General features: G+C 36.9%; 2 protein-coding genes across 5 annotated transcripts in view; one reads left to right on the forward strand and one right to left on the reverse strand.

Annotated features, from left to right (window-relative positions):
• Window positions 1-263: 263 nt before the first annotated feature.
• LOC121426357 (protein AF-10-like) lies at window positions 264-40,437 on the reverse strand. Of its 3 annotated transcripts, none has more exons than XM_041622636.1 (15): window positions 40,152-40,437; window positions 32,884-32,963; window positions 31,883-31,937; window positions 29,433-29,542; window positions 28,893-28,996; window positions 27,968-28,061; window positions 26,169-27,309; window positions 25,551-25,656; window positions 25,036-25,127; window positions 23,890-24,188; window positions 22,700-23,150; window positions 11,111-11,273; window positions 6,805-6,976; window positions 5,261-5,461; window positions 264-890 (listed from the first exon to the last, which is right to left on the reverse strand). In XM_041622636.1, exons 1-15 carry the CDS (start codon window positions 40,258-40,260, stop codon window positions 828-830), a joined length of 3,240 nt encoding a protein of 1,079 aa, XP_041478570.1. In that variant the 5' UTR covers window positions 40,261-40,437; the 3' UTR covers window positions 264-827. The 3 variants fall into 3 exon arrangements, with proteins under 3 accessions (XP_041478570.1, XP_041478569.1, XP_041478571.1); XM_041622635.1 differs by having other exon boundaries at window positions 26,169-27,312; XM_041622637.1 differs by lacking the exon at window positions 5,261-5,461 and having other exon boundaries at window positions 26,169-27,312.
• A 6,188-nt stretch (window positions 40,438-46,625) lies between these two features.
• Window positions 46,626-67,082, forward strand: part of LOC121426739 (inositol hexakisphosphate kinase 3-like) — a 20,469-nt gene continuing 12 nt past the window's right edge. The window contains exons 1-7 of one of the 2 annotated variants that reach the window (XM_041623120.1): window positions 46,626-46,686; window positions 47,961-48,127; window positions 48,535-48,720; window positions 50,299-50,545; window positions 51,483-51,670; window positions 60,242-60,417; window positions 61,910-67,082. The exon at window positions 61,910-67,082 is cut by the window's right edge and continues 12 nt beyond it. In XM_041623120.1, the coding sequence (XP_041479054.1) occupies window positions 48,546-48,720; window positions 50,299-50,545; window positions 51,483-51,670; window positions 60,242-60,417; window positions 61,910-62,776 (1,653 nt within the window). In that variant the 5' untranslated portion in view covers window positions 46,626-46,686; window positions 47,961-48,127; window positions 48,535-48,545 and the 3' untranslated portion in view covers window positions 62,777-67,082. Of the gene's footprint in view, window positions 46,687-47,960; window positions 48,721-50,298; window positions 50,546-51,482; window positions 51,671-60,241; window positions 60,418-61,909 lie in introns of both variants that reach the window. The other variant, XM_041623119.1, reaches the window with a different exon arrangement.

The raw sequence follows: 67,082 nt of genomic DNA on the forward strand, positions 1-67,082 counted from the left end.
ATGCAGTTTTCCTGTAGAAATTATGCTTAATTTAGCGCGTATCGGACGCGTCCAGTGCTGATGCCAAATTGACGCCTGCTGCTGTGGTTATCCACGCTATTTCATTCATGAGTACTCTGTTTTTATTCATGAGTCAACTCTTCAAACAAAATAGCACATCTAACCATGGTAACAGGCATCAATTTGGCGCACTATGATAAGAGTGCGCATCAGCATTGGAATTTTTTATGCATGCGCCCGATACGCGCTAGATTAAGCATAATTCATACAGGAAATCTGCATAAACCATGGACTCAACGATGGGTTTTCAAAACCACCTTTGTGAATTTGGGCCATTATGTCTAATCCAGCTTGATCTGTGACTGCATGTCTTAGCATCAAGATTGTGATCTCTGTTGCAATGAGCAGAAGCACCTCTTACATGCACCATTTACAATGTTTTCATATATAAATTGCTCGAATGCAACTGTGAGTTGACAACCATCTTTGGGGATTAAAAAAAAATGTTGTTTTTACATAAACCTAGTTCCATCGTATGTGATCCCAGCTGGTGGGTAGACAAACAAACCCAAAGATAGCGTGAAAAAAGCCCTCGGCAGGTAGCACAGAATGCTGCTGCAGCTATGGCTCGAAGTCTATGTGATAAGTCTATGAGACACAGGACCCAGGACACACTGCAGGAAACTTCAGGGAAATCCATGAACAAGGGTGCTGTTTATACTGAACCTATCAACGAGCTCACAATGCTATGATGTGAAGGGGGCAAGCGATGGCAGCAGGAGCAAATAGAGGACCAAGGTGAAAAGATCATATGAGTTTCCTGTCAGCTAGGTCTTATCCTTCGCATTGTTACTCCCCGTTCTCCTGTCTGATCGAACAGTTGTAGATGCCTGGAGATAAAAAGGGAAACAAGGAGTGGATGGTACTGAATTGATTTATAGATTCTCTACTTTATTAACTTCATGCATCATACAACTGGCTGATGAAAGCCGTTTGTAGGTTACACAAGAATTTACACATAACTATTGACCTGGGCAGGTATTCCATTTGATACTTAAGCTAGAATATTAAGTATTTTACTCAGTATTTTGCTTCAGTAAAATACTTTAACTATCTTTTGTATTCAATTATATTTTTGGGTAAGAAATGTTTCTTTTATCTATGTCAGCCGCCTTCCTGGCTTAAGTCTGGTTATAAGAAATACACATGAAATAAACAAAACGGGGTTACTCAATTTGTAGGCCTACAGTTGTGCATTAAGTTTTGTGTAATTTAAGAACAGTTATATGAAACACCAACTTGCTTCCTGTGCAATGTGGTAATAAAAAAACTGCAATCATTTACTGTTCCAGAACATAAGAAAAAATTGCCTTAAAAAATGCTACTGGTATATGAAAATTAAATGTGAAAGCCTTTTTATGAAGTCATAAAATCAGATGGGAAATTAGGAATGATAGTGCAATTATCAATCAATGATTAAATGAATTTTTAGAAATATTGATATTTTTCAAAAGGGACAGCACAAAAGTAGAAAAGTTAGAGCAACTCATCAAGAACACTAGTTACTACACCATAGGCCCATTATGGTTAACTTCCACAAAATCCTTGATTTTGATTGGCTGCTGAGAACTGTTACCATGGCAGTTTAACAAATGGAAAACATTGTCCTCATTGTACAGGACATCAATGAATAATACAAGCTAGCTTGTCAAATTTCAGTCACAATAGGACCATTTTTACTCAGAAGAATAATACAAAATGCAAGAAATCCAGGTATTCCCTTTTTTTCTTCAATACAAGAGAGTTAAAAAGCAAAAGGCTTTGATATCTGATATATATATATATGATCATATACCGAACATTGCTGTATTTGTTTCGAGGTGTTTTTTTTAAAGGTGCAATTGGTTTAACCCATTGCCATGTGGCCTCTGAAGAAAGTATCAAAGAATTCAGTAGTCAGCAGGTTAACTACCTTTAATCAATATTTCACCACCATTCAAAAAATAGTACTTCACTTGTAAAACCTACCAGGAGATTGAAAGACTGAACTAATTTTGTCAGTTTTGCAAAGATACGAAGGAAACGAACACCACAGGAATGAAATCAATTGCTATGATAAAATTTGAAGAACCTAAAAAGCATGCCGCACACTATGCGATTCAACTAAAACCTAATTATTGAGAAATATCATTTTGTATGGAAAAAAATCAATCCAAATTCATGCATTAATGAAAAGAATACTAAAATCAAAATCATGATTCACTAAAAGCCTTGTAGAAGGAAAAAAATCCAAATTGGCTTCAATCGCACCTGGGGGCCCCGTCTTACAAAGAGTTACGATTGATCCGATCAACCACAACTATGGAAAGCCAGCAACGTCAACATCTACAATGCATGTTTGTTCAAAATATTACTAGATATGCTGCTTATTCATACAATTCATTGCTTTCTGGACAGGTGAGAGTGCTTCTCTTTGTTTACAAAGGGAATTGTTTAAATTTCCTTTTGAAAAAGATATGACACTGATGGATTTCCATACATCTCAGGTAGATACATGTAGGATCAACCGTAACTCTTCGGAAGACGGGGCCCTTATCTAGATTGCAACGACATCACTATGGTTTGGGATTCAATCTGGTGTGATTCCCACACGGAGGTTCACAACAGCCTGGAATTTCAATTTGAGTATACCATGATTTGAAACTTTGAGCATTAAGATTTTTCCAGGTTGGAATGTTTAGATCAAATGCTAGTTTTCTGAAATTAGAATTGCCAACGTATCGTGTAGTGTGCGCCCGGCTTTAATGAACAGCAAGAGCAAGTAATACATACATGTGAATATGATTTCATTTACAGAAATGTGTTTGTTATAAAAAAAACAGAGAACAAGTACATGTACATGGCTGTATAGACTAATCTCACTTTAAACATGAGTTGACTGTATCATACTAGAAATATTATGGATAAGTGATACACCTCCATAACCTCTAGGACATCCCATGCAAGTTATTTTCAAAAACATGAATATAAACAACAGTACCAATCAAAACATTATCCTCCTTTAATATAAAGACATGCTTCTAGGAACCATACAGACCATGCATCTTGATATATGTGGGGTACAAAAATAAGAAACACCAATGAAATGAAATCATAAAGTCTGAAAGGACACAAACATGCCTAACATAGTTTCTAAACTGTGCAGTGTATCTTGATCATTTAAAGCCTTTGAAAGTTGCATTGCGTCATTCGACATAACAAACCCCTGACCTTGATCTTTACAATAAAGCTAATCTCAAGTACCACAGTGTAACAGCAAATTTTATATTCAATGTTGATTATTATCACACATAGAAAAATGACACTTTAAAAATGCTATTCATATAATTGCAGATCAAGATCTACATGCAGAAATAGATTTCATACAGTGTATAAAGAAATCTAAAGCCAGCCAACTGAAGATTGCCAACACACGTAAGGACACGTGGGACCTACATATAGTACTGTTAGTGCTTGGAAAAAGACCCATCACCTTTATACAAGACTTTGACACTGTACATATTTTGCTCACTTATCAGAAATTGCACATTTTCTTCATTTGCGACACAATTTTCACTCATGATATACAAACAGTACGATTGTCATATTACAACTATTGAATGTTTCCTGCCAAATAAATAATGATAAAAAATCACTCAGTAAAATACTTGGATTGATTTTAATTATGATTGCATGGGTGCAAAGCAGCAGTATGATCTATTTATATGAAAGAAAAATGTTAAATGCACAAGATGACAATGAGAAATCATCTACTTTAAAGAGAGGTTTCAAATCCTGGACGAAGGAAGTGACAATGAAATATAATTTGCAAATTAATTCTTCATGTTTTTAATTAATTAATTATGCAAATAAGCGTATGAAATTTGCCTTAAAGGGGAATGAAACCTTTGGACCAAGTAGGCATGTGTCGAAACAGAAAAATCAAAGAATAACAACAAAGAAAGTTTGTAAAAAAATTGGACAAATAACAATGAGAAAGTTATGAGCATTTGAATATTGCAATCACTAATGCTATTGAGATCCTCCCATTGGCAATGCGACAAAGATGTGTGATGTCACTTGTGAACAACTCTACCCATTTCTTTTGTATATTTCACTTAAATTGCCTCTTTTATAACATTTATCAGTAGATCATGTGTTCTTTAAATAATACAGATTTTTAAAGAATACACCATGGATAAAGAGTTTGTATCACAATAAGAAAAAGCAGAAAGAGACATTTTGAGGGTATTTCATAGTCCATCAAAGAAAAAGTTGTTCACATGTGACATCACAAATCCTTGTCGCATTGCCAATAGGAGGATCTCCATAGCATTAGTGATTGCAATATTCAAATGCTCATAACTTTCTCATTATTTTTCCGATTTTTCTCAAACTTTCTTTGTTCTTATTCTTTGATTTTTCTGTTTCGACACAAGCCTACTTGTTCCAAATGTTTTATTCCCCTTTAAAGTTTTTTTCATCGCTCTTTCCTAAAGTCATAGCTGATCTTAGCTTTTAATATGCTTGCTATTTCATGGGTTATAAGGAACTTCCCTGCTGGAAATCACAAGAATCTCATTTATAAACTAACAGCTATCAAGATTAGCCAGCATTAAATTTAATTATAACTAAAGCTTTTTCCTCTTACAAAGTATCATTTTGTCTGAATACCAGCTATTGCTTTAAAACATGTTAAGCACAGCTGCCAACCAAAATAAGAACATTTCAGTATTTCAAAGCTGAAAATACATCTAAGTATTTTGGTAAAGAAATCAGTATTTTCAAAGAAATACCATTAAGACAAAACATAAAACTGGAACTTCAGAAATCGTTTTTTTTGCATCAAACCATGATTATTCTTATTTTTCAGTACTAAATACAGAAATCTGTACTACTTGGAAGCTCTGGTTAAGATTCCTTTTTTTCAAACTACTTCTTTCCTCCCTGTTTAGCTACACTGCAACAGTGCTCTACAGCATTCAGAAAATAAATCAGTAAGGACATCACACCACAGCTGAGAAAGCAGAAAGGAATATCATATCTAAAGCGCCTGTCTTCAGACTTTCTGCATATCCAACAATATGCAGCCACAAATAGGGGCACACAAACCACTCACAACGTTTAGACTAAAAATAAGATGGATGATAAAGACATGCGATGGCATACAACACAGGATGTATATAACTGATAGTGAAGCAAACCATTCCCATTGGCTAACCTTTGATGGGGGCGGGGCATGAGCCCTGGAAACATCCCCATTGGGAGGGCAGGTTGAAGGTGTGGAGGTTGATGGGGGAGGAGGGGCAGAGCCTTGATGGCGTTGAGAAGCCCCGCCTCCTCCTCCTGCCTGATGGTGATGATGATGCTGAGACTTGGAAGATGAGGAATGCATCATCTGGTAGACGAGATGCTGCTGCTCCTGTTTTAAACACATAATGCGTCATCTTTTACACAGTCCATCCCAGAAATGGGGAAAACCAGGACTCTATCATTTTGTTTAAAACTTAAATGATTTATCATACTTTACATAGGTCCAAGAGGAACTGATTGGTCGACAGGTGCCCGACAGATACTGTCAGTCACAGGTATGTAGGAAATAATCAAATTCCGACAAGGAACATTTACACTGTTTTGGTGAAACAATTTTTTGCATATCATCATGAATATGCAATGAGCAAACTGCTGCTATATTCCCACTTATTCTTTTGAATTTTGTTATACAAATTATATCCATCAAATTTTTTTTCCTCCCCCCCCAAAAAAAAAAAAAGATTTCATAATAATTACTACATTCTAAAATTCAAAAACTTTATTATATGTTATCAGATATGAATAAAATTTAATTGTTTGCTCAATAATTTTTACTCAATTTTATAATATCAGATATCATTTTCAGCCTAGAAATCCATTTAAAGGACATGAACCAGCAGAACTAATAGCCCCACCTGAAATCTTCAAATACTCAAATTTGACCAGGTTAATTACCTATAATGCAGTATTCTCAGATGCATAGTCTTGTAGTATGGGCACATTTGAATTATTAACACATTAATTCCCTACTCAGTATTTGTATCCCAATAATAACGTCACCAAGGATTACTCCTTTCCTCTAAAAAAAAATTGTTTCTCAACACTAATATTATAAGCTAATTTATCCTCTGTATTAGTAATAGCAAAGATACTACAAGGGGAAGATCGGACAGTACATAGACCGCGTAATGAAATGCTTAGGAAGAGCGCCCCACATTGTTGAGTAAGTAACAACCTTTTTTTTACCTTTGCATATCGCGAGATGGTTGTGTACAAAACAGTTGAGAGAAATGGGAAAGGGTTGAAGGAATAGACAATTTTTACATTTTAAAATTTTTTTCATTCAATTTTGTTTTTGCAAATTAAAGATAAATACATTTCAGAGGTTCCTGGGTAAAGAGGTGGAATTATTCCCATGCACCACCCTTAAGCCCTCTCCAAAGTCCCCTCTCTCATTTTCCCCGTATGTTTTTTTATACACAGCTGCGTGACGATGTGCGATGGTTTACTTACTCAACGCTAGTGGGCGTCCTTCCCCATGAGCATTTAACGGGCGTTTGGGAGCGTTTAAAAAAATTGCCAAAGTGTCCGATCTTCCCCTTGTAGTATCTTTGGTAATAGTTATGACAAAATGTATATTTGAAGACAAGACATTTACATGTATAACACAGTCAAAGAGAGACAACGCACAGTGCTTGTCAGTTCGCTCCCCTTGTGTCAAACACTACTTACTGGTGTTAGATGCCTTCCATGGTTGACACCCATATGCTGCTGCTGCTGCTGTTGATGAGGGGTGGTGTGGTACATGCCCATCCCATGCCCTCCCGATGATGATGATGATAAGGATGACCCACTATCCTTCACTCCTCCTGACCCTTGCTTCTCCCTGATGCCATCACCAGATCTAAGCAAAGAACAGAGCAAGGCGAAATGAAAATCATGCAGGGGCTTGGGGCGATTTCACCCCCCGAAATGCTCACAAGATCCCTTGGAAATTAAAGAGAGCCCACTCAGCCCAGGAAATCACCATTCACAGCAATGTTAAAGCTTATGGGTGATTTCAAGTCCAGTGTTTGCCATGGTGTTGGTGTTGGTATTGGCATTTGGATTGCTTCCCCTAGCTCCTTAACTTATTCAGTGTTTATAAAACTGATCCAGATCACATTATTGACATCTCAATAGCTAGTGAGTGACTTTTCTGAAACATTTTCATTTTATGTTTGGTGTTATAGTCATGTAAAAATTGACCTAACACCAACACCAAAGGGTCAACACTGAACTTGAAATCACCCAATGTTGCAGCTTTAGGCATTAGGCTGTGAAAAGTAGCCCTCAAAAATACAAACTTAATATTTTGCCTGAACAGTGTCAATCTGTCGCTACAACACTGTCTAATCATGGACATACTACACTGACGTCCAATGACAAAAGAAAGCAAATTTTCTGAAACGAGTTTCTTACAACACAGACTTAACAGAATTTTACGGAAAAAGCAAAAAAAAGCAAAAAAAAATAAAACAAAAATAAAGTGAAAATTACAAAAATGAATTAACATCCTAGGAAACAAATCTCTGCATGATTGAAAAATATGACAATCAAACATGCTCGCTGGGTTTAAAATTACGTTTCCGAAGAATAGTGTGCATGGAAACTTACGTTTTTCAAAAGATTTTCACCATTTACAATTGCCCTTCCATATGTAATTAACAGGTCAGTGAATATCGCCCAATGTAATTTAAACTCTTTGCCCACCATGGATATAATCACTCCTGCACCACATCAATTCAAAATGCAACCTCAGGAGGGGTTTTGCACGTACTATTCTAATTCAACTCACAATAATTTTTCATTGTTGTTTAAACGAGATGCACGCCTCACTATTGCGTATGCATAATAGAGTTAATGCACTTTATGTGTAGCGTGAATGAAATGTGACTTCGAGTCAAAGTTGGCAGTCCGCTACATGTTCCTCTAAGTCGAACATAGAGATATATACTTAATAACGCTAGAGGGCGTACTTCGTCAAATCGCTGTGATTACGCGGAGACCGGCCGCCATTACTCGATAGGTCTTCGCAGCCTGCCATGCGCGTACAGTACCTATGGGGCATGTACATGGATGAGCATAGAACAGGAACAAAATGATGACATATGAGAGCGAAAGCAAATTGAAAAGCAAAATTGTAAATATTGCACTAGATTAAAGTTCAAATGAACAAAAAATCGAACAAAACTGAAGACAGGCATGCCTATATAGGCCCATCTAAAGCACATATCCTACATTTAGTATGCCAAAGATCAATAGGCTACATCCCCAATAATTTTTTACTTGGGTCATAACATTTCGATATAATGATATACCTTCTATTTTCTAATGATTTGGAAGTGATGAATTTTGAAAATAACATGTAGGCATGGTAGGCCTAGGCATATCGTTCTAGCTCCTCAAATAAATTTAATATGTTTTAATATAATTTGGTATTCAAGTACGTCAAAAATTTCATAGGCCCTAGCTATCACAGTGACTGATGCATCTGAGACGCGAAAAAATACGACTGTATTTTTTCAAGTATAATTTCCTAATTACTATGATGCTGATTGCTGATAATTTATTTCTTCACTTGATAATTGTTGTTTTCTATATATATCTACACAATATATAGAAATCATATATAGAAATTTAGAATAGGGCCGAACTCCCTTTGAACCCCGTTGGCTTAAACGTCGATGTAACCAACATCACAATAACTCGTGAGTATCATAAAATTACTTTTTATTGATAATATATATTTTAAAATGATCTACGCATTGGACCAGTTAATTGATGATTAAGATTTCCAATGTAGGCACTAGGCAATCATCGATCATATTGATTACTAGTACTTTCTTACATGCGATAAATGTAGAAAAGTTCGTTGACAGCAAAATTTGCATATCAAATGCGCGCATTCAGTCGCACAATTTTGCAATGTACAGGAGGCCTAAATGGGGGGGGGGTAGGATGTTTACAGTGTACTATTGACTTGCAAACATTTCCAAATTTCGGAGAGTAAACAAATTACAATGTGCAACATAAAACAATTCACTTTGATTTTCTGGAAAGTCGGACTTGATTCAACCCGGCTGAAATACTATGCTGATATAGCAAACCAGCTGAAATATTCTGTTGATATATAGCTGGTGTTTGTGATCCTATAATGATTCCAATGGACCAATATTATATGAACAAATCAAGGACAGAATACTAGTAATATAAGGAGAGGAAGAAGGAAAAGGAGAAATATAGGGGAAGAAAAGGGGCGGTTCAGGAGGATATTATAATTCGTATTTTTACTACAATTAAAGAATATTATTACTAAAACTGAGTGTATAAAACCAATTGATAACAATGTCAGACATGAAAGAGATAATTGCAAACTTAATAAACTTATCATATAAAAGCGGTTGCAAAATTGTGAATACAAAACCATACATATTAAACAATAATATTGACAATAAAACTTACAAATACTTGGAATACGATTTTACAAATTCCGCTGTTGAGTGATCATCCTAATTTATAATCTCAGCTGTATATTCCTTTCTTGAAATTATTGTGTTAATTAACTGTGTCTGTGTCGATTGAATATTAACTTTATGGCAAAGATTTCCAAAACGTACACTAAACAGATAAATACGCATTTTGCATATTCAGTTTTATTTGTCATTTTAAAAGTATATACTGAATTTGATTTTCTAGTTTTCTTCTTTTGATTTCAATTGCTAGTCTATGGACCTGAGTTTGATTATTCAGGTTTGTTATTTCCATGGATGAACAAAATTATAATATCATTTTATGGGCGTGGAATGGTTTTGGAATTGGTGGGACAGTACATGTTCATTTTCACTTCAGGGAGGTGTCCGAATGCGCCCCCTCTATACTCTTTTTGATCAGTATTGTTAAAGTGAATTTGCTTGGGTGCTTATGTCACTTTAATTACACCATGCACCCCCTAAACAGCGAATTAAAAAAAAAAATTTAGTAACTTAAAGTGAAGCAAATTAAAAAGCAAAAAGTTGGAACAGTAAAAAGTCATTCACGACATTTTAAATTTCATTTTCAGTGCCATATAGGCCGACAGGTTTTGGAATTTATTAGTTCCTATGGGAAAATTCATCACGTAGGCCTACACGTCGCACCAATAGCACAAGTTTCAACACTCATGCTTATGCCCTGCATCCAGTAATCAAAGACAGGCAAAACCGCTAAGTTATATAAATCAGTGTACATTAAAAAATGATATATTTCAAAGAAAATTAAAGCAAGGTACATACAGGTAGGCCTACGTGGACATTACAAAATCATATCCAATTTAAACAAATTGGTCAAGAGAACATGGAATCAAAGAACGTGAATGGAGGAAATGTGACTGAAAAGGACGATGCAGTTCAAGGTCGGGAAATCCACAGAAGATGGGCTAATTCACTGTCTTTTGAATTAATTTTCAATCTTTCCATTAATGTACGTTGTATATTTTCATTTTTATCTGATATAAATACACATTGTCATCTATCATTATCTAAAATAGGCCCCGGGAAATAGGCATATAAACAGAGAGGTAAACGCAAAAAATCATAATAGAGAATTTCATCCAGAGAAGTCAGGTATAAATGCCAAATTCACAGCCTAATCCACATGTAATCACACTAATAGTTAATTGAGATGCAATTTGTCATTAATATTTTCGATTGTAATGAGGTTGGATTCTTTTCTTCAAGAAAAAAGGCCGGAGACGGCATTCCTTTTTCAGCGTTACAACGTACGAGCTATGTGTACATCCGGGTACTTTTGCTAATCTAGACCTATCGAGCAATGGCCGACCCCGCTCCACGCGATCACAGACGTTAAGTACGCGCGCCTATGGGGACCCCGCACTCTAGATAATCTATACATCTCTATGTTCTAAGTCGAACAAAGCAGGCAAAAAGTAAGAACACCAAAAGAGCAAGGAATAAGCACTTTAGAAAACAGGAAACAGCTCAGAGGAAGAGGGTCTTACCCATCAGTTGGTCTTGATACAGGAGTTCCTGCTGATATGCTGCCTGATGTTCCTGGTGATGATCGAACTCCTGATCCACTCACCATCCTACCTCCTGAACCCTTAGACCTACCCACTCCTCCTCCCCCATGGCTCTGCTGCCCTCTACTGGGTGTTGTCCTCCCTATATCAACAAATATACCATGAATGTTAACAACACTATCAACATTGCATAACAGTATGTCTGTCAATTTTATTATGAAGGTGCTGGACTTCTGGCCCCACACTTGGGAGAATTAGCATAACATTGAATTTTTCAGTATGCAGCATGGGAAGAATTATTGGACTGAACCGTATGGCAACTTAGTAGTAGTAGTGGTCTAATCATTATTTCCTAAACTGAATGAATATTAAAACGGAGCCCAAGACTAAAGCTTGGCCAAGCTAAATCAAACACAGGAAATTGTTGCTTATACATGAGCACATACTGTGTATAATCTATATTCTGAGATTTTCCACCCATAAGTGGCTGAAATGAATGGAAATATATAATGTACTCATTTGACAAACCAAAAATCCTTTGGTTTTTCTTGATTTCCTCAAAATGAACTCCAATATACAGGGTCTACTAACCTTCAGATTATACTCCATTACCACCCTCATCACCATCATCATCATCCTCATCATCACCAACATCATCATCCTCACCATCACCAACATCATCATCCTCACCATCACCAACATCATCATCCTCACCATCACCATCACTACCATGATCATCATCATTATCATCATCACCACCACCACCACTTCCATCAACATCATCATCATCAACCTAGCCATCACCACCGCTGCCGTCGTCACTGCCTTCATGTTAGGCACAAGAGATTTAATCCTCCTTGCGTGCGAACGGGCTCCGAACGGGGATTAAGAAGGGTGGACAATAGACCCCGTTCGTTCACGTTCATTCAAGTTCAGAATCTTACTGAAGTAGTGAGCGGAGGAGTCTATTGATTTTCATTGTCTTCTCGCACAAAAGGAGTGTGCCACTGAACGGCAAAGCGAACGGTCGGATTATCAATGAATGAATACATGCGAACGTTCAGATTATCACAACACTGGGCGCACACGCTGGGCAATATTGTCGAGTATGACTGATTGACCAAACTTCGCGCTTTTTGAAATTAGACGAACATATACGTGTTATTCGGTTTATATTGAAAGTTAATCAATTTGACATTCAGAATAGATCGTTGGCCTATCATTTCAATAAAATTTCCCGAGTATGAAGGGATGTTGAAACTCTGAGTTTTTAATTTTTACGAGTGGTATTCTGGATTTTTTTTTAGTAACATTCATAATTTAAAACTAGGTACAAATCGTTGGGCGATCATTTCAAAACATTCCTCCGGTCTAAACTTAGCGGTTTCTTTATTTTTTCGATCGTATTCTGGCATTTCTTCGGTTACATTTGCAGTTAAAAACTCAGGACAGATCGTCGGGCGATCATTAATTTTCAAGACAGTTCCGAGACCCAGTTCCGAGACCCGGGTCCGAAACTAAGTGTTTTTTTTTCTTCTTTATTCTTACAAACCATTCGAATTTCTGGAGTAACATTCAAACTCAATCAAATCGTTGGGCGATCGTTTCATAGCATTTCCCGAGTATGAATGGATGTTTAAACTTCATTTTGTTTTATTTTTACGAACGTATTCCGGCATTTTTCAGTTACATTCACAATTTGAATTTCTGTAATTTCCCCGAGTACGAAGGGCTGTCTTTATTTCAGTTTTTTGTATGTATGTTTCCGAACGTATTCTGGTATGTTTCGGTTAATACATTCAAAAGAATGTGCGATCATTTTAAAACATTTCCCGAGTAAGATGGGCTGTCTACACTTAAGAGCTTTTTTTTAAGTTTCCGAACATATTTTGGTATTTTTCAGTTAAAAGTTAATCCACATTACCTTTTGAATAGAACGTTTGACGCACATTTCATTTCCCGAGTATAAAATGATGTCCAAACTGCATTTAAAAAAAATGATGAACGTATTTTTGTATTTATTTGATTGAATTAAAAGTTAATCAACCAGACATTTTGAATCGATCGTTTGATGCACATTTCTGAACATGTCCCGAGTATAAAGGGGAACAGCATTTTTTTTCTGACGATCGTACTTTGGTATTTATTAATTTAAATTAAAAGGAAACATATTTGATATTAAAACTAGAACGTTTGACGCACATTTCTTAACATTTCCCGAGTATGAAGGGATTCTAAACTTTGCGGTTTTTAATTTATACGACCATATTCTGGTATTTCCTCAATTATAAATTCACAATCTATTATTCAGAACAGATCGTTGGGTGGTCATTTCTAAACATTTCCCGGGTATGAAGGGATGTCCAAACTGCAAGCACATTATATATTTGACGAAAATATTCTTGTATTTATTTGACAAAAATTAAGTTTCTCAACCTGACATTTTGAATTGATCGTTTGTTTCATATTTCTGAGCATGTCCCGAGTTTAATGGGATGCCCAAACATCATTCTTTTTTATGACGATCGTACTATTGTACTTATTAAGTTAAATCAAAAGTTAACATATTTGACATTAAAACTAGAACGCTTGACGCACATTTCTTTACATTTGCCGAGTCTGAAGGGATGTCTAAACTGTGTGCTTTTTAATTTTTACGACCATATTCTGGTATTTCCTCAGTTATACATTCACAATCTATTATTCAGAACAGATCGTTGGGTGGTCATTTCTAAACATTTCCCAGGTATAAAGGGATGTCCAAACTGCATGCATTTTATATTTTTTGAAGAACGTATTGCTCAAGGAAGAATAATAAAAAAATCTAATTTGAACAGAATTGGCACTTCTTGGAATCCCATTAATGATTGTCAATCTTCATAAAGAATAACCCACTTGAAATTATCTTTTGAATATTCAATGCACTGCCTGCTGACGTTTGAAAACTCAATTGATTTCAAAATGCACATGTTGCGCCAGCAGCACAGTCAATCATCCCAGCACACAAGTCATGCATTACCAGCATTACCCAACAGAGTCACAACAAGCAAAGTCAATCACCGTAACAAACATCGAAGTATAGGTGCTATCACTCACCCAAAAACCCGCCGAAATACAAATTTACCTCACTAAATTTGATTTTTCTGCGCCATATTTCCAAAGCACGCGACGGATTAGTTTAGATTCAAGAAGCTGGGTCCCCGAAAATGCACTAAAAATGAAGAAATCCGTTATCTTCCCCGAGTTTGCAAACTTTATTTTCTTGCTAATTTATGATGGTCTCTTCAAAATTCCTATAGAAAACCAAATCAGATTTTTTTCTCTTTCTTGCAGTTACGGCGATATCCGACTTTGCAATTGTTTTTGAAGTTGCGAGATCCCAAATTAAATGAGAGCAAATCGCTCGCCAATTTTGTGATTTTTTCGCTATTCAGCAGCAATAAAAATAGTAAATATCAAGAAAATTGGTGCTGCATATTTTCACTTCACATTGTTAAAAATTTAGTGCTATTTTACCACTGAAAATGCTTGTATAGTAATTGTATTACAACTACTGATTGTATTGCAGTCATTATACAAACAATTTAAGTGCTAAATTATCACTTCATATTTTTCTAGACCACTCTTCATCTTTTGTTGTAACTCTTGATTATGTAACTTCCATCCCCTTTTATATTTCCAAATCCCCCCCCCCTCACTCAGCTCTCTCTAAAACCCCTCAAAGAAAAATCTAAGGAAAAAAAAATGCTGTTATACAAATTAACCGTCCATGTTAATATCAAACTACTATTTATTCCAAGAATACATTCCATGGCAAAATACATTTACATTTACAACAAATACAAACTTATTTTTACAACAAGCAGAAGTGAAAATTGATGAAATAATTATGGCAAATGAAGAAATTCCTATTACAAACCAAAATAAACCTACATGCTCATACAACCATAAACAATAACATTGAGTCATTGAAAAAAATGACGACAAAGAATTTGGGAAGTACTAATTGATAAAGTATTGGCCAACGAAACAAAATTTATAAAAAGATTTTGAATAACATCAAAAATGAAACCAAAATAGACCTGTATACGGTTATTGAATTGAATGGTAAATTTAAATTGAAAAATAAGTTAAACCAGAATAGAGCCATATTTTATTGAGGGGTAAATTTAAATCATTTGATTGCAACATTCAAACTGAATTAAATAAGGCAAATTATGATAATTACAAATATTTCATCGAAGGGTAAATTTAAATTTTAAAATAAGTTAAACCAGAATAGATCCATATTTTATTGAGGGGCAAATTTAATTCATTTCCATTGCAACATTCAAAACTGAATTAAATAAGGCAAATTAAGATAATTACAAATATTTCATCGAAGGGTAACTTTCAAACTTTCAACTGCAACATTCCAAACTAAATTAAATAATGAAGATAATTGTGGATTTCAATTAAAATTAAGTTAAACCAAAAAAGATCCATATTCTATCGAAAGGTAAATTTACAACTTATTGCAACATTCCAAACTGAATCAAATAAGGCAAATGAATACACTTAGAAATAGTATTGCACATGCATTCAGGCAAAATATTGTCATTTGAAAATAAATGTCCACATAGCTAGTTAAGAGTTCCAATTTATCGTCCCGTGCTCAGTCTATGTGCAATACGTCGACATCTGTTGTTGGTAGCAATCCTTACTTCCCGCTGAAATCTGGAGCTCTTAGTGGTGCCGGGAAACTGTATCTCAGCTTGGGCGATCAACGCACGAAACGCAGGCTTACAACACAATGCCTCCTTCGTAGCAAGTCGACCATTAAACACCTCTCCTCTGTAGAAGTTGCTCCTTGCAAGTTCCTCTGGAGCAAACACTTTATCCAAGAGCTTAACAATTAAGTCCTTAGGTCCAGAGCAGGCGGCATAGCATCTTTCGTACACAGTCCTATCAATCCTACAAGAATCGCTTGAAGAACCAATCAACACATGAATTCCGTCCACAAGGGCGACATACTTCGCCGGTGGCTTTACAACATCTGCAGTCCCATTAGCCTCATCGAAGTTTCGCCTCATCCTTGCAAGTTCCCTCTCCAGACGTTGATTCTGGGCCTGTAGGTAGTTGAACATCTGAAGGACGTCCGGTGTCGCAGTTGTACAGAAGGCCTGGGGGGCGTGGACAGGCCGTGGCTGGTGGACGAACGGCCGATGCTGCTGGTACACTGGAGGGAGTGTGCTCGGGTGGGCTGGCAGAGCTGGTGGGTGAATGGGTGGCCAAGTTGGTGGTAGAATCGTGTCCGGGGGCGTTGGTACGTGGTCCGGCGCTGAAGACGATTCCTCCGCTGAAGAAGAATCTTCGAAGTCGCTGAAGGGGGTTGGTGCCCTCGGAGTTGGTGGTGAAGCTGCTGGTGATGGGGCTACCGGAGGCGTTGGTGTCGTAGCAGCTGGTGTCGGGGAAGCTGGTGTCGGGGCAGCTGGTGTCGGGGCAGCTGGTGTCGGGGAAGCTGGTGTCGGGGCAGCTAGTGTTGGGGCAGCTGGTGTTTGGGCAGCTGGAGGAGTGGCAATTGGAGTGGCAGTTGGAGGCGTCGCAGCTCTTGGTACTGGTAGTGGTATGGGCTTGGATGCGACCCTGGTAGTCCTCGTCCCCTTCGTGGTTCCTCTACCGTTAGGTCGTTCTCGCCGAAGTCTCTCTGTAAAAATGAAACAAAGCAGAAAGAACAGAAAATTAGTTGGCTAATCATGCTCATGAGAAATGTATTGCAAAAAAATAATAAAATAATGAATTGTACTTCAAGAAAGTTTAAATCCTATAAAGGGCGAAAAGTGATATAAGTATATGCCTATACTTACTGATGGATATTATCCGGGCCTTGTGGTGACACCTCTTGTAGGTAACAGACACCTCCATTCCCTCCGCTAGTTCTCCTCCTTTCCTCACTCGGCTCCGTACGACGGGCTCCCTTATCCCCCTCCATTTCGCAACGAGCCACTCGATGACAATCGACATGATGTAGTAGATTATAAGCAGCGATGACGTGATAGCAGTATAATATCTTACGAAGCGATGATGAAGCGATGACGAAGTCGAAATGCGTTATGAAAGTTTCTGTTCTTTGGTGCTGTTTATATAGAAGTCATAAGCAATTAGCCGGCTCGAAAGCTGATCGATATGGCTTCGCAGGGTAGAACCACACACGCCTATTTCTTGTTGTCGTCTGCGATGAGCTTTGAATCCATTGCTCTGAACAAATTGGCTGGCTGCTTCGACGACACCGGGAAACTCAGTTTTTACAGCGGGTCGCCCCCGGGGCTTCTTCGTGGCTTTTCGCTGCCGGCGACTAGGTTTCTTGTAGGGCATAGAGTCAAGCCATCCAATGTCCACACTCGGAAGCGACATTTCAACAGTTCGAAGGTAGAATCAAAATAACAAAACAGTAAAAAATGCAGTGTCTTTCTTAAGTGTGATCAGTATGAAGTAGCCGAGAATTATGAGCGTAACGACAAAAAGTGCAGTTTAAATATCCTGAAAGCAACGAGTACGTCTCCTCGGATCGCTGGGCAAATCATATCATAATATATTGTTACAACACAATAGCCTAGCTATACAGTGAATTGGCCTCGCATTCAATCAAAGCGCGCCGCGAGTACGGTGCGATCGATCGATGACGTAACAAGAAACAAAGCACGCTAGCGCTGGATATCTGTCCAATCTGTGGCTTCGTTTTACTGCCTGCAACCAGACAGGGAATTATTGGCATTCATAGATCTAGATGTGAATAATTGTTAAACTACAATTAATATACTAGTTTACATTAAAAGGGACATTTTGTTCATTACTTAATAAAAAGCAACATGGGTGCTAAGGCCCCTCCAAATTTGTTTTTTTGACTGTGATCAGTTTGCATTGTGAAAATTCAAGTTTCCAGGTTATTTTTTTCTCCTAACATTAAATGCATGAAATAACAATGAACACCAAGTAAATTAAAGAAAATGAGCTAGGGAAAGGGTCGAGAAGGAAGCTACAATAAATATCTTCCAACCGAATATAAGTCGAGCTTTAAGTGATCCGCACGATAGGATTGAATGTTTGTCATTTTAAACTCAAAGATTATTTGATACGATACAACACAAGTTGCAAATATAAAGTACACTCCATTTATATTTTGTAATTCTGGCGAAATTCGAGGTGGAAATAAGGTCCTGCGTGATTATTTTCCCAAAATATAAAACTAAAAGTTGATCTTGTTCTTGATCCAACCCCATGTGAAAAGACATAGAATACCTACCTCACCCCCCCCCCTTTTTCCCCCTCTCTCCCCCTCCCTCTCTTCCATTCCCCAACCCCTCCCTTTGTAGGTACCCGAATTTTTCTAAGTTCACTGTTTAAAAACATTTCGGAAAGCGCACGATTTCAATAATGCATCCATGTACAAAGGAGGAAGAAAAAAAGGTCAATCGCGATACACTCATGGATCGCACAATCGAGGTCATTATGCTGAAATCTCTTATAGCCTCGATGTGCTCTAAAACGAGTACGAAAGGGCATTGGCGGCGGAAGCCAAAAAAATTAAGGGGGTGTCCACCTGAAAAAAAAAAAGGTCATCACCCTAAATTTTAGGGGGGGACAACACACGTTTCAGGGGGGGGTCCACGTGAATTTAGGGGGGGGGACGCAGGAAAAAATTTGACAAGCAAAAAAAAAAAAAAAAGGTTATCAAATAAAAATTTAGGGGGGACCGTCCCCCCCACCTAAAATGTAGGGGGGGACACGTCCCCCCGCTTCCGCCGCCTATGCGAAAGGGGGATTTGAAACTCGTAAGTATACTTAAAACAATTTCGACCTTTTATAGGTCAATAATTCCACTATTTCAAATCTCCCTTATATGGCAGAACAACAGGCGACACTCGTAACGTTGATGAAAGTATAAAGCAAGCTTAATATGAATCTCTAAGTCTAGAAACTCGCCAGATGTATGTTATGAACAACATAAGAACTTTTATAGTACAATAATCCATCATTATATAAGATAATAGCTTTGAAATAAATGTGACTCTTTTTACTTAGTCCCGAGTTTGCTTGAAGCCAACAAAACAATACAGGTCTATTCTTACTGTCAATTAAAAATGAATAGTTTTTACGCTTGCATAGTGCTTTCTGTCACCCAATTGAAAATAGAGCAATGACCTTTCTCATTTGTTACTGAATTAGCAGTCGAAACGTGCAAACAACATCGACGTTAACAGCAACGTGATATAGTGATAATGATTAATGATAACATAATAATGATGATGATGATAACAATAATTATTTAGGTAACAGAATTATGATCATGATAATGATGATAATAGGTTTGGAGATATCACCCCAGAATGAGATATCCTCGAAGTAAGGCATGTAAAGCACTTTAACATGGACATTTATTTGTGCTCATGAAATTGTAAAGAGCGTTTGGGCATTAAATGCTATAAAAGTAAGGATTAATCTTGCAGTAACCAGTTCCCCCCTTTTTAATCAATGCCGTCAAAATCTTAAAGCCGTGCCAGGTTTTTTTTTTCTTTCTTTGATTACTATGAACCTGAACGCCTTAAGAATCAATGAGTGAATGGATTCGGGTCAGATGTATTGTTTGCCGGGGTTGTTTAGTACTGAAGAACTTATAATCCACATTGTGTCGATGGGGGAAGGGGGCCGGGTGGATAATGAGGATATTTCACGGGTGAGAAGGCCTATGCTACCATAGCACACGATGCACTACTCGTCCGTATTTGGAAGATATATGGATAACATCTTCCGAAGTATATGCTTAACAATCTAGAACCTTTTTGAGGTTCAAATCATGGAGTGATGTCATGACGGATAGGATAAAAAACGATACTCGTATAGATAATAACGTAAGGAATCAATGCAATTTTTTCCAGACTCGAGATTCTTCTGAAGTATTACGTTTTGAACAATGTAGGACTTTTTTAAGGTGATATAATAGTATTTTCAGGTAATATTGCGACTCGGAACTATTTCAAAGTATGCTTTTAACAAAAGACATTTTAGAGGTCAATAATTTCATGAGGTTATTTTATGTCAGACAAAAGTGATACCGGCCCGTATGTTTTTCGAAAATAAAGATAATATTTACACAAGGTAGCTATCATATGAATATGTGCGGATAAACCCTAAACGAAGTATATGTTTTTAACAATCTAGGACCTTTTAGAGGTCAATATTCCATCATTTCATGAGGTAATCTTATGACGGGTCGGATACAAAGGCAATACTCGGAAGTCGTTGAAAGATATACATGTATTAATTACGCAAGGTAAATAATATCCAGATTCTTTCTGACTCGGCACACTTTCGAAGTATTATGTTTTAAACAATCAAGGACATTTCTCAAGTAATATTCCATAATTCATGTACCGTAATGGTCGGAAAAAAACAAGCGATACTCGTTTGTTGCATAGACCCTATATAGATAAAGGTTTTCTTTGCGGGTCGGAGCTCGAAGTATGTTTCTACGTTTTGAGGGCAATATTCAAGAATTTGAAACCGTATTGAAGGCTAAATTGGGTCGGATAAAAAAAGTCGATATTCGTCCGTTGTTGGAAGGTAGATTTGGTTCCCGCCGCCTCAAACCTCGTCAGAAGTTATGAGAAAAAGAGGGAGAGAATGGCCGCGGGGAAGAGAAAGATGAAAAGAAAATGAGAGAAAGAAAGAAGGGAAAGAAGGAAGGGTAGAATAAAGAAAGAACGAAAAAATTGAGAGAAATAAAACCTCAAGGGAATTAAGAGAATGAAAGGAGAGAAGGAAAGAAAGGAACGAATGAAGGGAGAAAAAAAGTTAAAAGGAAAGAAATTAAGGGAGAAAGAAAAGGAGGGAAGGAAGAGAAAGGGAAAGACAGAAACGAAAGACAGAAAGAAACGAAGGAAGGAATGAAGGAAGGCAGAAAGAAAAAAATAAGAATCTAATTAAGAAAAGGTAAAAAATGGATGGACGGAAGGAAGACAGTAAGAAAGAATGAAATGAGGGGGAAAGAAGGAAGGATTGAAGAAAGAGGTAACAAAGGTTGGATAGAAGGAAGAGAAAAGATAGAAAGAAAAGAATAACATAACAAGATAGCTATCAACAGAAAAAATGAATGAAAGAAGGAAGGAAATCTGAAGGAATTAAGAGAGATTCAAAAGAAGAAAAGGTTGCAAAGAAAAGAAGGAAAGATAGGCAGAAAGAAAGAAAACAGTGAGGAAGAAAACCCAAACTCATATCCAGTCATAAAAAGAAAAAAAAACATTTTCCTTGGCAAAAAAAAATAGGAAAGAAACCACGTTTACGCAACATGACATGTGGAACTGTGTGTGATACAAACGATCATTCGAAACCCGATCTTTTTGAAGCATAAAAGAATTAAAAATTTCTCCTTTTACCTCTTACAAATGACATAGCTACCCAATTTTTTTAAGGAAATGTGGATATTACAAAAGTTTTCATTGGTAAGAAATCACGGTGAATTTTGACAGTTCTTTGGGAGATTTATTCCAGATCAAACTGCGTTCGTGCAGAATCGTAGAAACAATGGGCTGCGTGGACTAGGCGCTAGCTATAGCTAGACTGCTTCTCTCGTGTGTGTGCTGTCTGAGCTGTGTGTTAATTGCAGAAAATGACGCAAATTTTGCAATTCGAATCATGACTTTTAAAAGAGGAAATTAATGATATGATTTTTTTCTCTTTTTCTTTTCTATAATTTTGATGGCGAATCTTTCTAAAATATAATTTCTATATGAGAATTTTGCTTGCCCGATTCGGGCATTTAGTTTTGTCTTTGTTTCAAAACACTTGCCCGACTCTAACTTTTATTTGCATGCCCCGGGCAATCGGGAAAGCGCTTTAATATGTCGCAACCTGTATAATAATGTTTTTAGAACCTTTTGAGAGCAGTACTCCATAATTCTACACCCTCACAAAATCCCTTTAATTAGGTTCGCAATCTATTTCTAAATTCATGGGCACGACGCACACCGCAAGTGCGCGGATGAAATTGCCGTCATACCCCATGCAAGACACTCGCACATCGGCGCTCATCAAAGGCCTTTCATACAACGGCGCGGCATATTGCAATTTTCGCCACCTTCGTCGCTTGGGTAAAATCCTACAGACCAGGCTTTAGCTCTGCTTAGCGCGCTTTATAGAGGATTACCAGAGTTCTGAACGCATCCGGTTCGATCCCGTTCTGAACGCAGTACTTAAGTGCTCTTCTATTGACTCCTTTGTTTATAGTAATCCTTGCGTTCGGGTGTATGCATAGGGCGCTACGAACGCATTCTAGCAAGACAATAGAGCATTCCGAACGCGCACGAACGAACGTGATATTAAATCTCTTGTGCCTTAATCATACTCATCTTCATCTTCATTATCATCATCATTAACATCATCATCATTACCATCACCACCACCAACATTTTCATCATCACAATCATCATCATCATCAGGTCCTCATCGTCATCATTAAGGAGGTGAAATTTGAACAGATCAGCTTATTGATGTGCAAAATATCATTGTCACTGAGTGAAACAAGTAACATACCTGGAACAGGACTTGATCTGCTATGGTTGACATTGATGAGATGGCTGCTGGGAGAGGATCTGACTCCATGACCGGGATGAAGATGCTGAGCTGTCGACATCACATTAGCTTCACTACTCATCGGATGTCCCACCGGGAGACCCGATGGTAACCTAGCACCAGACAGACTTACCCCCAGGGAACTACTGCTACTGGTGGTGGTTGTAGTCGCCGTGGTGGTCGTCGTCAAAGACATGGACACCCCTCCGGAGGAGTGGTTGAGGCTGACCGGTGTCGACGTCAGCTGAGTGATGTGATTGGTCAATGAAGACTGCGGATGCGATTGGTTGAATGAGGAACTCGGTGATTGGCTGAGTGACTGAGCATGTGCAGGACTGCCGCCAAGGCTGATAGATGATTGGTTAAGGGATTGGTTCAAACTGTGACTACTGCCATAACTACTCATCAAATCCTGTGTAAAAGAAATCATTTAACAAAGGTGGTACATTACTGATTAATACAGTATCAAATCAAAATCCTGAAACATTGATCAAATCATTAAAACTGGCATGTCCATACAAAGAAAAAAGTGTTTGGTTTTAATAAATTTCATTTTTCTTTCTTTTTTTAAGGGGGTGGAGGCTCATTTTTCTGGACGGTAAATTTTGAAAATAATAGAAAATACATGAAAAAATACATGCCTACCAGTGGTGGGCCAACTCTACTTGATTTTAAGGCATAGTGATACAGAGCCAGTGATGGATTTCATTTTGAACTGTAGTTGAACTTTACCACAATATTTGTGAGTTCAACTGATGATTCTCCATAAAATAAAATAATCTTTGCAAAAACAAAGAACCACAACTATCTGTAATTTCTTCAACAGTTTTTTACACTTCTCATTAAAATGGTCATGCTGTATTACATATACAAATAGACACCAAAGTCATTCCGATAACCCTTCAAATAAAAGTTTTATTAAAATTGGGATCAAATAAATCATGACCCAAAGCAACCTGAAATGGGAGATGTTCTACTTAGTTTTGAAACACCAATCACTTTGAGCCAACTCGACTAAGAAAGTAACAACCTGCATGATCGTTAAAGTACAGGAGCCATAAGGCAGATGACAAATGATGTCAGTATTCAGTGATTGGGTATACATGTAGGTAACATCAGCGACATCCGCAAATACTACTAAATCCACCGACCTGCCCCTGGGCGTTATGCAGGACATTGTTGAATCTCGGACTCCTCGTGTTGGAACCGCTCCCCGCTGATCCTGGGCTATTGTCCCCTCCAGCTCCCACTCCGCCTGCTCCCACTCCTCCGGCTCCCAGTCCTCCCAGCCCCATGGCATTGGCGATGGAACCTCCCTGGGTTAGGGGTAGGGAGAGACGGGCGTTGACGGCGAGGAGGTGATCGCGACGCTGTACCAAGCTGCTGATGTGTTGCTCTAGCCGGAGGTTCTCTTGACGTAGCTGATGTAGGCAAGATAGTAAGGATGCAACTGCAAGGGAAGAGAAGTACAACATCATTAAAACGACTCATACCAAAATACTTCAGCGGTGGATCTAGGGTTTGAAAGGAAATGGGGGTAAATTTCAGACAGACAAGTACCCCTCCCTTGCCCCCCCCAAAAAAAAATAAGGGGTGCATTTTCCTGTCAAGATTTTTTGACAAGTCAAAAAAAGAAAGGACTTTGGGTCTGTGCCCCTGTGCCCCCCCCCCCCCTGGATCCACCACTGACTATATGAATTTATAACATACCAAACATTGCACTTAAATCTAGCATCTGATATGTGAAGTAGACACATATACATGTATCACCTTACTTAATTTCAATGACAATGGTTTCAAAATAATTTTGCTGAAGGTCTGTAATTGGAACAGAAGTCAAAATTGTGATGTTGGCCGGTTAGGTAGGTTAACTTCATTGATAAGCAATTGAAACAATGAATATACATTTATTAAATCAAGAAATACAGAAATGAGTCTAGAAAAAAAAACCTATATCTGAATTACTACCTTACAATCAAATGTGTTGAATATTTGTGTGTTCTTCATAATACAAGCATGCCATATGCAACCCTCTCATGATGTTCACATTAACCCCGTGAGATTGATTAACAGTATACTCAATAGTAATTCTCATTTTAACATGACTGTTTCCTGGGATGTTATCTAGCTATAATTATACTGATAAATATATTATATCAATCCTCACAATGTACCTACAAAAACAGTTGTCAGCCCACAAAGAAAAGTTAGCCTCACATGATAATGAACGTTGGTAGCAAATGTATCATAAAACAAATACATTTTACAGATATCCAAGTAGATTGAAGGCTACTCACTATCGAGATGTGATGACTGCTGCATTAAGAATTCAGAGCTTTGATCCCACTGTCTTTCGAGTAACTGCTCCATGGTAGCAGGCATGGTAGATCTGAAAGAACATATTCAAACAGGAATAATATTGGCATTCTATACAACGTTGGCAAACATTACACTACTGAGAAAGTGCATGAATATTTCAATTACAAAGGCATTTGACAGCTTAGATCTTAATGTACATGTAACATACCCCCCCCCCCCTTGTAAATTTGGTCTAAATTGCCTTGCTTTTTAGGGCTAAAGGACTGATGATCAACAACTTCAAGCAAACTTTGAGTAAACACACTTTAATTTAAACTCACTTCTCATTAGTTTAGCATTCATTTTTGCAACATTCTAAGCACACTTTCATCATAAAATATACGTACAAGTAACCAAACAAATTCAAATTAACCCCCACACAGTAACTCAGAATAAATGATACTAGAAAAATAAAGAAGAGAATACAAGGATTAGTCTCCTGCATTGATCTTACCCAGTTGAATTGTGTTGGCTTTGTCTACTAGCTCCCGGTCTAGGTGGTCCAATAAGAAGCCCACTCTGGTTAGCAGTACTAAACACATCATGGATCGCTAATTCATCTAAAACACAATAAGACACACAGGTCTATCATTCCAACATCGAGAATTATCCACAAGTGACTCTCCATTAACAAGAACCAGTAATAAAAATACTTAAAAATGCTATTGAAAGTGAGAAAGTAGTTCACTATGGAAGATTTTTCCCTGATTTATTATTAGCAAATACCATTACCATGGCAACACTTTAGCTGAGATATTTTTAGAAGAAGTCTAATTTATGAAAATTTTGCAAGGGACTTCCTCCCACCCCAAAAGTATGCCAATTCCGAACAAGTCTTTCAAACTTTATCTGGCAGGGTATAAAAAAAGTCTGCTCTGGGAAATATACCATTCAATAAATTGAATAAATTTGCATCTTTAGATAATATTTCATGAAACATAGCCATATTTTCAATATCAAAAGAATGTAGATAAGAGTAAGATAACTAGACCAATAACCCTACTGAATCTCCATATAGATGTGAAATATATATCAGTGAATTAGATATATTATAGAAGAAGGCTTAACTAACCAGGGTTGGGTGTGGCACTCTTTGTGCTTGGTGATGCATCTCCCATGGACGACAAGCCCTGTGACATAACACCTCTCTGTCCAAACGAGTACAGACCCATATCTCTTGATAGCGTATTCCCTAACGATGAACCACTTGTTCTCCTACGCTTTTTACTGCCATAATCATCATCCCCGGAGTGTTCTCTGTGACTCCTGGAGCTTTTAGATTCCTTGCTTTGTCTCCTGTGCTTCTTCTTCTCGTGCTTTTCGCTACCGCTTCCGAGGATCGTCTGCTTGTCTTTGCGATCCTCCTCGATAATGGGCTTCTTGACATCGATGCTTTTCACATCAGGAGCTGGGGAGGTCGAGGGAGAGCTGACCTTTTCTACATCTACCATGGTGCTAGTGCTACCAGGTGCAGCGGAAGTTGAGCTGCTGCTGATTGGCGTAGCACTGTCGGTATCAGCCACCGGTGTCTCGGGTTCGACGGCTGGAGGCAAGTCTTTGACCATCACTGTTTCCGTTATCACCAACGGCGTGGTCGAAACGGACGAAGGAGTCGGGGTGCGTGATGGTTCCCGTGAAGCTGCTTTTCGACTTTTGGAGCTTTTGTTATTCGCAGGTGCATTGTCGACCGAAGGAGTAGGGGATTGAGTCCTCTCCTCGGTAACCGAGTTCGCTTCTACCGCTTCAACGCTTTGTTCTTCCATAGCAGTGCCCCCTTGCCCAGAGTCAGTGCCGCTCCCTTTACCCTTACCATCCTTCTTACTCTTCTGTCCATTTCCAGAACTTACTGTATTCCGTCTGAACTTAAGGATGAGTGAACTATCACCCCCACTTGCATTGGTTGTCGTCTCTTCCGATATTGACGTTGAAGGGACTATTGTTGTCTCTGTGAAATTTGCATTGGTGAACTTGGCACTGTGGCCCGTCGAGTTACCACTGGCCTGGTTTGAGCTGCTCTCGTTATTGTCTTTGGCATTATATACAGCGCATACTTCAAATGTTCTGGCTTTCCTTTCTGATTTGGTGCGATGCCTCTCCTTGAGATCCGCCTTTGTCTTATCTGAAGGTCTGTCATTGAGAGATTTCTCTTTCTCGGGTGTGTAGTTTGCTCCAAAAGGTCTGAAGGGTGGTATCGTCTTGATATCTTTGTCTTTCTTCTGTAACAAAGGTAGATTGCATCAGAAACATATTCTACAGATCATGGTTGGCATTTCAACTATCAACTAGGACTCTTCATAGAGACCGTTTTTAATGATATTGATTAGCCAGAAATAGTCGCTATAAAGGTTTAAAATACAGGACAGTCTTACCAAAATAATCATCATTTCATCAAATGGTTTTTAAAAAATGTAATGAAATTATGACAAACATCTCCCCTATCATGTACAGTACTACTGAAATTGCTAAGCATATTATATGAAATATATATGGCATGTAAACAGAAAAGTAGTTATATATGATGTCACTTGGGAAAGAGGTAGAGTCAAGCCCCAAAGATACAATTTGGATATCTAAATCAGCCTTTGTAATCTCATAATACTATTAATGCCAGGCACTATTTATACACATCCATCCCTTCTCACATATTTTATAAGAGCAAAAAGATAAATTCAACATGAAAATAATGATTATGTATGGCCTACAATTTTTTTACCTGTCAGATATAGTCAGTGTATTGATCCTGGAGCCATTTTGGGGCTTAAAAACTTGGTGGCATTTCATCCCGATCACAGACCAGTTAACACCATTACTGCTTGTAATTCTATGTTATTATCATGTTAAGATAAGTGGACGGATTGGAAAATTACTTACCAATTTTTGGTAATGATAGTTGCAGTAGCCAGTGTACTTGACATTATCATTGTGCTGACCAGCTTCTTCACACAACAAACCTTCTTGCTGTGCACTGAAAAAAATAATTTGAAAGGAAAAAAATCACAAAAATTCTTCATAAAATATGAATTAGTGCAGGAGGGATCTTATTTTTCTTTCTATCATTTCAGAACTCCTGACCTCCCTTACAAAAACATTTTCCTCCAGTTTAATATGGTAAATAGCAATCTCTCTGCATTTATGTTTAAGCATTTTATAAGACCCACTATTAGAATATCATGAAAATGCTTCATAGTGCCATAACAAACACATTTATGAAGTACTGAAAATTCTTGAAAAAAAAATAATATCAATTACTTTGTTGTTTGATGTGTATTTTCAAGGTGGGATCTTTTTATTATATTTTTGGGGGGTGGTTAACTTCAAAAGCCTCACAGTACAGAATTTTTCCCTCCAAATTGGTGTTGTATGTATGGCAATTCATCTGCATTTATGTAGACATTTTTGTGAGAATAACAATTTCTTACTGCCAGATTATGAGTGATAAAAGAACTCTCCATAAGTCCCACGTTATTTGTCGATTTTGGAATGAAAATACTCCCAGTGGTCTGTATTTTGAAGTCCAGATTAACATGGCCTACTTAGGGACTAAAATTATGGGATGCTAAACACTTTGTAAAAATTGTTTACACTGTACAGTTTCTTGTATTTACTGGGATCTTCCCCATGCTTTATGGTGAAGTTAACAGTTAGAAGCAAACTGAGCGCCAAATTTGCTTACAAATCGAATTTCTATGGTGTAGAATTAATGTCAAAGCTGGCTATCCATAGTTAAACCACAAATTTAGACCCAGGATTGAATTAAACCTAAGTTCAAAATATGAGCCATTCCATTTACACTTACCATGTAACATGAAACGATTGCCTACAGCCATTCCGATTGCACGTCATACAACATCCTGTGGTTGCTTTAGATTCCCTGCCCTTTGTCTCACATAAGAAACAAGACTGAAATAAAACAAAAACAAACAGGCAATGTGGATGATTTGTATTTACCCTTTGCCACAGAGAAAAGTCTGAATTGTACCAAGAACCATTCAAATTTTAAATGGTTAGTGAAAAATTATACTAGAACCATTTTCAGGTACATATTTTCCTGATAAATTCTCTGAAAAAAAAAGAGAGAAGAAAAGAAAAAGAACAAAAAAAGAAAAAACAGTCCTACTTATCTTGAAAAGCACAAAAAAATGAACTCCTGAACATTTCTTGGTCACAAAATCTTTATTTAAATTTCTTTTAAACATTGGTTCAGGATGCAATCATGATTGAACTAGAACTAGCAAAATCACAATTTGCATCTGAAAATGAGAAGCGCGAAATGCACTGTACGTCTCACAAAAAGATTAATCAATAAAGGGCTAAGAAAATGTGTTTCTAGACATACCTTGTTATATCTCTCATGTGGAATCATAGCAAGAAGAATTGGTTCCATTGTGGACACATTACCAAAGCACACCTCGGGAATATAAAGAGCACATACAACGTGTGCCCAACCTAATGGGAAAATAAAATAACCATGCAGCGTATCATTGGGAAATGTGAAAAAATATGTACAGTATGAATATCGACAATAAGATTGTTTGTAACAGCTACAGTGGAAACATTTGCTGAACCTGGAAACTATGTGACATCCCTTAAATATGTTACTACAAAATAACATACAATACTTTGAATCCAGCTGACATAGATTTATTGTTGCTATATCTGGCAAACCTCTTGAAAGCTTAAGATTGTCAAGAACAACCTTTGTTAAAGCTAAATGATAGTAGTTGCAGTAAAACACTAATTTCGTGAGAAAGTCTGTAAAACCAAGGTTAAGTATGACTATATCATTGTGGATCTAGATCTGGTACAGTTGCATAAACTGAACTTTGTGAAATCATAAAATCTAAGCTGAAATACGATCACACTGAAGATCGTTAACACAGATAGGCACACGTGGCACAGTGTATTATTATTGCTGGAAAAAAGACCCGACGGAAGTGACCGAATCCGCGCTTATTTTGGTTATTTCTCAGCAATTACACAAATTCTTCCTGAATCCTTTGCCACATATTTTTTATTCATACAAACAGACACTTGGGTGGTCATTATATTAGATTCTGTAAAAAGTCATTTTGAGATCGTTACCAGAACTGGAATTTATCTTTAACAAGTATGCAGAAAACTGAATATTAATAAACAAGTCTGCTAAAACAGTACTGAAATAAATTAGACATGTTAAACTTGAAAAAAAAATCATACTTTTAAGCAATAGTGGCTCTTGAGTCTTGACAAATTGAAAGATTGTCAGATGCTTGCCAGACATAGCAGAAACATATGAAATCTGGATTCCTAGTAAGTACTTTAGTTAATGTATAATACAGGTTTATGGGAAGCTTGGTCATTGGGTACCTAGGAAACATACGTTTGTCAATTAATGTAGGAACACTTTCTTACTTAGAAATAACCTCTCAAACTTTACAGTATAAAGGCTGTGACATTTTTTCATTAGATGGAACTTACATTTTTTGTTACATTCATCTATTATAAGAGGTACACAATGACTCATTTATGGAGCACCACTTTTTATTAGCAGAAAGCAATCTGCTTTCAGTTACAAAGTAGTTGTGTTGCCTAAAAAAAACAGAGAGTAATAATTAAGCCTACAGGTTCTCATTATCTTTGTTTGTAATTAGGCCTTTTGTTTTTATACAGTACTAATAGTCAGAATATATTTTTGTAATATAGTGTACATGTATCTAAGGAGCCAGATAATACAAAGTCTAATTCTTTAAAATGACAATTGTTGGCTGACAGAAGATCATGAATCACCATTTAGTATTTCAGGGATTAGGGTACCACAATGATATGTAGCAACTGTACAAATTCTAAAAACCTGTGCTGGCCGCACAGAAACGTGGTTTGCCTAACAGAGCACTAACAGTAAGCCAAGTCACATCTTTCGCATAGGTCAAAACATTTTAAAAGTGATGCATTGTTGTAACATTAGGCCTCGCTGCCACATTACCGGTTGTAACAGGGCCTCTGTGAGCGCATTGTTAACGCAAACAACATTTCCCCAATGCATAATATGCAAAATAACCAGACCTTCATTTTTGAGGAGCCCGATCGTGCCGGCGCTCCTAAAAAAAATAAGGAGAGCAAAAAATTGCGCTCCTAAAAAAAATAAGGAGAGCAAAAAATCGCGCTCCTAAAAAAAATAATAATAATTCCTTGAAATTACTCTGATTTAGTTGAAAACTATCAGAAAACTGAAGAATATTCATCTCTTTCCCGACTCTGATTTTAATTTAATCTCGGTAAATATTGCAGTCCCATGTAGTCCCATATGTAGATTTTCATGGCAACACCATGGAAGTCTACATGTGGGACTACAATATTTACCGAGGTAAGTTCAAATCAGAGTCGGGAAAGAGGTGAATATTCTTCATTTTTTTTTTTTTTTTTTAGCAGGAGCGCGTATGACATCTTGTAAACGTACGTGACCCAGGTCTAGTTTCACCACAGATTAATATTAATAGCTAACACAGCTACTGCATATATACAACGTTAAGAAAAATCTACAATTTATCATACATGTATTGTAATGAATTGATTTGAGCTCCTCACGGAGAGCGATTCTGAGAAGCTCAATTGAGCTCCTCAAAAAAATAAGGAGAGCGATTTATTGAGCTCCACGAAATTATAAACATAAAGGACTGAATAACACGTCTCATCTCAACAGATTTGCCAATAGAAAATTACAGATCACTTTCTCAAAATCATACTTTTATTCTACAGACCAAGACAGAGCACCTGTGGTCATTGATTTGTATCTAAAAAGGTACTTACTTCCATTGTCAGTTCTTTTTAAAGCTCCTTCTCTTTGAGGACATAACTCACATCTCTGTCAGGAAAATGAAGAAATATAATATTGTTAGAATCTCTTTAGTTACAGATACTGAAATTGAATAAACAAAGTTTTGTGTAGTTCTAAAACAAAAGGAACATTGGATCAAAGAGTGAAACTTGTCATAATTATGTAACATTCATATTGTACAATGTAGTCTGCATCTGAAAGATCAATTTCTGGAAATATTGGTTGATGTTTAGACTACTAACATCAGTATGTACATATGGGACAGGATCACATTCTACCAAAACCAACTCAAGAAGATACATGTAGTAAGAAGTATAAACATATTTTATTCTGATAAATAATCCAAAATAATTTGTAGAATCACTGATATTGTACTGATGCTCTTCAGCTCCTCTTCTCTGGAAAAAGAGAAAATTAAATCTACATGTATGTCGGAGTCATGCACGTACATGCAATATAAAAAAAATTACAATAGATGAAAATCTCACGAATGTAAAGATGTGAATGTGAATTTTCAGTGTCTTAACATTTTTTCTAGGTCAAACAATTTCCAAACAAAATGGTTTAATTCCTTTAGCACATTTTTTATACAGCCAGAACCCTGATGAACATATTTGCCTTTATTCTGAACCCAGGTTAAAATTTAAGTCTGGCCCCAACCAAATTGCAAATTGTGGTTTAACTACAGGTAGCCAATTGTGACATAAATTTAACAGTGCAAATTCATTTTATCGGCTCGTTTGACACTCAAATCGTGTAAATCGTCTAGAAATAATGACTAAAATAGGATTTTTTTTTCTCATCCTCGAATCATGCGGAAAGAACAACAACAAACATAGAGCATGCAATGTAAACAAGTTTTGACATCTTTGCCTTCCCATAATTTCAGCACAGAGTTAACCCATGGCCAAAGTTAAACCTAAGTCATAGACCATTGAGTCTTTGTAATGACCTTGTACAGAAAAGGACTTACCACACGCGCTGCCCGCTCCTGGGATTCACATTTACGACAAAACCAGGGCCCAGTCGGTACAGCTACGATTCCATAACAAGCTAACAAAAAATAAGATATAAGAATATATTAGTCCAAAAATATATTGTGGAGGGATCTACATGTACTTTTCATGATTTAAGCTCTAACATTGCAGTGAAAAGAGATTTTCCAGGCTCTTTTGAGCATTTCTATGGCAAAATTACCCCAGCTCTAATCTGTCTGAACCTTTCGTAAATGTTGTTTAATACCGCAGTCTGGAGAATCATGTATCGTTCTCATCTTACAAAGAAAGATTTTTTTTCATGATCTGTTCATTCTGCATTCAGATGTTTTCAATTTTCTTCATAGAAAAGACCTGTTAACATTTACCATCAGGATTAAATGATTGTTTAACTTTATCATAAACCTACAAAGATTATATTTTCAGGCCATTCTCCATGCTGAGAAATAATTCATTGAATACCTTTAAAAAAGAATGTTATCAATATCATGTAGGCTCTGTTGTTCGGGATCCCAATCAAAATAGTTTTCCATAAAAAGATTACTGCAATGATATGCATCCACACTATCACCTTTCAATCCCATATCACCCACAATAACAATTTTAGCAATTGCACGTTCATGTGATGTAGTGATGAACAGCGAAAGATATTACTTATGGAGGATATACAATGTATACATGAACCTATAGATGCTTTAAACACATGGCTGCTATGGTGTAAACTTCTGGTAAACACGTAAAAATGAAGCTACAATATACAAAGCTATTAATATTTAAAGAAGACAATATTGACCTCAGCAAAATTTTTACAGATCTTATTCAGGATTTAATAATTTATATTGTGTTTGACTTTGATGTATGTACATGATAAGCCCGAGTCATATCGAATATTTTGATTATTTTTATAAAGTATTTGGTAATAGACCAGTTTGTAGTTACTTCATGGACAATTTTGGTCAAATGACCTTTTATTTCTTTCTTATGATAGGCAGATTTCAAAGCAAGATATTACGTAAGCTTGCCTTACATAGCAGGATCAAGAAAATTGAATAGACCAGGTGACTAGAATAGCACACCAATGAACACTTTATGAAGGTATTTGTTGCATTCCTACTTTGAATGCATATCATAGTATGTTGCACAATGTACTTGGCAAACTGTAAAATACCAGTCGCTCATGGATGCATTGTTTTTTGTGGATGTAAATGAAGACCACAATTCAAAAGAATATATGAATAATCAAGACATCAAAGTTGGTGCTTATCTCATTAGATTTTAAACCACCATGTCACTTTAGTACAAATGACCTTCGTCTGATCATGCGTAGAATCTTTTTATCATGTCCCAGAAAGGAACTACGAACTGGCTTATAGTATAGTACCTTCAGGGCCCACGACATCAGTTACAATTTTGCCCACTAATGGTAGCTTGCATGGCATGATTGCTGATTTGTTACCATGGTAGTTACTAGGCCCGTTTCAGGTACACGTGTACACGCACTGTCAAGTCAGTGCACGTGTACGTGTACTAAATTCCATCACCGTGTACAGGGTAGCATCTGCATAAAGCTTGCATGGGACTGTATAGTCAGTGAACAAGCTCACAGCCTCAAATTAAATCTCAGTTCTCAGACACTGCACATGTTTTAATCACTATATTTCAATTAACCTAGAGTGAGTTTACTTCCAAAATCGCCGATTTAATCCACATTTATTCTGGAGACTCAAGTTTTTGTACCACGAAATGGGTCTGCTCCGGTCTCGAAAGCTCAAAAGTGCTGCTCAATCACACTCAGAGCCAATTTGAGAATCACCAATTGGGACAGCGATCATTGCTACAACTTACGTGTTATACGCTCGTACACATGTGCTAAAAGCCTACGAACAAACGCTCCTCAAACTGGCAATAAAATAATGAAAATCAATCGATATCTTCAGTTACACTTAATTCTGCAGCGACCTATGCATGCATGTACGTACGGTACAGTACACGTATGCAAAATGCACATCCAACAAACGTCAGCGCTAGCTAGGGCCCTGCACTGATTTTCTTTTGCATTCTTTATTAATTTAATGCGCTGCTAAGCTGAGTAAACTTTTTAATTGCACCAATTTTTGTGGATTGATACTTCTAACTTCTCAGGTAAGTTTTAAAACCATGACTTAGGCTATATTGACCCCTTTTCATGTTACATTGACATGTTGATGCGGCTTCGTGTCGACAGTCGACACTGAAAACATAATTCGCTCTCACAGTGTTTACAACGTGTACACGTGTACACGACCAAAAGACATGCCATGTACATGTGCATCGAAAATGGACTTTCAAAACGGGCCTATCATTGGATGGCAAAATTACCATACTGGTAACTTTTTGCAACAGGGCCCAGTACTAGTCATTATATGAACAGAAATAGCAACACCATTTTAAGGCCAAGTAAAAAAAGAAAGTAGTTGATCGTCCGGGTTTTTTGAGAGTGGTGATGAGGGAGGTCCTTACTATTTGCTATCTTACTATTTTTTTTAAAAACAAGGAGGCATTTTCTCGGCCCATTTTTGACATCAATGATGAGGGAGGTCCTTACTATTTACTATGTTTTTTTTGCTATTTTTTATTCTAATGGTTGTCAGGCCATGTCAAGCTCGAAATATGTGATCGATGCATGCTTAATATTAATAATAAATGAGTAGAAATGTATGCATACATACAATTGATTGGAAATCTATGGAAAATGTATTATGCGATAAAAATCTATTGATGTATTTATACTGATGTATACCGGTACTGTATTGTAAAACAAAACGTTCATGTCAAGTGAATGATTTAAACATTATTCTATATTAATATAGGCCTATATATATTGTAAAGGTAAAAAAGCATGGGGTGGGATCATTTTCATTACCATGGAGCCATGTTTAGTTTTCCAGAGCCAATCTCTTTTTAGCTCTGGGCATGGTTTCGCATCGCAGTTTTCCAGCTGCTTGTATATTCATTAACATGTTGTTTAATACTGTTCAATTTTTATTCATTTTCTAATTGATATCAAATGTTAAATGATGATTGAATTAATTGTTAATTGTTCACATAATGTTTATTATTTCATGTTTGTAACTCTAAGTGTTAGATATATAGTTAACTAATTTTTAGTTTTACAATTTTCCATCAAATTGAATAGCTCAAGGAAGAATAAAGTTTATCAAATTTGAACAGAATTGGCACTTCTTGGAATCCCATTAATGATTTTCAATCTTCATAAAGAATAACCCACTTGAAATTATTTTTTGAATATTCAATGCACTGCCTGCTGACGTTAGAAAACTCAATTGATTTCAAAATTCACATGTTGCGCCAGCACAGTCAATAACATCATCCCAGCACACAAGTCATGCATTACCCAACAGAGTCACAACAAGCACAGTCAATCACCGTAACACACATCGAAGAATAGGTGCTATCACTCACCAAAAAACTAGTGCTGTAGCTCGGTTCCTTCAACTCGGTCCGAACCCGGCTCGTAAATCTTATCAGAATCATAGCTCGACCCGGAGAGGCCCGGTAACCCGGTCCGGCTAAAATTGATTTATGTCCATGCAAAAGTACAAAGTTTTGACCTACTTGACTCTTATCTGTGACCGACATCACCTTCTGACCTTGTTCTCAAAAGACGATACAAACCCCCAAAATATTTAATTCATTGTTTATATCATCCAGTAGTAATGTAGAGAGGGATTGAGACGATACAAGGCCAAATCGCAATTCCTCACATCACCAGTGCAGCGGTCAACAGCACAGTCTGTGCACCGCTAGTGATTTACTACGAAACATGTGCTTTGAGATGATTTTTTTTTTGTGTGTGTGTGTGTGTGAAATCAAGAGGCAGATTACAAACCACATTGTTTATTATGTTATCATTCTGGTGACCCAATTTTCAAACAGGCTCTCACAGAGATTGTTTCTGTCTATCATAGGGCAGATTTTTTTCGGAGGGGTGGAGGTGGCAGAAAGAGTTAATTTCTGAGCGTATTTCATTCTTCATATTTGCTTTGAAGCAATAGAATATTTTAATCAAACTATTTTTTGTGTATTAGAACGGAGATTAGCCTTCAGCTACCGGTAATAATATTTAATAAAAATATTTTTAATAAAAAAAATGAATCAAAATACATTTTTATTTCATATTAAACTTTGACAATCGGTCCAATATCATCCTACCCCCATATCATCCATTTAGTCATCTCTCACGTTTTTTTTTTTTTGCTCTTGTACACATACCCCCCCCCCCTTCTCTCTCTCTCCCGGTAACGGCACCCTCCTCTTCTCGTCCGTCTCGTCCACCCTCTTTAATGTATCCTTTAAATGGGAATTAAATTGTTTTGCACCCACTCTCAGCTGAGCTATTATTTTCGGATCACCGACTTTGTGGAAAATGTCAACACAACAGGGTTTTGGGGGGAGGGAGGGCTTTTATGGTTAGCAGAAAAAACTGGTATAAAAGATATCTCAATAAACCGGACAGATTATTTTACCAAAAAAGAGAGAAATATTCTGCATGTCATCACAGTCATAATATCAAAAGGAAAACTTCTTGAGTTATGACCATGCCTAATGGACCAACTGGCCTTTACTTGTAAACAAATTGGACATTCTCACCCAGTGAAACCATTACTCTCAGCCAATCACATGACCAGTCAGACGATATCACATGGCAGGTACTGTGTGCATGTGCGCCGTTAGCCGGCTAGCTATATCATCTCGATCCCTCACACACAAGGCCATAACTCAGACAGGAGGTCTGATCATGATGGGGAAAAAATGAAAAAAAGGTAGGGATGGTTGGCCTTTGACCTGTCCCCTCGACCATCACACTAGGTGGATGGATTGCTTGGCAAAAATAGTTTCACAACTTTTATTGCGGTGAAAAATGACACCTCAAATATTATCAAACAATCCGGGTTTATTTTCCGGGTTCGAGGGATTCAAAGTGAAACCCGGCCCGTAAAGCTCCGAGCCGGTCAATGCCAACTCGGCAGGATTCAGCCCGGTAAACAATCCGAGCTACAGCACTACAAAAAACCCGCCGAAATACAAATTTACGTCACTAAAATTGATTTTTCTGCACCATATTTCCAAAGCACACGACGGATTAGTTCAGATTCAAGAAGCGGGGTTCCAGAAAATGCACTAAAAATGAAGAAATCTGTGATCTTCCCCGAGTTTGCAAACTTTATTTTCTTGCTAATTTATGATGGTATCTTCAAAATTCCAATAGAAAACCAAATCAGAATTTTTTTCTTTCTTGCAGTTACAGCGATATCGGACTTTGCAATTGTTTTTGAAGTTGCGAGAGAGATCCCATAGCAAATGAGAGCAAATCGCTCGCCAATTTTGTGATTTTTTTCACTATTCAGCAGCCATAAAAATAGTAAATATCATGAAAATTGATGCTGCAATGAAAAAGGGAACATCAAAAAAGGAACATCACGATTTTTTTTTTTTTTTTTAGCCAATTTTTGAAAATAGTAAATATCAAAAATTTCCATGCGGCGGCCAAAATAGATGCGCGCGAGGACGATCGATCAACTACTTTCTTTTTTTACTTGGCCTAATACGACCAGTACGACAATACACCAGACGGTGGACTGTACTGTTTCCAGAAGAATACAGTCTGCAATATCTGTGTCAAGACTATGCAACACACAATAAAAAAGTCTTCAAAAACATCTTTGTCTGTACATAACAAAAATTACAGTAACAATTATATTCATTTATGATAGGTCTTTCAACCTTAATGTTTTTTGGGTGTTTTTTACTCACCAAAGCGCTCAAATCTGTTTTGGGGGGGCAAATTATTATTATGCCCTCGATTGGTGAAAATCCAGAAATAAACCCCTTTTTTCTGTACTTAAAAAAAGATATAACAATTTTTTTGTTAGAGGTGCTGGTCCAAAAATTGGGATTGTCCCAGAAAACAAGGATATCCTCATAAACCAAGATAAATCATTTCTTGATCAATTAAAACTGTCCTTGTTTATGGGGAGTTTTTTTTTCAACTACCCCTGCGGGACAGAGACAGTATTTTGGGGGATTGAGCTCGAGAGTACTAAATTAGATTCAGTTACCTCAATTCCCCTAGTCTAGACTAGTTCACTGTCTTGCGTCTATATATTTCACAACTTGCCAGTCTTCTAATAATCATTATGAAACCTGATATGTTTACATTGACTAGCGGTCTAGCACACGATTGGTTTCGGTACTTGACAGGTGAATCATTCACCCAAAGTCCTAGTCCCAAGGCTGAATGAACTTTCCTAGATTTCTTGTGCATGTTGTGTGGAGGAATCTTAGAAAACCGAGACAATTTTCGGACCAGCACCCCTCTACTGTCACTAGCCATCATTAAAATTTACATAAGCTACAACTCAATTTCCATGAATGATTTGACAATTAATGGGACGAATTGATTACAACACGAACATCAACATGCCCAATTTTAAGAATTGTTATTTGACTTTTTGAGTTGACTGGTTCGTGGCATTGCACTTGCATTCATGATTGGGCGATGTGATCGTGTGAATGAAAGCACACTCACGCCAACACTACAGTTTTGTACTTTACTTAGTTATGCTGCCTTACTACATTCTCAACTTAACGTTAGACCGAAGCTACATGCCATTTGACTGTGATTGTGAATAGATGTTGACTGTACCGGCCTAACGTTAAGTTGCCCTTTTTACACAGGATTTTCTTAACCCCGGACTATCGCTAACCCCGTACTATCCTTAACCCCGTACTATTTTTTTTTCCTTTTCACACATGCCAAATTGTTATTGCTAACCCCGGATAAGGAATGCTTGCTTTTTACACACGAAACTCGCTAACCCCGGACTAGTGGTTTTTGTCGATCATTCGTAGTACAAGTGCTTCACTCGCAATTTCCTTAACCCCGTACTATTTAAGCTTAGCCCACTTTCGTTTTACACATGCGATCTTAACCCCGTACTATTGCTCTTAGCACCGCAATTGGTGGGATAACCCTGCTTTTTTGCAGGGCCAAATAATCCCGTACTATAGGTGGGGTTAGCCCACTTTGCAAAAACGCTGTGTAAAACGAAAGTGGGCTAAGCTTAACCCCGTACTATAGGTGGGGCTAAATTGCCATTTAGCCCCACCAATAGTACGGGGTTAAGGAAATTTTAGCCTGTCTAAAAAGGGTATTAGTTGCATGCATGCAGATTCCAAAACATACCCTGGTGAACGGCTACATTACAACCGTGACCATCGCAGTAAACTAGCGGGTTTTCCGTCCATCCTCGCTCGTCGCCGCAGACGCAGCAGCCACCAACCATCTCCTTCATCCTCTTCTCCTAAAAGATATAAGAATCAACGGACAGACCACAGTGGTCGGGCTATCCTACCAGCCCCAATAAGTCCATAATTCGACACTTTCTTACGGCTTCAAATACTATTTTTTCTTATTTTGTGCTTGCGCCACTCAATGCGCGTGCGCAGTGTCCTAATAATGCATGATGGGATAGTAAAAAGTCAACGCCGCGATAAAAGCGAATGCAATGGCGAGAGTGTGTGGTTTTTTCAACGGCGAAACCAGGGTCCGCTTTTCACGAAAACATCGTAATATCTGGTTCCGTAATATCGTAGAGCTACTATACACTCCTGACTGGCACTGAACTATAGTTGCGATCATATAGGCTTATAACCCGGAAACCCAAGCACGTGTTCATTCTCTAACATGCATTTCGTCGGAGCTAGAAATTTAATTAGATTCATAATGCTCTCAAAAAACAGTTGCCCGATTACTTTATTTCATTCATTCACTTTCAATATTTTAATAGGGTTTAGGACCAAGTTGACTGAATCATACTTATTCCACGTGTCAGGGAGGTTTCACTTGACAATGAGGAGAAAATTAATATTTCATAATTGATATAATAAGATACAAAAATAGTGAGTGGAATTAAGTGAAACTTTTAACTTATGTCATAACTTTCTTATTTTACATCCGATTTTCAGTGTTATGCTTGTTGGTTTTTTCTCTTTTTATTCAAATCAACTTTTTGTTCGGATGGACTTTTCGAATGGCTCTGTCTCAACAGGTAAAAAGGTGCAAAGATAAAAATTACACATGTAAAAATGGCATAGGGGTATATTGGCAGGGGGAAATGACAGAGGTATGTAAATCCACCGCATTATATCTATATTAATCTTTTTTGTTAATCATGAGTTCTGAGAAGAGAATTCAAATCGTAATGCTGGACTAAATTAATGTTAACTATAACGACCTTCTCATGTCAAATCGCTCTAGCCTACTGTTAAACAGAATATTTTGTTATATTTCTGTTATCCATGATGGGATGCATACCTTTTTAAAAATAACATTTTTCACACCATGCGTAACTTATCAAGGCGGGAACATGTTAGTCTGCTGGGCAAATCCTTCACTCGAAATAAGGGTCTGAATGTGCAGCCTACTCATGCCTTGTGTACTGAAGGCTCTCTCAAGTTTTGTATGTGCTAGTCTTTGCGTGGAGGCACACTTGTTGATCAAAGTTCCAATGAGGGTCTGTGCCTGCAGACTAGGAAAATGTCATGAAACTCAAGTTTCGATGCACAAGTGGTTCGAAATATCTCCGAATTTGTCTATTTCATTGAATTCATGGTGTCATAATATAGCGCACATTCAGGCGCGTATCCAGGATCTTGCACCCCGGGGGCCGAATTTTGGAGCCCCTTCGAACTTTTCGCACATTGAGACAATCTTACGGACAACTGGAGCCCCCCCCCCCCCGCCAGGCAATCATAAGGTGTCTTATATCATTGATTGCTTTTATTTCTGCATTCATGCAATGCAGATATAAGTTTACAATATACATTTGGGGTTTCAATTTAGTTAACTTCTCATCAGATATGTGTGCGGGAGCGAAAAAAAATTAAGTTCCAGGGCGGATCAAACATAAGCTTTTGCCAATGGGGGGGGGGGTATTTTATATGTTTCCCAATCGGACATTCTATGCACTTTTTACAACCGTGAACATTATAGATATGCGTATGAAGGCTCAGTTGCAAAAGGGGTTAGATCCATTTTTCATCATTTTTTTTCTCGATGTACAGACTTTAAGTAGCTCTATAAGATGATAACAAGAAAAGTTGAATGAATTTCCCATTAAAAAAAATGAACAAGAATGGCAAAGATTTTTTTTCCCAAAATGAGTTAGATCCATTTCAGTTTGGTTGCAAAACGGGTTTGATCCACAAAGAAGTATTTTGGAAAAGAATATTTTTAAAAAATATGAAGACAGGTAGATTTCTTTTATACCCAATTTCAGTCAGGGTATCATGAAGATTTAGTTTCACGTAAGAATATTGCAACATATGGGAGAATACAAAAATAATATTTTTGGAGTGGATCTAACCCCATTTGCAACCAAACTCTTCTGAAGAGCTCATTTGTCAGAAGGGGCTAGATCCATTCTCTATAGATTTTATTGTTTTTTGTTTAAAAACCTATAGATTTGTAATAATCACTATGATGATGCCAAAGAAGAAAGGTAGCTTTCTTTTATACCCAATTTTATTTTCACATGATGATCATGACAATTTAGTTTCTCATAAGAATATTGCAATGTGGGAGAATAAAAAAAAACGAATTTTCTCGGAATAGTCCAAGGTGGATCTAATCCCTTCTCAACCAAACTCTTCGTATATATACACAATTGATACGAGCGAGAAATGCGAGCTGAAAAAAAATGATACTCTGACCTAAAATTTTGACATTCTAAGCACTTGGTAATCATGCAAGAACAGAATGGGTATCTTAATAATTTCATGCCGGCGAGCGCAAAGCAATAGCTGAAAATATCACATTCCGACCATACATGGGCATTCTAAGCACATTTTTGTAACCATGAATAGAATGGGTAGCTGTCTAAACAATAAATGCGAGCGCGAGCTACCAAAATGATATTCTGACCTAAAATGTTGACATTCTAAGCACTATTGGTTATCAAGAACAGAATGGGTATCTAACAAATAATTTAATGCGAGCGCAAAGCGCCAGCTGAAATTTTTTTGATATTCCGACCAAAACTGGACATTCTAATGAAAAGGATGGGTAATAAATAAATAAAATAAAAAAATAAAAAATGTGCGAGCGCGAAGCACGAGGTGAAATAATGATATTTTGACAAAAAATTTGGACAATGTTGGTAATCATGAGCATTATTGGGCGCTATATAAACGCCTATTATTATTATTATTATTATGGGCATCTAATTAATCGATGCGAGTGCGAAGCATGAACTGATTATTTTGATATTCCGATCCCTAACCATGCTAATACCATGGTCACATTTGATCTACGGCGGCCGTACGGCGAGTCGACAACAGCCGTTTTATTAATTTCAACTCAAACCACCTTGGGCCCGTTGCATAAAAAAATTTACCTGAGAAAACTCAGGTTGTTTTTACCGGAGTTTTTGCCCTGTGTTAAAGTCAATTGTAGAAATCAGACTAACCTTAGTTTACAGTTTTTACCAGAGTTATCTCAGGTAAAAAGTTTTATGCAACAGGCCCCTTATGTTGTTGGTACAAAAAAATGTTGAAACGACTGTTTTCGACTCGCCGTACGGCCGCCGTATATTGAGCAAATGTGACCATGGTATAAGCGAACATTCGAAGTACTTTTTGTGACCGTGAACAGGATGGGTATTTATCTTAACTGTATTGATGCGAAGCGCGCTATGAAAACTTTTGATATTCTGACCTAAAATTTTGACAATCGAGTGAGCATTTTTAGTAATCATGAACAGGATAAACATCTAACAAAACATTTAATGCGAGTGCGTAGCACAAGCTGAAAACTTTTGATAGTACGACCCAAAGTTGGACATTCCTATTAACCATGAACAGGATCGTCAAGTTTCTAAACAATGCGAGCTCGAAGAGCGAGATGAAAGTTTTTGATATTCTGACCTTAATTTGGACTTTCTAAGCAATAATATTTTTCTAATCATGAACAGGATGGCCAGCTAACTAAGCAGTTGATGGGAGCAAACATGAGTATGGCGCCCCTTCCTATATAGGTTGTACATAAATTTGGCGCCCCAGGACAAACATCAATGCGCGCCTATGTCGAATATTCATTCGGCGCCCGTAGGTCGAACATCAATTATTGATCCTTATTTTATCCTTGGTTGAACATCAAGTCGGCACCCCCCCCCCCCTCACGCTATAGGTCGAACCTCAATTTGGCGCCCCTAGGTAGAACTAGAGTACCTTTATATAGAGGTACTCTAGGTATAACATCTATTCGGCGCCCCCTATGTTGAACCTCAATTCGTCGCCTCTATAGGTAGAAAATCATTTAGCGCCCTCCCCCTATACATTGAACATCGATTCGGCGTCTCCTATATTATGTCGAACATTAATTCGTCGCACGTAAGTAAAACATCATTTCGCCCCCCAGGTTGAACATCAAGTCGGTGCCCCCATGTCGAACTTCAATTCGGCGCCCCCTATGTCAAACATCAAATTTGGGCCCCTAGGTCGGACATCTATTCGGCGCCCCCTCTGTCGAACATCAATATTCTGCGTCCCTATATGTTGGACATTGATTCGGCGCCCCTATGGTCGAACATCAATTCGGCGCCCCCTTGGTCGAACATCGAAAAAAAATAGTTTCACTTAAACCGGTGGTTATTTTGGTTACATTTTTAAATTTTCAAACATGCATCTTCCAGAATACCTGGGGGTGTTTCCTAATTCTTGACGGCGTGCATATAACTGTTCTAAAAAAGGTATTGCTAAACTTAAAAAATCAATAACTTCGTTGTCATTCTTGTCAGATTTTGATAACATTTTTGGCGTTTTGCTCAGTGACTTTTAATTACTACATTTACTTAGGTATAATTATTCTCAGACCGGGGAACACCTTTAACAAACTTGTAAGACAGAAAGCGTATAGGCCTGTAGAGGTACAGTATAGTACCAAATAAAACAAAAAAATATAATACAGAGATTGAATTATATGGCATACTCTAATAAGGGTAATGACAGAAAGCAAATAGGTCTACAATGAAAAGAAAAAAAGCAAGATTATACAATAAAAATATGGAAAGAGATATCTTACTCTTTTACCTCAATTTACTTGCCACTATATGGAAAAAGTTCACAGGACGGTTGCATGTAGGTCTATGTTTTAAATCATATGACGGTATTGCCCATGATGTTAACGTTATAATTAATACTATAGGGAGTTTTCGTAATCTCCTGTGTTTTGCTATACATTGTATACTTTTGTTAAATTTTGGAATGAAAAAGAAAAAAAGACATCCTTATTATGTGTTTTTTGGGTCGCGCATAATATCCACTCGTCAATGTAAGTGCCCCCCCCCCCTGGGATCAGCTGCATGGGCCCCGTCTTCCAAAGAGCTACGATAGATCCAATCGTAACGTATTGGAACTCCATCAGTGTCATATATTTTTCTACAGGAAATTGCGCAATGTCTTTTGTAAACAAAGAGAAGCAGAGTGATTTTTTAAGAAAACAATGATTGAATGGATATCAATATACAAACTATTTTGAACAAACATACATAATAGATGCTGACGTTGCTGGCCGTCCATAGTTGAGATTGATCGGATCAATCGCAACCCTTTGCAAGACGAGGCCCTGAGCGGATCACCTTTTTTTCACAAAGACCTCTCAGCTGTTCATTGTAATTTGACGGAAATTTTTCAATAGATTTGCTATGTTGTAGAATCCGTCCCTGCATGCCATAATTGCAAAAAAAAATCGCTAAATGACTGTTTTCAGTCATTATTTTGGATAGTGACGGTGGGCCTGGCTTTCAACATTTTTTTTAAATCACATTTTTAGATACCTACTGTAATACCTATTATCATCATCATTATTATTATTATTATTTCCATTGTCCACAACTTGATGTTCTGTTTGTATATTAAACAGCAACCGGACTTCTTCCAGAAATCTAGGGTTATTGTTCTATATTCTATCAAATGGGTCCTCTTATTATTATTATTATTTCCATTGTCCACAACTTGATGTTCTGTTGGTATATTGAACAGCGACCGGACTTCTTCCAGAAATCTAGGGTTATTGGAAAGCTGCCAATTAATAATAATACATTAATTAATTAATAATAATAATAATGATTATTATTATTATTATTATTATTATCATTATTATTATTATTATTATCATTATCATAAGTAGTAGGCCTAGTAGTAGTAGTTGTAGTAGTAGTAGTAGTACTAGTAGTAGTCGTAGTATATAGTAGCAAAATTATTATTATTATTATTATCATTATTATTATTATTAGTGTTATTATTATTATTATTGTTAATAATAATCATCATTGTTTGTTTCGCGGTACCGGACGACTATGCCCAGTGACCTATCGACCCCGCCCACTATAGCTGCCACGCCCTTCCACTCGGGACTGAGATACGTTGTTCCCGGACGTTGTTTCCCTGGCCAGTTCGTTGAATTCAGTTGAATCAGTGCTATTTATATTTTCAGGTTGTGTAAATGCATTTCAATAACAATACCATGTTTATGATTTTAATTTGCATGTAATACCCGGAATAAATATAAGTTTTTTATTTCAAGATCCCCCCCCCCCTCGAGCTCCCCGTACGTACCGTAGCTGGCGGCAGCAGAGCTAGAGAGGGCAGCAAAGCACGTAGCGTTTGCATTCATTCACTGTTGCTGTTAGTTAGGCCGGGACACAAAGCCTGAGTTGGATGTAAGTTTTATCTGTTTAATAATATTGTAACTTGAATTTATAAATATATACCGACATAAAATAGATCTGTACATTGTCATACATTATTTGATTCAGGAAGCGAGAGATAATTCGATATCGTCTAACGACGCGACAGCGTTTGCGTTGAATTGTTGTGCCATACAAACGCACCCTACAGTACACTGCCTGCTAGCTACGCCGTACCCGATACGGTTGTACTACGTCTACGGGTACACTCGAACGCTTCGTACGGAGACTGGTCGGGCTAGATTCGACCGGTAAACGCTACGGCTATGCGGTATGCCTATGACTGTGTAGCTGTGAATCAGCCGCGGCCTAGCCTAGCCAGGAGGCTTCTAGTTCTAGAGAGTAAAAATCATTTACTAACGTAAGGTTACTCTCATAGTCAGACTCATACTCATACGAAGCCAGGTCTTCTCATTTGTGTGTAGACTACCACTAGGCACTAAAAAAAAAATCCTGAAACTTTTGCCCCCAAGATTTCTAGTATCTACTTTAAAGATCTAGCCCTATCTATCATGTACATGGGATACAATTTCATTTCCGACATTTCTATGCTATGGATTTTATTTTTTTGATAAGAATTCATCAAAAAAATGAGAAAAATATGAAAAGAAGGAAGAGACTTGCCCGATGTTTACGCCGCCATCTTGTTTTCTATTGTTCTTCACCCACGATACGGTTGCTTGCGTCGCGTAATTCATTATCCGATCTAAATCAGAATATAGATTAAAGATTGCAGAATAGAGATTACTTTAGAGATTGTTCCAGCAAGCAGATATATTAGAGACTGCAGTTTTAGAGAATAATGTAGAGAGTTACAGAATTTTAATAGAGCTACAGAAAAGTATACTACATCAGTTTGCAGCATTTATATTATCTTCATCTTCAGAGTATAGTCGCCATCAGACTCACTCATGTATTTGTCAACCAAGTAATCATCTTTAATTACTAAATGTATATATGAACTGTACATCCTGCATCTATTGGTCTCATTTAAGTCTGGTTGAAAGTAAAAGAGCATAAGATCCAACGACACACAACACAACTTTATTTGTAGGAAGATATGCTCAGAAGATGTGCTTTACTTTGTGGTCATCAATGTATGTTAGATATTGTGTGTGCGATTGCGTTTGTGTCACAATGTACATGAAAGAGTCATCATTGCTAACTTAGCCTACATGTAGGTCCATACTGAAAAAAATGAATGTCCTTTATAATCCTTATATTATATAATATGTTTATTTTCACAGAGGCTACTGAGAAAGAAAAATTTGACCCAGCCAGAACTTAAAATGAAGAGGGACAGAAATGTATAGATGATTGCCTCGGTTTCTGATGCACAACAGCAATGGCCCCTGAAAGCAAGCAGTGCAATGACCTTTGACATTCCTAGATTTAATATAGCGTGAAAATACATGTAACTCATTATGCATTATCTATTTTTCTGAATATAATTAACTCAAATCTATTTTTCAAACTTATTAAAAACTGCTACAGACTGTAATTCATAAGAGGAAATGTGAATGCTGTGTGAAATGAACAAGATTTTATGAAAGTTTTGTTACATGTACATACTTTTTTTTGTGTGTGTGATTGTTACAATATCATTTAAAGGAACCCATATTTCTATGTCTAGCACCCCTCAACCTTCAATTTTTGAGAATTTGTCTATAAGACATGAATTAGTGCCTTTCAGATTAAAAACCAATTATTGGATGAAAAGAGATCTTGTTTTAAATTGGAAAAAGAGGAAAAATCAGAAAGGGACCAGAAAAGATGGCTAAGTGAATGTTTATTGAAGGTCATTGCTGCAACTGCTATTAGGGTGGAGAACAATGGCCTTGCCAGAAGGGGGTGTTCCTCTGACACCCTTCATTCATCAGGTCGGAGGTCACAGGGGAATCCTGCTGTATGATACACGCTCGATCTGTAAGCCAATGTTTGAGAGGGAGATTCAGAACTATCGCTACTTGGCTCCGATCATGGGGGACTTCATACCAAAGTTCAAAGGTCAGTTATACATGAATGTAATTTATATGTCATCATAACCAGTTTATTTGTGACCAGGGCATTAGAGTGGCAAGTATTCGAACAACATTTTTAAATGTATTTATTGCATTGAGAAAAATTCCTGGCCCAATCAAAAACTTTAAAAACAAATGACTCTGCCCCTAAATGAATTGCTACATGTATTGCCAGTTGTGGTAATCATATCCAAACAAATTGGAAGAGAATCCAATTAAGTGATCACCCATGTATATGTATACATGTAATTAAAATATTTTCCTAATGATTCTGGTAGACAGTGTGTAGTTGCTGAGAAATGACAAAACGGCGTGGCAATCCAGTTTAGGTGTTGAATATTTTTCCAAGCAATGAATGATATAATAATGCACTGTCCCCCATCTGTAGTGTGTGTAGGTGACATTCATTTTTCAGCCTTAAAAAGAGTTCATGATTTCATAAGTAGTTAGGTTTGTATGAACTAATAAAATCAACCAGATCAGGTAAATGTTAAATCTTTATTGAGTTATGAGCAACTTTACAAATGACTGGTGACCCTATCTTTAAGTAAATGGAAATCTGGTGTGTATCACTTTTAGCACAAGAAAGGATCACCAGTCGTGGTAAAGCCGCTCGAAATTTGCAGGCAGCTATGTGAGCTGGAGATCAGCTTGGAATGAAGGTGCAAGGAGTTTTGAGAAAAGCAGAAAATAAGCTCTGGAAGCGAAGTGTTTACAGAGGAAAACACAAGATGCCCAAATGAAGCAGTCAAGTCCAAGGCATTCCTTGCCAAAATTTCACTGGAGTCTGTTTCTCCAGGTTCGGCTTATTCAGTTGTCAATAAATCATAGCGTAAATAATTAACTTAAAGGGGAATCCAACCCAAATAAAAACTTGTTTTTGTAAGGAAAAGGAAAATCAGACAAGTTGATTGGTAAAAGTTTTAACAATATGGACAAACAACAAGAAAGTTATGAATTTTTAAAAGTTGTAAATATTGGTAATCACTATACCCATGGAGACTTCAAATTGGCCGCATATGGGATGTGATAGTGATGTAAGGCAAGGACTACTCTTCCATGTACTCCAATACACATTATGGCTGAAATGTCATTTTTTCCAAAAGTTTTATTTCAAATTATATTTTCTTTCATGAGGACATAAAACAATATACTCCCTGGGTTATATTTAGATTACTGCCCCAGGGGAATGGGTATTTAGGAGAAAACCACAAATCCCTGATAATAAAGTACATGGCCTATGGGAGAGTTGTCCTTGCCCCTTGTCATAACTTACTCAATTGCCAATTTGAAATCTACATAGTATTAGTGATCTCAATTTTAAAGCAGCTATAACTTCCTTATTACTTGTCCGATTTCTTTCAAACTTTCACCATTCTGTTTAATTTATTTTTCTCCTTCCCAACACAACTTTTATGGCCAAGGCTGGATTCCCCTTTAATTCCCACTAATTCTGGAACATGATAAATCAGCCATGATCATCATGGGAGAAATACATGCATTCATTGAAAGATGTACAGTTAACAGAGTACGCTGATGTATTAATAGATTATTTATCTTGTAGGCATTGTTGAAGTTGTGATCGAGAAGGACAAGGAAGGCAAAGTTGAGTACCGGGCAGTGACAGCGCCCTCGTTTGACCTGAAATGCAAGAAATCAACAAACATTCAGTTGTCTTCTGTGAACTCAACATGCAATGTGACTGATGCCAGGAACAGAGGGAATGATGTTAATAATCTTAAAAGAAATGTAGCTCAGTGGTTCAATGGCCATTGTGTTCAAAATAACAACAAAAACTCCTCTTGTGAAAGGTAAATGCACACACCATTTTCCCTTTTTTTAAGAAAGGTGATGAATATGATGATGGTGAAAATGATGAGCAGTGATGTTGATAGTGATAATAATGATAGCGATGATGATGATGTGGTGGTGGTGGTGGTGATGATGATGATGATGATGATGATGTGTCGGTGGTGGTGGTGGTGGGTGATGATGATGATGATGATGGTAATGATAATGACAGTGATGGTGATCTTGATGATAATGATGAGGATAATGAGGATGATGATGATAATGATAAAGATGATGAAGATGATCTTGATGATAATGATGATGAGGGTACTACTGCTGCTGATGATGATAAAGATGATCTTGATGATGATAATGATGATGACAGTGATGTGGTAATGATGATGGTGATGATTATGATAGTGATGATGATGATGACGATGATGATGATGTGGTGGTGGTGGTGATGATGATGATGATGATGTGGTGGTGGTGGTGATGATGATGATGATAATGATGACAGTGATGGTGGTGATGATGATGGTGATGATGATGATTGATAGTGATGATGATGATGATGATGATGATGATAGTGATGATGATGATGATTATGATAGTGATGATGATGATGATGATGATGATGATGTTGATGACCGTGATAGTAATGTTACAGTGGTGCTCAAAATCTAGTGAACCCCATCAGAAAAATTAACATTTAAAAGCACCCAAGTTCTACCACTTTTATATTGTCAGGTGACGAAATACACTTTCTATATACCGGTAGTATGTTTCCCTGGGCTCTCCAAATATTGTATTGTCGTTGTCTACATTGTACAATCAACACTTTGTATGAAGGAGTGCATTTTATCGTGGGGTTCAATAACTTAAATGTATGAGCACAATTGTATGATGAATGTAACAATTTTTTTCCTCCACTCCCAACCTCTACGCTTTTGTCAGAATATCTTTGAACCATCAGTGCCTTGATGACATTAAAGAAGCAACCAAAGGGAAGGTGTTTGAAGATGTTACAGAGTACTCCTACCAAACCAGGGGTAACGGTCTCAACCCATGGAGTCTATGGGTCCATCAGTTAGACCTGCAGAAACTAAATATGGGAGAAAACAGACCCTTCAACACACGCCAAGGTATTTTCAGCGTTTTGTTCTTTCCTTTTCCCAAAGTTTGAAGGACTTCCTGGTGAAAATACCTGGGGCCTGTTGCATAAAACTTTTTACCTGAGAAAACTCTGGTAAAAACTGAAAACTAAGGTTAGTATGATTTCTGCCATTGACTTTAACACAGGGCAAAACCTCTGGTAAAAACAACCTGAGTTTTCTCAGGTAAAAAGTTTTATGCAACGTGCCCCAGTAGATTGACGTTCTAAAGTCTTCAGAATATTCTAGGAGGTCACTTTCTTAAGATGGTGTACCGTACTTTGAAGCCTTATACTTATTGATTCCCTCCTCTCAATTTGTATTGGTGTCCCTGTTTACTCTTTTATGTCGTTTATAAACTTTCCTATTTGTATATCAATTTTCTTTGTTTTTATGAAATTGACCAGCTTACATTGCATCTTATTTTAATCATTCTAAACTTCGATGTACCGGTATGTTGTAAATATTTTGTATTGGTTGTATAAAAATTGCTGGAAAAATTTTTTTTCCTACAGACGTGTACAAGATATATGGCTGGAACAACTTAATTTCATTAATCTCGGGGGGGGGGGGGGGGGTAATGTAACAAATGACAGTATATTCAATATAAGTGAAGCCCTAAACAATGATATTTCTTGGTGCAATTTTTTTTTCAGGGTTTAAATTTTATAACATACATGGTATCACAGGCACAGATCTATGACAAATGTGACACTGCTGCTCAGGCATTTTATAACTTAAATCAAGATGCAATATTTGCCTCTCTGTACCCAATACAAAGAGAGAAATGTGAAGAGTTAGTTACAGTGCAAGCTGAATTTAAAGCTAAATGACAGTAGTTGCAGTAAAACACTGATTTCGTGAGAAAGTCTGTAAAACAAAGGTTAAGTATTACTATATCATTGTCGATCTAGATCTGGTACAGTTACATAAACTGAACTTTGTAGAATCATAAAATTTAAGCCGCAAAACAGTCACACTGAAGATCGCCAACACAGATAGGCACATGTGGACAGTGTATATTATATTGCTGGAATAAAGACCCGACAGAAGTGCTGGAATCCACGCTTATTTTGCTTATTCCAGAATCCTTAGGCACATATTTTGTATTCATATGAACAGAAACTTGGGTGGTCATTATATTGGATTCTGTAAAAAAGTCATTTTGAGATCGTTACCACAACTGGCATTTATCTTTTAGGGTGGCAGCTGGCTACCCTCAAGAATTACAAAGTACGACCCTGTTCATTGACTAGTGCGCAGAGTGGTAACGAGATACTGGGGTCCCTTGCACTGTGCTCTGTCAAATGTTCAGAGTTGCTTTTTGATGAATGTGACTACAGACAAGATGGACATGTCAAAGACCACTATAGCAACATAACATGTACATGTAGGACCATAGCAAGGTTCAAAACAATGGTACTGGTAAATTGCCAATTCGTCTATCCCTAACTCGTCCACTCACCACACGGCTTAAAGTCATTTAGTCTCATGCCATTCCGTCCATCAACATTTCGTATAACAATCGTTTGGTCCAATATCCATTTGGTCCAATCATCACTTCGTCTAATCACCATTTCATCTATGACCATTTCGTCTCATAACCAGATGGTCTAATATTCATTTTATTTTCATTCATTTTTCTTAATTAGCACTTAATCCAATTAGACTGAATGGTATATGGACTAAATGGCTATTGTGCCAACTGCTTATTAGACGAAATGATGAGTGGACGAATTGGCATTTAGACCATGTGGATAGTGGACAAACAGATGGTAGACCAAATGATAGTAGACGAGTTGGTAATTGGACGAATTGGGATTAGACCAGTTGAAAATAAACCAAAACAATATCCCTGGATACAAATCTATTTCACAATAGTTGGGAAAGTGATTTTCTGATTTCCTTTAAAAAATGAATACGAAGAGAAAGTATTTGTTCTTTATGTTTCATGTGAAAATTCATGGAATTTAAAACCTTTTCCAAATGGAATTCATTGCTGTGTACAATTTCATGACAAAACAGAATTTTAATTTTAGATCAAGATTAAACGGAATTACAGGTTTCAGAAACGGAAAAGATTTTTTTAAAATAAAAAATCACTGTCTGTACAATAGAAGTGTGTCTATGTGCACTAGCCTTTTATACAATACAAATTCTCCTGTAGAATAGTCTGAATATAAAGGTGAGAATGATTGAAGGATACCAGTAAAATGCATTGTATTCATGTAGCCTGGATCATTGACATCTTGTCATACATGTACATGTATATTGTTTATTAGAAATCTATGGACTGAAAAATGTCAGATGTTTTCAGGTCAAGGGCAGTTGTGTAGGGGATCTTCTTTTGTGCGAATATAAATTGTTGGTGTGTTGGTTAAAGTATATAGTCTGGTCAGTTAGCGGAATTATGTGGACACGGTGGACAAAAGCGTGATTTTTTCTCCAGACCTTTGTTTATGTATAAGAATTAAGAATGGGGTATGCTCCAAAAAATCTGGCTGCAGGAACAGTGAAAAAATGGGTGAAAATGTCAGAATTTATGAGTTCAGATTTGTCTGGTATATAGACTAGCGCTAGTGCAAAACTCAATAGCAGTGCATTATTTTGCATTGAATTAGTTCTTAAATTCAGACCTTTTTTGAACAGATCTTCTGTTTGTCCTTGCATCTCAATGCACCAAATATCTGAATGAAGATGCTAACCAAGCCGAAGGGTGACGGTGGAGGGGTTGAATGTTGGTGTGTGTGTACATATTTTGGTCTTGGGGTAAAGGTGTGCAAGACACATTTTTTGCATGTGTTGGAAATTGTGTTGCCATGGTAACAGTGTATTATTGCAAAAATAGGTAAAAATCTTGCAGTTAGAACCACTTCCTCTGTTTTTAACCGATTCTCATGAAATTTGGCACACACATTGGTCTTGAGGTGAAGATGTCTAAGACACACTTTTGTGTGTCTTTCAGAAATCTTGTTGCCATGGTAACAACATATTATCTGGTGAAAATTGGGGAAAAATCTTACAATTCAAACTGCTTCATCAGTTTTCAATCAATTCTAATGAAATTTGGCACACACATTGGTATTGAAGTAAAGATGTACTAGGCACTTTTTGTGTGTGTTTCAGAAACTGTGTTGTCATGGTAACAAAATATCATATGGCAAAATTTAGGTAAAAAACTTGCAATTTGAACTACTTCATCAGTTTTGAACCAATTCTCGTGAAATTTGGCTCACACATTGGCCTTGTGGTAAAGATGTGCAAGAACCTTTTTTTGCATTTGTCAGAGAGTGCATTACCAGGGGCCCGTTGCATACAACTTTTTACCTGAGAAAACTCAACCTTAGTTTTCAGTTTTTACCAGAGTTTTCTCAGGTAAAAAGTTTTATGCAACGGGCCCCAGGGTAGCCACATATGATAGCCAGAAATGTAGGAAAACTTATTGTGGATCAAACTTCCTCCCCTGTTTTTAGTCAGTGCTCATAAAAATTGGAAGAAATATTCATCTTAGGGTAAAGATTCATATTGAATTCTAAATGTCTTCTCTGCATTAAAATGTGGGGGTATTAATCACCTTCATTAATATTTCTGGGTTGGGGGAAGGGGCAGGATTAGTCCTTTAAATCTGACATCAAAGAAGGTTAAAGGCAGTGGCCATTAGAAACATAAAAATGATAAAACACTCTTAAAAAACGCATCCCCTTAAGGGCATATAGGCTGGAGGTACACTGGGTGAATATGAAACCTTCCGCTGAAGCAGAGGAGTTCCAACACTGGCAAGCAAAACAAAATGTGTACCCTTCTACTTTCAACAGCTGATTTTCCAAACCTTAGTTCCACCTCCCCAAGATGTGCACCCCTCCCCATACCACTTTTAGTTCTACTTCCCCATGCTCAAACCAGTCTACACCTTTGTCCCTCAGGGGTCAATGCATTTTTAAAGCTAGACATTACTCTTTTTTTGGGGGGGGTGGGGTCTTTAGAAAATGACCTCATTAAAATTACAGTTAAAGGATTATGACTAGGAACTTAACCCCCCCCCCCCCGAAAAAATAGGGGGCTGATAATACTTTTTAGCAGAAAATGCCCTCCCCCCCCCCCCTTCAAAGGTAAGAAGAGTCCTTTGCACTTCAGACCATTCATTTGAAGCTTAATGCATTCTGATTTGATAAAAAAATTGTTTACAGTACCTAATTAACCATTGTTTATTTATATTCTCCTACTCAGTCTTTTATTCATATTCATATTCCGTTCCTACTCTTTCTTTTTAACTTTCACATCACTCTTGATTTTGAGCTTCACCATGCCATCTCCTTCTGTTTCCTGTCTCTCTCTAAGTAATTGTTTTGTAAAACTTAATTGTATCACCTAGATGTTATGTTGAATATTAATGCTGAGTGCAGAAATAAAATGAAATAAAAAAATAAAAGTATATTTTTTCTGACATATTTTAAAGTGTACCTTTAATCATGCAACTAATTATTATAGAAATATAAATACATACAAAAATATCTGCACTTGTTTTAGAAATTCACTTGCAAATCCATGACTCAGTAACATACCATATCAAAAATATACCTATGTGCACAATAGATTTTAGCCTTATATTTTCTTTCATTTAATTTTTTCAGTATATTTCTGTGACAGCCCCTGCTTCATGCTTCAAATAAAACATTGATTAATTGGACACCGAAACTTTTTTTTCAAAGCAGAATGTTTGAGGCTTTAAATCAATATGCTGAAGTGTAAAGGATTTCCCTTTTTTTTGGGGGGGGGGTTAAGTCCTTAGTCGTTATAATTTCATTTTAATCTTAATGTGGCAATTTTTTAAAGCCCCCCCCCCCAATAAAAAATGTAAGGGGTGTTTTTTTTAAGACTGTTTAAGTTCCTCATGGTCATGGCCTTTAACCTTCTATATTTTTATGTTGTCAGTTTAAGGACCTTCTCCGCCCCCGCCCCCCAAAAAAGCCTATAAATATTATTGAAGGTGATTAATACCCTGCGCTATTATATGACGTTATAAAGGGGAATCAAACCCAAATAAACACTTGTTTTTAGAGGAAAATGAAAAATCAGACAAGTTTATAGGTCAAAGTTTGAACAATATCGGACAAACCATAACAAAGTTGTGAACATATTAAAGTTATAAACATTGCATGTAATCACTATACCCATGAAGACTTCAAATTGACCGCATATGTGATGTCACAGTAATTTAAGAAGGCAAGGACCACTCTTCCATGTACTGGAATAATTAATTAGCTAAAATTTCTTTTTTCAAAAGTTTTACTTCAAATTATATCTTTCTTTCATGAGGACATAAAACATACTACCGGTTTATATTACGGCGCCAATGGAATAGGGATTTAGGAGAAAAACAAAAATCCTGATAACTACTAGTCTTATGGGAAAGTTTACATAATAGAATAATTTACATAGATATACATGTACATGTAAGTAATGATAATTATATAAAATAAAATGCAGTGGCCAGCTATCATAAGCAAGTTGTCCTTGCGGCCCCACCCCTTGTCATAATTTACTTACCCGGTTGCCAATTTGAATTCTACATACTAGTAGCCTTAGGGATCTTAATTTTAAAGCAACCATAACTATATTCCGCTTGTCCGATTTCTGTAAAACTTTCACCATTCTTATTTTTCTCCTTTTCCATGCACACAACATTATGACCAAGGCTTGATTCCCTTTTAATACTGAATATGAATCTTTACCCAAAATGAATATTTGTGTCAACTTTTATGAGCACAGGCTGAAAACTGAGAAGTAGACTGATCCACAATGAGTTTTCCCCATATTTTTGGCTAAATGTGGTTACCAAGGCAATGCACTCTCTGACAAAAGGTTCTTGCACATCTTTACCTCAAGGCCAATGTGTGAGCCATAATTATTTCATGAGAATTGGTTCAAAACAACAACAAAAAAAAAACTGATGAAGTAGTTCAAATTGCAAGGTTTTTACCTAAATTTTTTACCTAAATATAATATGTTGTTCCCATGGCAACACAATTTTGGAAACACACACAAAAAGTGCCTTGTACATCTTTACTTCAATACCAATGTGTGTGCCAAATTTCATGAAAATTGATTGAAAACTGATGAAACAGTTTGAATTGTAAGGTTTTTTTCCCCAATTTTCACCAGATAATATGTTGTTACCATGGCAACAAGATTTCTGAAAGACACACAAATGTGTGGCTTAGACATCTTCACCTCAAGACCAATGTGTGTGCCAAATTTCATGAGAATCGGTTAAAAACAGAGGAAGTGGTTCTAACTGCAAGATTTTTACCTTATTTTTGCAATAATACACTGTTACCATGGCAACACAATTTCCAACACATGCAAAAAATGTGTCTTGCACACCTTTACCCCAAGACCAAAATATGTACACACACACCAACATTCAACCCCCTCCACCGTCACCCTTCGGCTTGGTTAGCATCTTCATTCAGATATTTGGTGCATTGAGATGCGAGGACAAACAGAAGATCTGTTCAAAAAGGGTCTGAATTCAAGAACTAATCCAATGCAAAATAATGCACTGCTATTGAGTTTTGCACTAGCGCTAGTCTATATATCAGACAAATCTGAACTCATAAATTCTGACATTTTCACCCATTTTTTCACTGTTCCTGCAGCCAGATTTTTTGGAGCATACCCCATTCTTAATTCTTATACATAAACAAAGGTCTGGAGAAAAAATCATGCTTTTGTCCACCGTGTCCACAAGTAGGGCATTTTTTACGCTAACAGACCAGACTAATAGGAATGATTGGTGTCCATCTTATTTGTGTCAATAACGAGGGATCAATGAGTGGTTGTGATTGATGTCGAATCAGAGAATGCTGGTACATCAAGTACTTCTCTTTACGCCACCTTAGACTTGCCCCGGTTCCTGTCCGTCAGCCCGGTTCCATGACATAAGTTCTGGGCCCCGTCTTACATGCGATTGATTCGATTAATCACAACTATGGACGGCCAGCCACGTCAACATCTTTTATGCATCCTTGTTCAAAACATTTTCTAGCTATGATGTATATTCATGCATTCATTGTTTTCTTGAACATTCACTGTGCTTCTCTCTGTTTACAAAGGGCATTGTGCAAATTTCTTGTAAAAAAAATTATGACTCTGATGGATTTCCATAGAGTTACAATCGATTGCATCAATCGCAACTCTTTGTAAGATGGGGCCCAGGTGACAATTGCTCCGCGCTGAAGTCCACACGCTAATTAAATGACCAACTTCAACCCTGGCTTTAACACTGCTGTATACCCTATTCTAAACCTAACATAATATCCTGTTGCAGCCGTAACCCTACATTTTAGATGGAATTAAGCCCGGAGCGATTGTCGCAGGAGCAAATGTGGTGTCACCTTCATTCCATCTGTCCACACATTCTTTTATTATGGTTTCAAGCAATGAAGATTATCATTCATTCGGTCTGAATTCAACAAATGAAAAATAATGAATACTGCTCTAACTAAAACATCCACAATACATTGATGAGGATATCCATATTCTTCAGTGGCCTGTTACATGAAACTTGTTATAATTAATTTTCAATAACATGTAGGGCTGCTGAAATAATGTAGTTCAATTTGATTGGGTGATATGATAACAAATTTTTATAGACATTGGGGATTGTTATTATAACAAGTCTTTTTTGAAACAGGACACAGAAGATTGTGTCTGCACTGGGTTTTGGAGACTTCAGTGAATCTTTGATTCTTAATTTTGTTGTGGTTTCTGCATTATCGCTGAAGAATAAATAACATTTTTTGGTTGTACATGTAGGTAAAAAACACTCGCAAATATACTTTTTCTAATTGAGAGACTGTAGTATGTGATAATAGTAGACAGATTTTCTAGGTGTCTGTACCCCACATTCAAATACGAGTGAAGTTCAAATCACAGTTAATTATACATGTGTATTGCTTATTTGCGATTAGTGGGAAATCCATGTCTTGTATTACATTACATAATATATGTTCATTCAAGTAGATCTATTTAGTATACATGGGAGAGCCAGCCATCCTACATTGTATGAGAAATGTAGTGAAGGTTCAGTAACCTTTGTTCTTACTTCATTGGCAATTGTTTATTGGCTTGCCTATACTAGATATTCAATACTGCCGCTATAGGTTGGAATCTATAGTGGGCACATAAAGGTCATTGCCATTTGCAGTCACTGGTGCTGCCCCCCTACATCACTACCCCCACTCATCAGTTTTAAAAGAGAGTTATATGTTGGGAGAGAAATAGGAAAAAATTGCAAAGGGCGCAGGGCAAATTCATCCCCCAAATGCCCAAAAGAACAATGGAAAGCTAAAAAAAAAGTGCACTGGAATTTCCTGTAGGGTCCCATGTAAATTTTGCAGTGTAAAAATTTTGGATGGTTTGCTCAAATGCCCTAGATTTTTTTATTAATTTTTCCTTGGAAGACAAATCCTGTAAAATTTAACAAAATTAAAGTTGTTTGCTAATATATTGGATGAAATGCAATACCCTATTCCTGTTCTTTTTTGTCTTGATTGACAGACTACATGCTCCTGGAGAATGTGACAGTAGACTACCAATGCCCATCCATCATTGACCTGAAGATAGGTACCCGTTGCTATGGTGATGACCTTTCAGAGGAGAAGAAACAATTGAACATTGCAAGAGCCCTCGACAGCACCACCAACAAACTAGGAGTACGATTTGGAGGCATGCAGGTATCCTCATCTTTTAGAGGATTTTCCTTATATTAAAGGGTTTAACTTTATACTTACACAATTTGAAGTAATTGGATTAATGTAATTTCAGGGAATTAGATCAAAGGTCATTTGTGGTCAATATTTCAAAATAGAGTTTTTTCAGGATCACTTTATATAATGCAGAGTTGCTAATTTTCCGGATTTTTTCCTTTGCTGAAAAATATTCGGAAAAAAAAATCGATTGTCAAAGTGAAATCCGTAAAAATTTCCCCTCCAAATCTTGTCACGGAGTTCGCTACGGAGAGCACAATTTCAATTTTGGATGGCCAATTTGCGCAGACGGAAAATTATTAGCGTTGTGCGCAGCATGAAGTTTAGCTGGTACTGTACTTGCACGGTACGCGCGAGCAATACATTGTAGCAGTTGCAAACGCTGCCCTATACCCTGCAGGGATACGGGTGTCAGCGCTATCCCAGTCGGGCGATCGCCCGGTAGAACCGCTCGAAGCACGGCCCGGTGTGGCTGCAATTGCCTGCTGCTGCGTGAGTGATTGGTTGTCTGCCGCGGGATTTCAGCTGAAAACCTATTTGCTACCATGAAATATGTGTTCTCTGGTGCGTATTCATCAATTCATATGTGTGAACTATCCATCATTTTGATAGAAATTGTGATTTATGGATTTTCAATAGTATAGGATTGTCTTGTTGATGAGTACAGTGAGTGAAAAAGGGCACCCCAGCTGCTACATACACCCGTCCCGAGTCGCACCCATTGGCCGCAGCATATTAACCCGCAGCAGGTTAACCCGTACCGTAATGAGTACGGGTTACATGATTTTTTTTTTTTGAGCACCTTTCTTGCCTATGATATGAAGTTTATTATGTCATTAATTATTTGTTATGTACTACTGTAGATTAATGATTTCAGCCCTCTAAAGAATAAGAAAACGTTCCAGCTTCAGGGGGCTTCGCCCTGGAACCCCGGCCTGGGATTTCAGGATTTTTTTGAGCTATCAGTTAGCATCTCTGATAATGGCAAGTCTGGTTTAAGGGTCTTGTTGATTAGTTCTTTTTTTTTCTTTGGATATTTCTGTCTACTTTTGCTATTATGATTCCTTATTTTGGTTGCAGGAGCTTGATAGCTCTGATAAACACACCCAAGGGGACCATAGGTATGGTGATTTCAGATTGAAAATATGTACTTCCCATTAAAGTATTCATTTTGAATTGAAAGCATTGTGGTTGCATAGTTATGACTTTTGTCTTTGATACTGGGGGCCATGGGTTTGAATCCCAACCATGGCGTAATTACCTTAAGCATGAAATTGATCCACTATATGCTGCACTGAAAATCTAGGCATGGGCATCAGCACAGAGGGGTACATCTATTGCTCCATCCCCCCCCCCCCCCTAATCACAAAAAATAACCTTTGCGCCGACGCCCATGAAACCAGGTGAGGTAAATAGGTACATAATTGTTATGTTTTTTAATTGATTTCGTTTTATGTAGATTTACCAAGCCGACAAAGGCACGTACGTCTGCTGCAACAAGAAATACGGGAACAAGCTGACGGAAGAGAACCTTCGCTATGAGGTAGGTAGGTTCGTTTATGACAAGCACCGACACAGTAAAAAGATACGAGCTTCGATCATCCAGCGCATTACACAACTCAAGGATCTCATCTCAAGCTTGAATCAGTACCGGTTCTTTGGCTGCTCGGTGCTTATCATATATGAGGGTATGCCGAAGGTGAGGAAGGGTGGTTCCAGGACAGTGGAAAATAATGGACAAGGTCCAGGAAAGGTGAAAGGCTCGGGGGATGTGGAGTGGACGCCGAGAGAAGATGATGGAAAGGATCGAGGCATCAGAGTGGTGAATGACCATAGCGGTGATGACAACACTAGAAAAGCCACAAAGGAAGCGGAAGGCTCAGGGAATGTTGACAGCTCAAGAGACATACATGGGTCAGGAGATGTAGTGTTCTCAAGGGAAGGAGATGGACAGGATCGGGGCATCAGACTAGAGAACGACCATGGCAGTGATGGCATCAATGTAAAAGACGCAAGGGAGGTCAAAGGCTCAGGGAATGTAAACAGCTACAGCTCAAGAGACGTACAAGGCTCAGGGGATGGCACGGAGGTGGACGGTTCAAGGAATGGAGATGGTAAGGTCAGGTTGGTGGAGGATGATGATAGCGACGATGATGATGACTACGATGAGGGGAATGTGTTGGTTAAGATCATTGACTTTGCCCACTCGTCATCGGTTGAAGTAGCAGGAATGGATGGGATACACTATGAAGGTGTCGATAAAGGTTTTCTGTACGGTCTAGAAACCCTTGTAGAACTGATACGCAAAGATCCCCTTAAAACGTAGGCCAAATACACAACCTCTTTCCTGTACTATTTGAAGGTACACACTTTTTGATATTTTGATATACTAAGGAACAGAGGAAAAAAATGAAAACTAATATATTGATAGAAAATCATATAATGACTTGTTTATTAGATGCTTATGAAGTAGATAAATATTGAAATGCATGTTATTCAATTTAGCCTTTGATTATAGATTACAGGTTTATTCTATGCTATGATGTTGTATTCAAATGCATTCCATTCAAAGTTTATGACTGATCAAATGATAGATAACAGTCTTATTTAATTCAAATAATATGGGAGAATTTTCTTTCCTACTCAACAAAATATTAAATAGTTGATTTGACAAATTTATAAACAGTTCAACGAAATACCTAAATCAATCATGATCTGTAATTAATAATTATTAATTGAAAATGCTGAATACATTCTCATTTGTAAATTTAAATTCAAGGTCAACTTTGAAAATCAAAATATATATTTTTCAAATCAAATTGGTTCTGATATAGTGATTGGCCTACAAAGATGATGAATTGTCCTCTCATTGAGCTCTATCAATTTCTCCTTCCTAGATTATTGATTTAATGATGATTCGGTGCAAGTATGGGTTGAAAACAAATTATTATGATTCAACAACTCGACTAACTTTAGCTTAGGGTTTAGCCGCTCTCGTTTGCTCATATAACTCATAACCGAGCTGGGTGTGCAGAGGTATTGTGGTTAAGTAGTTCAGTCACTGGACTCTTATTGATATAATGTTTGTTTATGGCCATGCATCTTACTCATATCAGTACTATCTTTTCTTCCTTTTTTTCCAACTGGCTTAGTATTGCATGTTGCCCCCCCCCCCTTCCCCAATTACTACAAGCAATATATATGTTGGTCCATACTATAATATGTAAATGAATGCAGGCTCAGATTATTAAGATATTAAATATGATTAATGGATTTTGTATCAAATGCTGTCAGATTAGTGCAGGCTGCATAAACATGAGCAAGAGGCTTGGAATATCATGGATATATGCAAAGATGGGGCTGATACAACCTTGCGCTGTGTTAACAAGTACTTTCATATTTTGGGTACATGCAATGGATAATCATAATTACAAATACAAACACATTTTCATCAAAATGAATGTTTTTGATAATGTTGGTTCTTCCTCATTTTTATCCTTGCGACTGTGCACCATATTGGACAGGGTGTGCTAAGAATGAAAGCACAACTTTCACCCTGTTCAACTTGCAGCCATGCAGACCTAACTCAGGCAGTTCTAATAACCAGAGGGATGAAAACAGAACAGAGGAGGCTCATAACATTTTTAAGCCATTCATGATTTTTTACTATTAAAAAAGTCATGAGACAATTTTTTGTTTTGCCTGGACATACTGCACAGTACACACTCAGATTAGTAATGTTTACATTGTTGAATGTTTAACTTTACATCTTGAGTGAAAAGATTCGGAGGTTAATGGATTATGATGTGAATATTAATTCAGGGAGATGCTGCCTTTTTGTATTTCACAATTTTTCTTTTGATATGATATATATTTTTTTCGCTGTTGGTCTTTGCATGAATGGCTCTGTGCCTTTCGATTGAATTAAAGTAAAAGTACATTGATCTTTTACTACTGCCAATTCTCATTCGCTTATATCTATGGATCCTGTTTATGTTTTCGTTACTAGAACAGTCTGGTGTTCATTATGTATTAGAACTGAACAGTAAATATAAGAATGCTTAGAGCATATACATGTATGTTAGGTTTTGGTAAATTTTCAGAAAAATTCATTAAGATCAATTTATCAATTCATTAAACAGATAAAATGAAATAATATTGTATAACATGATTTTTTTTATTGTGCAATGTAATATCTGATTTATATGTATGTATAAAGTTTGAAATTCAAAATGTTTAAAATGAAAGAAAAATGGTTCCCAATAAATTTACTATTTAACCATTCATCACAATATTTTTTTGGAAAAATAATACAGACAATACACATGTTTGCAAGAAGTAAGTGTTAAAAAAAGTGTTAGAAAAATTTCACATTGTTAAATGTATAACAAAAACTTCTGTGGTGAATTATTATATCACCATATGATACTAAATGAACTGACTTTACTTTTAGTTTGAACCAAATGTGAAATAATGAAAACTGACTGAAAATGAATGGATACTGAAAAACTGCTGAGATTGTGTGTTACCTTTACACACGACCCCAATTTTTCTGACACCCCCCCCCCCCCCCCCAACCCAATTCTCTAACACCCCCCTTTTTTCTCCCTATGATGTTATACTCTCCCTATTTCTTTTGTATTTTATTCTATGAAACATAAGATAATTCAATTTTTTGTATGTTTGACAATGACAAAGCATATATTTTTATTGAATTACAATAGGATGCAACAATGGTTATCTCAGATATTCAAAGAGGAATCATTCCTTGTTTCATATGACAAACAGGAAAAAATAGTAAAATATTTTGTAATTCATGTATTGATAAAAATCAAAAGAAATAGTTGTGGGTGATGTCATCAATTCTCCCACTTGCATACTGATAGACATGTAATGTGCATCTAGTTTGTGAAATGAAGCGATTCTAGTAACTTATTAAACTTTTTTATGTCACATCTGACCAAGAACAAATTCATTTTCAATATACATGTACATGTATCAGGCATGTATGTTAATAGCGAAGTATGGTGACTTCATGCACTACTCTTGTTTCTGTGTGGAAGCGTATGACCCATGGGTTAACCCAATGGGGTAAGGATGCAAATAATGATACCTGTACTAGCCTTATTTATATAGATTATTTACAATGCAATTTATAGAACAGTTCTTGTACATCATAATGCGTGATTATATATTTTAGTAAATTGTGTTTATCTTGTGAATCATGATTATAAATAGTGATATAGTTTATACTATTCAACGGTGAGTGTGTGATATTGCATGTTATAAATGAATCAATATTGACTTGTAATAAGCAATAGTTTTCTCATGTTTTTTGCAGCAAGTTAAATGATGCCATTGCCTTAACAAATGAAAGCCCATGTGCCATATTCTAGAGAAGGCATAGATGGAACTTGGATCCACATAAAGCACATGTACATGTAGGCCTATTTATATGATGAAGGAACAATTTTGTGTTGTTTCCAAATTCTATATTTCATATTTTCATATGACATGATGTGTGTATATGAGCAGTGCGTGACATGCCTAGTACATAGTATTTGTCCACATGCATCGTAACAATGTAATTTGAAAAATAAATTGCAAATTTAAAGAATTAAAAAGCAAAGGAGTTTCCCCAAAAGCCAGAGAAAGCTTAAAGAAGACAACATTGCCAATTTAAAAAAAAACAAAAAAGGTCAGTCAAATTTGTATTATTGCATGGAGTGTTCTTAGTGTTTATCAAACTAACGTTGATGAAATTATGTTTTTTGTTGCCGGTTCAGAACACTATTTTTACATCTCAGCGTCATAAATGCCTTTAATTACCATTACAATTTTTTTTTTCAAATAATCTTGTATTCATTTACTCTCGTTTATTTTTTTTATATATAATGGAATAGTAGCTATTGTATTTTTTATTCATTTCACACAAAATCTGTGGTGTTAACCATTTACATAGATGACCACATCATGACATGTTTACTCTGGTGTTAGATTTGTGGTGTTACCATAACACTTTTGTACTTGATATAATTTGAAGAGTATTTTTGAAGTAATAATGATTTGGGGCCCCTTTCATAAAACTTGTTATAAGAACAAATTTGCAATTAGCAGTTAAAAGCTACCAAAATCCTGCAATCTGATTGGCTGATATAAAATTTGCCACAGAAATTGTGCATTTGTTCTTATACAAGTCTCCATGAAACAGGGAAACTGGTTTGATATCTGTCTCCCTTCCCTCTGATGAAAATGTCTGTAAACTTTTTATGGAAACAGATTGAATTTTATTTTTTTTATGGATATTACATGAAATACAGGGTATCCTTCATGATGTTGGTTGACATTCTCAGATATTTTTCATGAACATTTAGAATATCAAAAGTGAACCTGAGGTTTACAAGTATTTAGTGTTTCTAATTAATTAAATTAGTCACATGGTTTTATTCTTTTTTTCTCTCTAAAGTAGTATTAAGGACAATTTTTTATAGCAGATAATCAGATTTGATGCCGTTGTTTGCTTTTGCTTGTAAGCTGATTTTGTTTTGCCTTGAGATATTGATTAAGACAGTCCAAGCCTTATTCACTAAATCTGCAAAGTATGTACAATGTTCAATAAAACCAAAAAAAAA

Source organism: Lytechinus variegatus, chromosome 13, assembly GCF_018143015.1.
Source record: "Lytechinus variegatus isolate NC3 chromosome 13, Lvar_3.0, whole genome shotgun sequence".
NCBI classification, from domain to species: domain Eukaryota; kingdom Metazoa; phylum Echinodermata; class Echinoidea; order Temnopleuroida; family Toxopneustidae; genus Lytechinus; species Lytechinus variegatus.

What these genes read in the sequence shown, in the direction of transcription:
- LOC121426357 (XM_041622635.1), bottom strand. Translation starts at nt 40,260, where the DNA reads ATGAAGGAGATGGTTGGTGGCTGCTGCGTCTGCGGCGACGAGCGAGGA. An exon ending in TAATGTAGCCGTTCACCAGG is followed by an intron (nt 32,964 to 40,151) that starts GTATGTTTTGGA and finishes ATTTTTTGTTAG; the next exon opens with CTTGTTATGGAATCGTAGCT. An exon ending in CAGATCAAGTCCTGTTCCAG is followed by an intron (nt 11,274 to 22,699) that starts GTATGTTACTTG and finishes TTGTTGATATAG; the next exon opens with GGAGGACAACACCCAGTAGA.